General features: G+C 35.4%; 1 long non-coding RNA gene across 3 annotated transcripts; it reads left to right on the forward strand.

Annotated features, from left to right (window-relative positions):
- Positions 1-9,543: 9,543 nt before the first annotated feature.
- Positions 9,544-14,311, forward strand: LOC107869631. 3 transcript variants are annotated; one of them, XR_007054300.1, is made up of 10 exons: positions 9,561-10,683; positions 10,768-10,839; positions 10,929-11,103; positions 11,756-11,814; positions 11,894-11,965; positions 12,136-12,182; positions 12,788-12,860; positions 13,089-13,168; positions 13,248-13,297; positions 14,111-14,311. It is a non-coding gene; the product is annotated as an uncharacterized LOC107869631 (long non-coding RNA). The 3 variants fall into 3 exon arrangements; XR_007054298.1 differs by having other exon boundaries at positions 9,544-10,683; positions 12,788-13,168; XR_007054299.1 differs by having other exon boundaries at positions 12,728-13,168.
- Positions 14,312-72,089: the final 57,778 nt, after the last annotated feature.

Raw genomic sequence — 72,089 nt, forward strand, 5'->3', positions numbered from 1 at the left:
TAGCTTTAACTTTTCTCAACCAAGGTTAAAAGGTCATAACCATCCTCAATTCTGTCAGAAATCTTCAACCCCAGCTCCTTCTTTAACTCGTGCTCCAGTGCCAAAGTCCAAAAATGATAATTGGGATAGAGCTCCAGGATCTATGTCCTAGGGCATTGTAAATAGTGGTCGCACTAATCCTCTTTACCAAAAATATGGTAAAAATTATAAAGGTATGTGTAGAGTCGGTAGTGATGTGTGCTTTGGGTGTGGCAAGCTAGGGAACAGATTTAGGGATTTCCCAAAGAGTGGTCAGAAGGGCCAGTTCAGCAGTCCTCTAATTCTATCCAATCTCCCAACTTAGCAGGGTGCCGCTTCCAGCATAACTAGTGGTCAACATTCGAATAGACTATATGCACTTTATTCCCAACAGGATCAGGAAAGTTCTCCTAATATGGCTACTGTTATGTTACAGGCCTTTTATTTACATGTCTATGCTTTGTTAGATCTTGAATCTTTGCTATCTTTTTAACCCCTTACATAGCTATTAATTTCAGTGTTAGTCTTGAAACTTTAGTAGAGCCTTTGTCAGTGTCCACCCAGTGGATAAATCTATTCTATCTAGGCAGGTATGTAGAAATTAACCGGTTATAGTATCTCATAAAGTCAATTTAGTAGACCTTGTGGACTTATAAATGACTGATTTTGATGTCATTCTCAGCATGAATTGGCTTCGCTCATTTTATTCTTTAGTTGATTGTAGAAACAGAGTTGTTCATTTTCTATTTTCAAATAGACAAGTCCTTGAATGGAGGGGTAGTACTTCAACATTTAGGGGTCAGCTTGTTTCATACCTGATCAAGAAAAATGATATCTAAGGGGTATGTTTACCATCTTATTCTAGGCTAAGACTCTAATTCTGAGACACTCATTCTCGAGTCCATTTCATTAGTAAGTAAATTCCTAGATGTGTTCCCTGAAGATCTTCCCAGAGTTCCTCTTGAAAGAGAAATTGTCTTCAAAATAGACCTTCTTCCAGATACCCAGCCTATATTTATTCCAACCTATACAATGGCTCCAACTGAACTTATGGAGTTGAAAGAATAGTTGAAAGATCTCTTAGATAAGGGATTCATCAAGCCCAGTGTTTCTCTATTGGGTGCTTAAGTTTTTTTTATGCGAAATAAAGATGGTTCTCTTAGAATGTGTATTGATGACAGTCAGTTGAACAAAGTCATAGTCAAGAATAAGTACCCACTTCCTAGAATTAATGACTTGTTCGACCAACTTCAGGATACCATTTGTTTCTCTAAGATAGACCTCAGATACAAATATCATCAGCTTAGTGTCAGAGAATGTGACATTCCAAAAACAATTTTCAGAACTCGGTATGGTCACTTTGTGTTTCTAGTTATGTCTTTTGGACTAATGATGCCCCAAAAACCTTCAAAGACTTTATGAACTGAGTGTTTAAGAAGTACTTGGACATTTTCATCATAGTCTTCATTGATGATATTCTTGTCTATTCTCATAATGAAAATGATCATGCAGACTACCTCAGAATTGTATTGAAAACTCTTAGAGCCTATTAGTTGTTTTTCAAATTTAGTAAGTGCAAATTTTGGCTAAGATCAGTATCTTTCCTTGGTCATATTATTTTTGGTGATGGAAATAGAGTTGACCCTCAAAAGATCAAAACAGTGATAAACTGAACTAGAACCCTCTCTCCATCAGATATCAGAAGTTTCTTGGGTTTGGCTAGCTATTATCAATGGTTTGTTAAAGGGTTTTCATCTATTGCATCCCCCATTTCCAGATTGACTCAAAATAAAGACAAATTTCATTAGTCAAATTCTTGTGAGAAGAATTTTTAGGAGTTGAAGACTCGACTTACCTCAGCCCCAATTTTGACATTTCCAGATGGTTTTGATGGGTTTGTTGTTTACTATAATTCTTCCAGAGTTGGTTTGGGTTGTGTTATCGATGTGTTCATGGATCATAAAATTTTGCAGTATGTGTGTAATACCCCGTACTTTTCCTAGCTTGAAATTTTTCCCCAAGAATGTTAGAAGCTTTCTTTAAAAGATGAATCAACTTTTATATACGTGGAATTTCTAAGATTTTCATCTTTTTGTCGCGTGGAAAATTGAGCTAGCTTTCGAACGATACAAATTTTTTCCAAATCCAATATCGGACGAGTATGTTATGAATGTTTTACTCAGGCAGTCAGAACTGCCCAGGTGTGACGGTGAAGGCCGATGGGCCATTGAACAAGTGACGGACTGTCGCACCCCACCGTCGCATCGAGACAGTGGGTACACTCTCTAGTTGAGTACAATGGAGAGGTCTAATGGACCGTAGACCCAACGACAGACCATCACACCCACCGTTGCACTAAGAAAGTAGGTCCTAGTTCTAATACCAGTTCGATGGTGAGTCCAAACTGGTCCATTGGACCGTTGCACCCCACCGTCACATATTCCACTCAGTATTTTTAAGTTTTTTTAAAAAAAGGGTATTTTGGTATTTTACCATCCTTTTATATATCCAGTTATACCCGACTACAGCTCAGAAGTTTATTATTCTTTTACAACTACAAATTAGGGTTTCTCTCAAAGATCAATTCCCAAGAACAAGAAACCCTAGATGCTTAATTCCAAGCCCAGAATTTAAGTTTTACCCCACAGATCTTCAAGAAATCACAACCCAGGTATGCATAGTGTTCATTCATGGACTCCTTTCATCAATGAAGCCCAAGAATCTCTTTTCTAGGTTCAAGTTTATGGATTTCCTCTATGAATTTCACATTGGGTTTGCTATTGTTCATATTGATAATGAATAATTGAATTTTAATCCATGTTTGGTGATAAATTTCATGTGGAATTTATTAGTATATGTGTAGGTTCACGTAAACCCATAATAAACCCTTGAATGATGAAATTAGAATTAAACCATGATGTTTGATTGTTGTACAATGTTGTTTACACATACTATGCCTATCATATGTTTGATTAAATGCCTATGTGAAGGAAAAGTGCCTAACTAGTATAATATCATGAAATCCCCATGTTTGTACAAGTTCATGCATATCACATGTTTGATGAAATGCTTCAATGAATGAATTATGGATTATGATGTTAGTCATGTGTTCAAGTAAGTCATGCTTTGTCAGTTTCCTTCTATCGAGTCCTGGGGGTACTAGTATGCAAAATATTAGTTGTGTGCCTAGAGCCATGTTATGTTTTCACAATACCAAGCCTCAGAACTCAGTAGAATTCTGTTAGTCAACGGAACTCAGTAAACTCAATTTTGCTCGGCTAAATAATACCATTAGAATTATTTTAGTTCAATAAAATTAGTTTAGTTAAATCAGTAAAGTTCAATTAATCAGTTCAGTGCCTTTCAGATGGGAGTAAGATTCAGCAGCAAGCGAAACTAAGAATGGGGCTCTCCCGCTAAATAGGACTAAGATCCCTAGAAGAAATCCCTAAGTTCTAAAACTACGTATCCAGCGTAGGTTGAGATGCACCCTACGCATTTAGAGACATATATACATCTCATTTGGTTTACCTACCAGGAGGGTTTGAATGGATGATCTCCCTATCAGAGAGAGTATACTCACAGCAAGTCTTTACCCTTGGCACGGTACTGACATCCTTCCATCTAGGGTTATAGGTTGGACCTCACCAATTTAGTTCTGGGGCATGTAAGTTAGATGATTACTTCCCACAGTTTTAATTTCAGTCCCAGTCTTAATCTCAGTAAAAGAACTAAGATAGTCTTTCAGATTTTAGGATTTTCAGATACAATCAACTCAAACACAGTACGAAAATCATCTAGTTCCATCAGATTCAGGACCGTCCGATATAGTCACTCATGTTTTCAGCTATATAAGTTATCAGAACTCATGTTATCAGTATTTAGCTTTAATACTATCAGATACAGTCAACCAGACCAGTTCTTCATAATCAAAAATGTCAAACACAGTTATTCATATATTAGTAACATAGTATCAGTCCCTCAGTATTCAGTAATACAGTATCAATCTTTCTCGCTCATCAGTGACTCGGATTTCAATGCCAGTAGATTCAGTAGGAAGAACTCAGTATTTAATCATATCACAATCTTATTTACATTTACGTAGTTATGTATGTATTCTCACGCTCATATTTTAAAGTTAGACATTATTGTTAATGCATATGACCCTTTTTCCATTCATCCTACCTTACTTGCATACCAGTATATTCCCACGTACTGATGCATTTGTGCTATGGTGTTTTATTTTACGCCATACATTTAGGAGCATGAGATCCAGAGTGTCAGTAGTATTCTAGGTTTTAGCAAGCAGAGTTAGCAGTAAGTCCCCATTATTTGAGGATGCTATTATTTGATTATATTATTCTTCTTGTACTTATTCATCTCAGTAGATAGAGTTTGTTAGGGACTTTTCCCATCAACTCCTTATTCAGACAAGGTTTTCCAACTATAGCATGTCAGGCAGTTAATTCAAATTCATTTTGGTATTTTATGCTATTTTTTAGACATTGTTTTGTCAGATGTGTATTTAGTGTTGAACCTTAGGGCCTTATAGTTTCTATTCTACATTCTTATAGTGTATGTATATATATACAGTATATTATGGAGTGTACAGATACAGATATTAGTCATTTCTTAGCTTGTGGTCTTTCGCGGTCATGAGCACTATGTAGCATTCTGGGTACCAGATTCGGGGTGTTATAATGTGTTTTCACAAAAAGATTTAAATCTTCGTTAGATCATGTGGTTATAATTGTTGAAAGATTATGATATATGTGTTTTTATCATTCGAACAAGTACAATGTAATGGAAGATGCCCTTAGTAGATTGTTTATTGGTAGTGTTGCTGATGTAGAGGATGATACGAAATAGTTAGTCAGGGAGGTTCATCATCTTTCTAGATTAGGTATGTTATTGGTGGATTTAGCTGAGGGTAGTGTATGGGTTTAGAATAGTTTGGAATCTTCTCTGGTTGAGAAAGTAAAAGAGAAGCAAGATAGGGATTCCAGTCTGGTTAAGTTGAAGGAATCAATTAAAGATCAGAAGGTAGAGGTTTTCTCCCATTAGGGAGATGGTGGGTTGTGATGTCAGAGTAGGCTGTATCTGTCGGGTATAGATGGTTTGATGTAGCAAATTCTTATAGAGGCACATGGTGTGCATTATTTTATTGATCTAAGAGCCAATAAGATTTATCACAATTTATAGGAAATCTATTGGTAGAGTGATATGAAGAGGGATATTATAGAGTTCATAGCTAAGTTTCCTAATTATCAATAGGTTAAGGTTAAGCAATAGAGGCCGAGTGGCACAATTCCAGAGTTCAACATTCCCACTTAGAAGTGGGAAGAGGTGAACATAGATTTTGAGACACAATTTCCCCATTCGCGTCGTCAACATGATTCAATATGGGTTATTATAGACAAGATGACCAAATTAGACCATTTTTTGCTAGTTCAAACTTTCTGTACAGTCGAGGACTATGCCAAGCTCTATATTAGAGAGTTGGTTAGATTGTATAGATTCCTGTTGTCAATCATTTTAGATAAAGGTACTCAATTTACCTCTCACTTTTGGAAAGATTTTCAGAAGAGTCTTGGTACCCAAATTCATCTTAGTACAGCCTTTCACCCTCAAATAGATGGTCACGAAAAGAGGACTATTCATAGCCTAATAGAAATATAGAGAGCAAGTGTTATATACTTTAAGGATAGTTGGGATGATCACTTGCCTTTGATTGAGTTTGCCTACAATAAAATTTATTATTCCAGTATTCAAATGTCTCTATTTGAGGCTCTATATAGGAGAAGATATAGGTCTCCTATTGGTTAGTTTGATGCAGTTGAAACTATAATAATAGGGAAAGATTCAGTATTTGATACGATGGAGAAGGTTCAGTTAAAGGAGAGGCTTAAAACAACCAAAAGCCGCCAGAAATCCTATGCAGATGTGAGGAGAAGAGATCTTGAGCTTTAGTTTGGTGATTTAGTTTATTTGAAAATCAGTCCCATGAAGGAAGAGAAGAGGTTTGGAAAGAAGGGCAAGCTCAGTCCCTGATATGTAAGCCTTTACATAATGTTGAGTCACTTTACAAAAGTAACTTATAAGCAAGAGCTTCCTATAGATTTGGCATCAGTTCATCCAGTGTTCCATGTCTCTTTGTTAAAGAAGTGTATTGGCGACCCAGCTGTAGTAGTCCCTTTAGAAAGTACGAATGTTTAGGAAAACTTTTCTTTTGAAGAAATCCCAGTTGAAATACTAGATCCTCAGATTCGTAGACTGAGGGACAAAGTTCTTAGGAGGAATTAGTCCGTTGAGGGAGACACATGGGAAGCAAAAGTAGACATGTGTACCAAGTACCCTCACCTTTCTCCGCTAAATTAGACTCAATTTTAGATAACAATTTTCCATAGATTATCTCATTTCCATTCTCAGTTTTAGCTATATAATCATCTTCCTATCATTCCATGCATTCACGAATCAGTATAGTCAAGTATCATGTTTTAGACTTAGTCATGTAACCATGTTTTCAATTATGCATTTTCAGTATATGATTTCGGTTCCCTTAGTATTCTTAGCTTAATTAGTCTTATTCGAGGACAAATGTTCCCTAGGGGGAGATGTTATAATACCCCGTATTTGTCTTAGCTCAGTTCAGGTCGTAGTGCATGCATTAAAGGCTTAGAACCTGAAAATTTAGCTAAGTGTTGGAGACTTAGTTTTATTTTTGGCCTCTTAACTTTGATGATTTTTAAAGTGACCTTCTTAACCCGGAGATGTAAGTTCTTGAGTTAATTCATATTCAGGGGTGTAAGGGGAATGTCTCGGGGAAGTTTTTGATTTTTTGCATGAGGATTGAAGCACGTTTAGATTTTGTTACCAGCACCTCAATGTGATTGCATCGTATCTCGATGGTTATAGAGATGATGATTTCATCACATCGTGGTGATGCTTAATTCAACATTCCAGTTATGAATATAAATCCTAGAGGGGCAGTCTTATCTTTTCCCATTTCCAAATCTATAAAAACACAGTATTAACCTTTAGTTGACGCATTATATGCCCATATTCCTCGATTTCTCTCTAATTTAAACTCTAACCCTTCCCCAAGTTCATCAAGTTCAAGCATTTTCCCTTTAAGAAAGCCAAGAAATTGTGCTTCCCAACCCAACAGCGTTCAAGACAAATTAATCCTCTTTCAAGATTAAAGTTTTAAGGTATGTTTGTTGTTCATCCATGAGTGCTTTTCACCCATGGAGTCCAAGAATCAATTTTTAAGTTTGAAATTATGGTTTTCACATGTTATTATGAATTATATCCATGAAGCTCATACGAACTTTGATTTCGAATCATGTTTACTATGTGATTTCATGACAAGTATCCCTTGACACTCTTGAATGATGATTATTTGCATGTTAAATCTTTAACCCATGTTTTTGATATTGCAATTATGCTATTATCACATGTTTTAACTATTCCCATTCTTTAACTCATGAACCTCATGTGTTTGATTCCTATGAGATCAATTTTGTGTTAAGCTATATTTCTTTATTGATACTTCTATTCAGTACTGGGGGTTATGAATATCGAAAACTTAGTTGTTTACTTAGTCTCAGTATCTTTCAGAATTATTTCATATATGGGTGAGCATTTTTTATTCAGTTAGTTATCATAATCAGTTAAACTTAGATCAGTTCAGTAATTCTAGTTAGTTCAGTTAGGAGTAGGATTTAACACCGAGCAATTCTAGGGATAGGGGCTCACCTAATAGTAGAGGGTGTGACTCTTAGTAGTACTCCCTATATTCCAAAACTACGTAGCTAGTGTATGTGTGAGATATTAACTTACCCGTTGAGGGTCGACACATATCTCACCAGGGCACCTGCCAGTAGAGGGTAACTCTTTAGTCCTTTGGGACTTTACTTTAGTGGATTCACACAACCATTATTAGTACCCGTTGCATGGTACTGAAAGCCTTCCTAATGGGGTCACAGGTTGGACCCCAATTAGCTCAGATCGAGGCCTGTCGGTTAGATGATAGCTCGTCTCAGTCCCGTATTTAGTGTAGATTCCATTTTCAAGTTTGTTTGACCATAGCATTCACTTATCAGTATTTCAGTAATTTAGTTTATGGACTATTTTAGAACATGTTTTATGCATGGTCATGCATTCTCAGATTTTATAGTTTTAATGTATTTATATTCAGGTATTCTATGTTATTCATTAAGTTAGTTATTATTCATACATATGAACCCATGCATATTAGCCTAGCCTCATCTCTTATACTAGTACATGCAAAGTACTGATCGCATACTCTTTTCTTGCTCTATAATGTTTAATATCATAGGTTCAAATGCTGAGGCTCCTGACCACGCGGAAATAGTTTAGCCTATCAGCAGTAGTAGTTGTGGTGAGTCCTCATCTATCGAGGACATGGTGGTTTATATCAGTTTACTTCAGTATTTTAGTATTTTCTTTTAGTTGTCATTTGGAGTTAGTTAGGGCCTGTCCTATCAACTCTTTTCAGTTAGTTTTAGAGGCTTTCAGACATTTCAAATAGTCAGTTGATTTTTTAATCTTTTTAGTCATATTTTTAGTATGTTCGTTGAGATTTCATACTTGAGAATTTGCTTATATTAATTTAAGTACTTAAAACCTCTGGCATTATTTAGTTATTTCCGCACATGTGTATTCTATTACCATATTATTAAGTGCTAACACCAGTTCATGGGTTAGCTTATGGTCTTTTGGGATCATAAGCACCATTGTCACGACTAAGGGCTAACCTCGGGTCATGACAACTTGTCACAAATTTTTTCTATATATCCTATACATTTATGAGTTCTCTTTGTACCCTTATATGTTTGTACTCTCTCTTTTATTATGAACATCAATTGTTGCATAAACACTACAATATCCATTTGTTTCTTCTTATAAGTCTTTCAGTTTCTTGCCTACCATGTAAGGTATATTACTCTACTATATATTGCACTGATCAACTCTTTCTAAAGCCTACACCAATGTTTCTTCTCTATATTGTGTAGTTTTGCTGTTACTTCTTGTTGACCAAGTTTAATGCTCATCCATTGATGAACTACTGATCACACCTTCTAGGGGTGGATCCAGGGTAGTGGGTGGAGGTTCTCAGGAACCCATTGACTTTTCACACAGATAAACCTAGTCAATAATATGAGTTACAAGTTGGGAACACATTAACAAAGTGAGTTGTTGGTCTAGTGAAGTAAATTGGCTAGTAAAACTTTTACAACCCTTTTGGTTGTGGGTTCAAGTCCTCTTAGTTACTATTTTTTTTTATTTTGGTTAATGTCGGGAATCCACAAATTTAAATCCTGAATTTGCCTCTAATATCTACTTAATCTATCTATACTCCACTAGTAGATGATAAGATCTTCCACCTCATCAATTGCACAGAGCACACATGTACTCGTGTCACAGCCTAACCCTATCCCAGATATTCTTTCTTTTGTTAGTAACTTCTTAAGTGCTGCCAACCATAGAATAGAGCCATATTTTTGTAACATCAATCTGCTACAGAGCTGTTAGTTAGCAATAAACAATGTCTCTTTCCCCACAATGGCAAAATAAACTCCTAGGCATATTAATGATGTATCTTCTCTTATTATACCATCCTTCAATCTCTATCTTAATGTTATTGAGCTTCTTCTAATACTAATCATAATCCATCACAGCTTTTATGCTCCTAGATACTCTCACTCTGCTTCATATAAATGTTGTGGATCCATCAAACCTACAACAACTCCTTATTAATTACTAACTTCCATGTCAACTTTCCCACTGCATCCAAGTTTAATAATTGCAGCTCCTAATGTTAAGTCCTCCATACACCTTTGCCCTACATACTTTGTCCTATGCTACCAGTGATATCTTTTTAGCATCTTCAATAATTACCCACAAGAAAAACATAAATATTTTATCCACCCCCTTCAAAACACTATATAGCCAAATGAATATATACCCGTAAATGTTGTGTAGTAAAAATAAAGAAACATTTATAGCATGGAGACGACCTGCCACTACCTGAAGTTTCCCCTATTGCAATGAACTTTTAGGCGACGGTGCCAAAAGTGTTGCAATAGAGGGTCTATTGCAACGGTTTCAACTGTTGCATAAAAAAATTATTCTAGTACACCCATTAGATGATATAAGCATTGCTGTTGTTTGATAACCATTGAAATAGAGTGTTTTATTGCAACGGCTGCCTGTACCGTTGCCATAGAATGAGCTATGACATGGCTTTATTACAAATAGGAAGCTATTACATTGGTTTGCTTTTTCCCACCATAAAATTTCACTACAAAACCATCAAAAATAAACCCTTTTACATATAAATCACACTAAGTCTTAAACCAAAAATAAATAAATTTCACCAGATCTGATCAGCCACTACTATGACTACCATACTCCAACTACCATATCACTCTCCAGCCTCCATACTGTGACCATCATACCACAGGTCTAACCACAGTATCACTACTCCGACAACCAGACCTTAATTTCAAATCTGCTCCGACCATCTCTTCATGAATCCGAAGAGTGTGACCATTGTAGCTCGATTTTGAAGCTACTCTGACTTCAGCTCCTCCACTTCTGAACAAAACATCTGTGTCTAAGCTTTGACTCAATGTTCAGGTACCTGCCATTTTTCATTTTTGCATTCTTTTTTGTATTTATTTGATATGTTTATAAAGTGTTCGATGATTTGTGCCAATGAAGTAAATCACTGTAGAAGACTGCTGAATCATTTATGTTGTCACGACAAGGGATCCATATAGAACCTAGCCAATGGTATGGTCAAAACCTTGAGTTGGAAGTAAAAAAAAGTAGTTTTTTAGCCTAATTCACACCATCCATTTGCGTTTTGTGAATACCTGCAGGTCATGGTGCCATTTAGGTATGAATTATTTTTTACGAAGCTGCTATCACTGGTGGAATCATGGGAGATACCGATGACTAGGACAGATGATGCTGTTGAAAGAATCTTGAGAGTTAAATTTGTTATTTGAAAATCCGTTTACAGATAGATCATTGATAGACTTTGTTGGTTGCAAGGTATTCTTACATCTTTCTATTGCCTATTGGAACTATTTAGACATTTCTGAGTCTAACACTACTTTTACTACATTTATAAGAGTACAACATCATCTCATATTGGAGAACAATCGCATAACATGAGTAGGCAAGAACCACTTCTTAAAAGAAACTCCCTCTTAAAATGGATTAATAGCCTCCCAACCCCATCTTTATAGATAGAAAGTCATTGCTAGTTTTGAAAATGCCTTCTAGAACCTTGTCTATCTGCCTTTTGGAATCTTGTCTATCATACTCTTCCCTAAAAGCTTAAGTTTTAATCAGATTACATATGACCAAGGTGTTTGTTACCTTTATCCCTTTAAGTTCATATACCCATTACTGCTCAACATAACAACAACAACAACAAACCCAGTATATTCTCACAACTACTCAACATAGTATTATAAATATTTCTCTCCAATCTATTTGTTACTTTTTCCGGACCAAAAAAAAACAAAAGAAAAATTATTTGAGAACTTAGTTTTGCAAGGACATGAGCAGGAATTCAGTTAATGCATCAGATTTTCCATCATGGATTCCAAGCCTGCAATCATTAACAATATTGTATGCTCTATCTCTCTCTTATATTTTTTGTTTCTACATGTGTTTGTTTATGCACGACCACGAGCAGGTTTACAAGTGTATGCATATACAGTGCTAGTGTGTGCCTGCATCATTTGATATGGACAGGTTTCCTTTTCTTTCTTATTCTTATGGATTCAATTCCTAGAAGTTCTTTTTAACCTAATGAAGGACCTTGTGTTGTTAGGGTAGTGGAAGACACAGGACTTTAGGCATCAGTTCCAGCTAAGCTTTTCAGCCTTTATCGGTTGCAGACAGTGTTAGTGTCCCTTTTTCTTTATATGGTGTAGATTGAGTATCTTAACTGAATGTCCTAACTCCATTGAGTATACTGAGATTTGATGACAATGTGCTCATTTCTTACAACAACAAACTAAACGTCTCACCTGAAATTAGAACTCATGCTGATGATCTTGGATACTAATGTAGAGAATGGACAGCTACATGGACAGGACTCAGTGGGAGAATCACAGTTGGTAAGTACTATCTGATTACAAATCTCTCCCTAAAATGATTATAGACAATACATTATCAGGAGAGTTTAGTAACCATACAATACTAATCAAAATCCGAAGTCTCATTTCTCACTTGGTCTCTCAAATTGAAGAGAGAAGAATTTTAGTTTTCATTCTAAACTTTAGGAAGAAAATATTTCATTATCTTCTTGTTCAGGCATATTAAAACATCTACACATTGTATCAACCATCCTCTCTCATTATTTGCACAGTGCTTCACTTCCATTGCACCTTGTTCGCAAAGTTCTTCTTATAGTGAATTGTGGTTCTCCTACTTTTCACAACCCCAAACCCAATCTCCTAGAGTTGATTCTACTTCCATCCCATGATGAAGGCTATGTTATTGATGTTGTTTTACCATATTAACCAGCCAATGAGGTCTTATCTTCCCCCATTCTTTCCTCTATGCTTTGAAATCCTTGTTTTATTCATTTTCTTTGTATTTTATGTTACCAAGACTTGTATTTTAGTCCATCTCTTTTCCTTTGTTTTTTCTTTCTTATCAGGGTTCGATTATTTTAGATGTAATGATTCACAGAGATTGTAATTACGGGTTGTGCTGGCAGGTTACTGAACTTAAAGCTGAAAGGCTTGTAGAAATAGCTCCTCACTACTATCAGTTTAAAGATGTCGGAGACAGTAAGTTCTCTTACTGTCTTTTATTGCAGCAATGGCTGCCTTATTGGTGCCTCACGGCACATTACTAAGAGTAGTCCCCCATCTCGTCCCTCATGAGTGACGTGAAATCCCACTTGGACGTTGCGTTTAATCAAAGGACTAGCGGTACTCATTATTATTTTCAACAAAATATTTGTTGTTTACAGTTTCCTAGTTTGAGTTATTTGCTCTTTCTTTCTTTTGTTGGAGGCTTTCAAGAGTGCGCTAAAATCCTTTAGGAGTAACATCATATTCTCAAATGGCCTGCTAGATCCATGGAGTGGTGGCAGGTATTCTTTAGTTTCTTGTGTAGACTATGCAACTGAATATAATAGTTTTACTAAAATTATATGTCAAACATTTTTGTAGCGTCCTGAAGAATGTGCCAGAAACTATAGTTGCTCTTATAACTGAGAAAGGTAATTCCCTAACTATTTTTTTGTATAATTCCTCATTATCCTCATTCTTGGATATAATTAACAGTATAACAACTTGTCTTTTCTCTTAAGTAATCAGCAAGTTTACTGGTTATGCTACTGTAGTTATTTGTGTGTTGAGTTATGCATGAAGTGCCTGTTTTAGTAAACAACCTTATAACCGTTAAAGCCGTGAAGTGCCACCGTTTAAAGCCTAATCTATATGTAAAACTTAATGGCCACCATTAAGTAAACAACCTTATATTAGTAAACAACCTTATAACCTTAACGACCACCGTTTAACCTTATTACCTTATATTAGTAAACAACCTTATAACCTTAACGGCCACTATATAATCTTATAACTTTATAACCTTAACGGCCACCATTTAACCTTATAACCACCGTTAAGTAAACAACCTTATATTAGTAAACAACCTTGTAACCTTAACGGCCACCGTTTAACCTTATAACCATATATTAGCAAACAACCTTATAACCTTAACGGCCACCGTTTAACCTTATAACCTTATAACCTTAACAGCCACCATTTAACCTTATAACCACCATTAAGTAAACAACCTTATAACCTTAATGGCCGCCGTTTAACCTTATAACCTTATATTAGTAAACAACCTTATAACCTTAATGGCCACCGTTTAACCTTATAACCTTATAACCTTAACGGTCAAAATTTAACCTTATAACCTTAACTAGCTAACTTATATGTTGTTTACGTACTTATTTTTTTGTGCAATAATCCTTTTTATGTTGTTATTTAAGTGCAAATTTATATTATTTGTTCTTTTTTTATAGGTGTGCAAAATGAAGAAAGAGATGAAGAAAATGATGAAGACATTGACCTTACTTAGAAGATTTTTGGGTTGTGGTTAAATGCTCTAATATCAATAGTTTTGTGTTGAATTTTTTGAAACTTATCGTGACTTGAACTTGCTAGTATGTAAAAACTTAACTAATCATTTGGACTTGATACATTTTACTTTGGGATTTAAATTACTAGCTTGTTGCATATTTTGAATTATAAGATTATTAATGAATAATTTTGTTTTGTGATATGTAAATATTGTGTTAGCACAGAATAACAATAGGTAGTCAAAAACTGTTGTAACAAAATAACAAAAGCGTCCCATTAGATGCTATTGTAATGGTTTAATGTCGTTGCAATAGATGAAAGTATACATTCCAAAAAGTAATGAAATAGTTGTAATAGGTAGTCAAAAAGCGTTGCAATAGAACAACAAAAGCATCACAATAGCATATATTGCAATGGTTACTAACCATTGCAGTAGCATCTATTGCTACGGTTCTTAACCGTTGCAATAGATGAAAATAGGCGTCTCAATAAGTCAAAAAATAACAGTCGCAATAGGTCTATCTATGGCAACGGTTGTCAGAAACCGTCACCATAGCTCTCCCTATGGAGAAATCGTTGTAATAGACCTATCGTAATGCCCACCTATGGGAATCTTGCAGAACCGCTGCGATAGATCTATGGCAATGGTTTTTTGTCTATTGCAATAGTTTTCCAATCGTCACCATGGATATAATTTCTGGTAGTGTGCATAAGAAAGATTCCTAGTCGAAGATGCTCAAATTTTCTCTGTGATCTTCAGACATAGTTGGTGATAATCCAACTTGTTGGACTTCTTTGGAGATAGTGGTAATCCCAAGTATCTCATAGGAAATCTATAAGGGACCAAACTAGTTAGGTGAATTAACTTCAGTCTCTTCTCTTTTTTCAACCCTGCTATGTTAATACTTGACTGTTCTTTGTTAGCCACTAAGCTAGTTATATTAGAGAAGTGCTCTTTTTCCTCCATTTCCTTACCTTCAACTGTGTCTTTAGCTTTACAGAACATCATCAGATCATCGACAAAATCTAGGTGATTTAGTTTTGTCTCCTTACACATAAGGTGGCACACATAGTTAGGTAAGGAACTCATTTGTTTTAGTAACCTTGATAGGTATTCCATAACCATCAAAAATAATAACGGGAAAATGGGATCCCCCTGCCTTAATGTAATGCCCCAATTTTTTCGCCCTTAAAAATTTCTCAAGCTTTGATCTCATTTCCTTGATTCTCCCTTGACAATACAAGTCATATGGTGTCTTGAATGGTCTAGTGACCCTAGTCGTAGGGTTTCTAGTGGATGGTGTTTTGGTTTTTGCCTTGGTTACGGCTTAGGGATACGAGTCATAAGGACTAGTGACAAGTCGTTAGAATGAGAAATAACCAAATTAGTAAGTTTGTGGCTAGAATCAACTCTAAGTACAAGCGGCTCACTAAGATCTGTGAGGATAGGTTATGAGCCGTGAGGTGAAATCGTAGGTTTCTCAGTGTCTACCCCATTTGAGTTCTACGTATCCTATGATTGGACCTTACAAGTTTTAGGCTCTAGTTATGAGTAAGGCGGTTGATTCATAAGGTTGAAAGTATATACGGGTCTTGGTCAGTGTCTTTGTTATGAATCATGCTCACGAGTCGTAAGGATTGTGTAACGCCCGAATCTATTACCCAGAACACTACACAGTGCTCATGACCCTAAAGGACTACAAGCTAACCCATGACTAATATCTGTACCTGTATACTACATAAAATACTGAATAATGCAGAAACAGGAATTAAAAGGCCATAAGGTTCAATACTGGATATAATATGAATAATATAACATCTGTGTGGGGTAATAAAAGACACAAAACAAAACTAAAAATTCTGAAGTCTGAAACATGATAGTCTGAAAAGCCTCTAAACATGGTTGTTTGAATGAGTAAGGAGTTGATGGGACATGTCCCCAACTAACTCCTACTAATAAACAAATTAGTGATAAAGAAACATAAATGATCATGTCCTCGAAAGATGAGGACTCACTTCTAACTCGGATTGCTGATGTATAGAATCTGATGTTGCGCTGGAGCTCGTGTCTCTGAACCTATGGTATAAGACACCATATCATGAATGTGTCAGTACGACTGAATGTACTGGTATGTATGTGAGGTAGGATAAATGCATGGGGTTCATATGCATGAACAATAATAATAACTGACTGACTATCATGAGCGTGAGAATACATGCATGAGACATAATAACTGACACTAATATCGTGATAACATAATTACTGATAACATGACATACTGATAACTAGTATAACTGATAATATGGGTGACTGTAGCTGACAATCCTGAATCTAATGGAACTATCTGAGTTTCACACTGTAACTGAGTTGATTGTATCTGACAGTCTTGGAATCTAAAGAACTATCTGATTTCTTTTAATGAGATTGATACTGAAACTGTGGGAGGTAGTAATTTAACCGACATGCCCCTAATATACCACTATGGTTGATTTGGGGTCTAATTTGTAACTCCAATTGGAAGGGTGTCAATGCCGCACCACTGGTATGGACAAGCTGTGGGTAACCCTCATCTGATAGTGTCCCTAAAAGAGAATGGTGGGGACCATATCTGACAGTGCTTATCCTCCTTATCAACCCTCACCGGATAGTGTTGATGTCTCAACCTATTCTGGCTACAAATTTTGGAATGCAAGGATGACTTCTAAAGATCACACCCTTATCTGACATTGTCTTTCCCCATCCCTGGGTTAACTTGGTCATAATTCCTACTCCCATCTGATTATACTCTGAACATGGGTTGCTGAACTGAGCTAAATTAACTGAATTAGCTAAATTCCATTGACTGATGGAATATTACTGAGATCTGGCAAATGATTGAGATTACTGAGTTTTTCCTGAATCCTGAGACTGATTGAATCTACTGAACATGGCTTGACAGAGATTATCTTGAAGCATGACACTGATTCTAAGCACACAACTTATTTTTTGGGTATAATTACCCCCAGGGCTAGATAGAAGGAAACTGACAAAGCATGACTTTATCGAGTACAAGATCCACATCAACAATACATAATTTAATATGTTGTGGATTTCACAAAGTATAGGGTTATCATACTATCTAACATGGATGAGAATGCTGATAATCATATCATAATCTTATATTCTAATATCATGGGCATTCCATAAATATACGCATATCACAATGATAGCATGGAAACCATTTAAACATAGGAGGATGACAAGCATGTCACATTTAATTTATGTCTTAAGCTATAAAGCATGATTTCTACTCTTTCAAGAATTTTATCAACCATCTTTCATGCACAACTTAGGGCATAAGTGAATTCATCAAATTACACATCATAAGTAACTGAATTAATGGATTTTATTTTGCATATTAACATAATAGCATGATAAACACATAAGGATTACAACTTTGAAATCATTCAACATCAACAACATGATTACAAATAACCCCTAACATAAATACCATGATTTATAGATAAAACAAGGTTCTGGAGCTTCATGGATGGAAGGAATCCATGAATGAATACAACGCATACCTTAGTTTGTGAGTTCTTGAAGATTGACGGTGAAACTTTCTAGAAATTGAAACTTCTATGAAAATCCCTAGGTTGTTCTTGGTTGAAAAGTGGTTTAGAGGTCTTTGAGAGAAACTAGTGTATTTTGGTTGAAAAGTGGTTTAGAGGTCTTTGAGAGAAACTAGTGTATTTTGGTTGAAAAGTGGCAGAATAACGTGTTAATGGGCTTAAATAGGGGTGGGATGTTGACCCTTTTAATCCTGGACGCATCATTAATTCCAGTAAAATTTCCCAAATTGGAACCCTGGCGCGACGAGGTTCTATCACGCCGTGTCACTGGATTTTGACAATTTGGAAATTGAGGTATGGCGAGAAGTGAAGGAAATAACACTGAGACACTGGAAAAGGACAATTGCCATTTTAACTTGTGGCGCGGTGCGCCACTGACCAATATGGCATTGTGTTACAATAGGAACTTGAAATAGTCATAACTTCTTACCCGATTATCGAATTTAGATGAATTTTTTATCGATGGAAAGCTTATTAAATTTTCCATATGAAAAAATTTGAAAGTATTGAAATTTCCTCATGGAATAATCGTCATTCAATTTAGAAGATAATACTAGGCATTCTTGGGACAAAATTAGCTAGGAAAAAATTTGGGGTATTACAATATCTCCCCCTTGGGAACATTCATCCTCGAATAAGACTGAGAGTCAGGGGAAGAACATAAACTAACATACATACTGAACATGAATAACTAGAACATGATATCATGTCTGAAGTGACTAATAAGCTGAACATAACATACTAAACATGTATATCTGATGCATGTGTAACTGATTCATGAATGCATGACTGAGTGTTCTGAGGAACTAATATTTCTCACAATGAGAATGCATGTCTGATGGATAATTAAATAATTGAACTGATACATGAATATATGACTGAATATGCAATGGTACTTGATACCAAGTTTGTGATGAACACTAAAAATGAAACTGAGTAAGCTTAAAGCAGAACTGTTACCTTGAGCTTGATCTGAGTTGGCGGAGAAGAGGTGAGGATACTTGGTATGCATGTTTGCTTCTGTATCCTAAGTAGCTCCCTCAACGGACTAATTTCACCAAAGTACTTTAACTAGAGGGACTTCTTTGTTCCTCAGTCTACGAGTCTGATAGTCTAGGATTTTAACTGGGATTTCTTCCTAAGAGAGGCTATTCTTAACATCTATGATTTGAATAAGGACTACAACTGCTGGGTAACCTATGCACTTCTTGAGCAAAGAGACATGGAAAACTTGATGAACTGAGGATAGATCTAAAGGCAATTCGAGCTCATAAGCTACTTTGCCAAGGCGATTGAGAATCTTGAAGGGCCCGATATATTGGGGACTAAGCTTTCCCTTCTTGCCAAATCGCTTCACTCCCTTCATGGGAGAGATCTTTAGATAGACATGATCACCAATCTCAAACTCAAGAGCCTTTCTACAAATATCTTCATCAGACTTCTGCCGGCTTTGAGCAGCCCGGAGTCTTTCTCTAATCAACTGGACTTTTTCTAGGGCATTGAATACTAAGTCAGGTCCTATGAGTGAGGCCTTACTAACTTTGAACCAACCGTCAAAGATATACATCTCCTATCATATAGAGCTTCAAATGGAGCCATTTGGATACTGGAATGATAGCTGTTGTTTTATGTAAACTCAATCAAAGGCAATTGGTCATCCCAACTACCCCTGAAATCAATTGCACACACTCTTAGAATGTCTTCTAGAGTCTGAATAGTACTTTATGCTTGACCATCTGTCTGACGATGGAAGGCTGTACTAAGATGAAATTGGGTACAAAGAACCTTTTGGAACATTTTCCAAAAGTGTGAGGTGAACTAGGTACCTCTGTCTGAGATAATGCATAACAGAACACCGTGCAATCTGATCAACTCCTTGATGTAGAGTTTTGCATAACCCTTGGCTGAATAAAAGGTATGAACTAGAAGAAAATGAGATGATTTGGTCATTCTTTCTACGATGACCCAAACTGAATCATGCTGATGACGAGTTCGAGGCAAACCCATCACGAAGTCCATGTTCACCTCTTCCCACTTCCAAGTAGGAATAATGAACTCATACATAGGACCACTAGGTTTCTAATGCTCAATCTTAACTTGCTGACATGTAGAGTACTTAGCCATAAATTCTGTAACATCTTTCTTCATCCCACTCTACTAATAGATCTTTCTCAAGTTGGTACATCTTAGCGGCCCCTGGATAAATACAGTAGCACACACCATGAGGTTCTGTAAGAATTTGCTGCCTTGAGTCATCTATGCCTGGAACACAGAGACGACCCTGACAATGCAAAACACCATCTCCCCCTTGAGAAAGAAAAAGCTCTACTTTCTTTTCCTGAACTGACTCTTTCAACTTGACAAGGCTGGGATCTCTATCTTGCTTTACTTTTACCTCAAAAACTAGAGATGATTCTGAACTACTCTGAATGCATACACCTTCTGAAAAAATTGACTAAGCGAATGCCTAGTATCGCAAGCTGATGGACTTTTTGAGCTAACTTCTTCTTACTATCTTCAACATGAGCAACACTACTCATAGACAGTCTACTGAGGGCGTCGGCCACTACATTGGCCTTTCCTGGATGATAAAGGACACTCATGTCATAATCTTTTAAGATCTCTAACCACCTTCTCCGACTAAGATTGAGATCTTTCTATTAAAAGACATACTGGAGGCTCTTATGATATATGAACACATCTACAAGATCACCATATAGATAATGCCTCTAAATCTTCAAGGCAAATACTATGGCTACTAACTCAAGATCATGAGTAGGATAATTCTTCTCATGGGGTTAAGCTGTCTGGAGGCGTAGCCTATGACCTTACCATACTACATGATGACACAACCTAAACCCACTCTGGATGCATCATAATACACTACGAACCTTTCTGAACTATCTAAAGAGCTAAATCTGGAGTTGAGGTGAGTCGAGTCTTCAACTCTTGAAAACTCTTCTCGCAAGGATCTGACCACTGAAACTTGACTTTATTATGAGTCAATTAGGACATAGGGGATGCAATAAAATAAAATTCATCAAAAAATGTCTATAATAGCCAACCAAACCCAAAAAACTCCTGATATCTGATGGAGAGATAGGGTGAGGCCAGTTTCTTACTTCTTTGGTCTTTTGAGAACCACTGTGATGCCATCACTGGAAATAATATGACCAAGGAATGCTACTGACCTTATCCAAAATTCGCACTTACTTAATTTGGCGAATAGCTAATGATCTCTGAGTGTCTGAAGTACTATTCTGAGATGGTCTGCATGATCGTGCTCACTACAGAAACAGACAAGAATATCATCTATAAAGACTATGATGAATATATCCAAGTACAGCTTGAACACATGATTAATCATGTCCATGAAAGAAGTTGGGGAATTGGTAAGACCAAAGGACATGACTAGAAATTTGAAGTGACCATATCAAATACGAAAAGCTATTTTTGGAATGTCACATTCTCTGACTCTGAACAGATGATAGTCGATCTGAGGTCTATCTTAGAAAAATAACTGGCACCCTGAAGTTGGTCAAAAATGTCATTGATTCTGTGGAGAGGATACTTGTTCTTGACCGTAAACTTATTAAGTTGATGGTGATCAATGAATATTCTGAGCAAACCGTCTTTCTTGAACATGAATAAGACTGGTGCGCCTTACGAAGAAATACTGGGTCTGATGAATACCTTATCAAAGAGATTATTTAACTGTTTTTTTAATTCTTTGAGTTTACTGGTGCCATTCTGTATGGCGGAATAGAGATAGGCTAAGTATCTGGAAGAAGATCAATAACGAATTCTATTTCCCTTTCAGGAGAAATTCATGGAAGATCTTTGGGAAAGACATCTAAATATTCATTTACAACTGGAACTAATTCAAAACTAGGAGTTCAGAATGAGAGTCCTTAAATCGAAAAAAATGATAGACATATCCCTTAGATATCAGTTTCCTTGCCTGTGGTAGGAAACAAGTTGTCCTCTAAAAGCGGATACACTACCCTTCCACTCAAGGATGAGTTCATTTGGGAACTAAAACTGGACTGTTTTATTTTTATAGTCGACTGTGGCATAGAAGGAATAGAGCCAATCCATGTCGAGAATGACATAAAAACCATTCATCTCTAATTCAACTAGATCTGCTAAAGTAAATTTCTGATATATCATAACTGGGCAGTTCCTGTATGCCCGTTGAGCTATGATGGTTTTACCGAATTGGGTAGAGACTAAAAAGAGCTCTGTTAGAATTTCGGAACTAACTCTAAAATCAACTACTATATAAAGAGTAACGAAAGACAAATAATCTCCTGTATCTAGCAAAGCGTAAATATGCACATAAAAGATCTATAACATTCCAGTAACGACATCAGGAGAATTTTCCTAATCCTATCAGGACTGAAGAGTATAAAGTCGATTTGGGTGTTGCCCACTAGTAGTACTAGAGGTGGCACCCTACTGATTTGGGCAACCGGACTAAGCTGAGGAGTGAAGATGACTCTGGTAACCTGACTAAGGGCAGTCTCTGACTCTATGGCCTAGCTTGCCACAACTAAAACAGACATCGCTGCCATCTCTGCACACACCCTTATGGTTCTTACCACAAAACTAACACAGAGGATTAGTTTGGGCACCGCTAACATTGCCCTGAGACTTAAAGCCTAGTGTTCTATCTCTGTTACCGTCTCTAAACTTAGGAACTGGAGCACTAGCTGAAGAAGGAGCTGGGGTTGATGATGTAGGATGAAACTAAAAATGGTTTTCTCCTTCTAATTTATGTTGAGCAAAGTTGAAACTACCTATCTTCGCTCTCTTATTCTGCTTCTCCCGTATGTTAATCTTTCGCTCCTCTATCTGCTGAGCATGGGTCATAAGTCTGGCTAAATTCATGTCACTATTCAGCATGGAAAATCTGCACTCATTAACCACGCTATCATTCACCCCTAAAATGAACTTACTCATCCTTGCCCTGCTATCTGCAACAACATAAAAGACATATCTTGATAATTGAGTAAACTTAAGAGAATACTCTTTCACTTTCATATTGCCCTGCTTGAGGTTGAGGAATTCTAGCACCTTAGCTTCTTTAAGCTCTAGGGGGAAAAATCTATCAAGGAAAGCAGACATAAACTCCTCCCACTCAACTGACCCTACATCATCTGCCCTTTCTGACTTTCACTACTTGAACCAAGTGTGAGCAACATCTTGCATCTTATATGCAGCTAGCTCAGCACTCTCAAAATTAGTCACTTTCATGATGTTTGTCACCTTCTGTACCTGATTTAGGAATTTTTGAGGGTGCTCATCTGTCTTAGACCCGAGAAAGGTTAGAGGATTTATTCGGGTGAAGTCCTAAATTATGGCTGTAGTTGAATTGGCCACTGGGTTGGCCGGAATGATAACTAGTCATCATTTTGAGCAGCAACTGACTGAGTAAGAGTAGTGAACGCAGCCCTAAATTCGGAATGAGAAACATGGTCTCCCAAAGGTTCTATAGGCTGAGGGGTTTCCTGATTTCTTCTCTTAGGAGGCATATTCTATAGAAGAAAAGGGAGAAATAGATTAGACTGAGAAATTGACTTAAGACTATACTTACTGGCACAACATGAATACTAAAAGAAGGTAAAATGTTCGCAAAACATCTTATAGCCTCCTGCACATAAATATGGCTTGCAACACACCCATGTACAAGACTCTACTATATGAGGCTTTCAGACTTCCTAGGACTCTATAGAACCTAGCTCTGACACAAAGTTTGTAGCACCTCAAATCTAGTACCCGGAATGCTACACGGTGCTCATGACCCCAAAGGACCACAAGCTAACCCACGACTAATATCTGTACCTATATACTGTATAAAATACTGAATAATGCAGAAACATGAACTGAAAGGACATAAGGTTCAATATTGGACATAATCTGGTAACATCTGTGTGTGGTAATAGAATACCCAAAACAAAACTAAAATTACTAAAGTCCGAAATATAATAGTCTGAAAATCCTCTAAACATGGTTGTCTGAATGAATAAGGAGTTGATGGGACATGTCCCTAACTAACTTCGACTAATAAACTAATTGGTGAGATAATAAAGAAACATAAATGACCATGTACTCAAAAGATAAAGACTCATTTCTAACTCTAACTTCGGATGTCTAGAATCTACTGTTGCTCTAGAGCTCGTGTCTCTAAACCTATGGTATAAGACACCATAGCGCGAATGCGTCAGTACGGCTAAATATACTGGTATGTATGTGAGGTAGGCGAAATGCATGGGGTTCATATACATGAACAGTAATAATAACTGACTGCCTATCATGAGCGTGAGAATACATGCATGAGACATAATAATTGACACTAATATCATGATAACATGATTACTGATAGATGAATGCAGAAAATATGTGGGTGACTGTAGCTGACAGTTATGAATCTAATGGAACAATTGGAGTTTTGCACTATATTTGAGTTGACTATATCTGATAGTCCTGAAATCTGAAGAACTATCTGAGTTCTTTTACTGAGACTAATACTAAAACTATGGGAGGTAGTTATTTAACCGACATGCCCCTAATACGCTATTTTGGCTAAGTTGGGGTCCAATCTGTATACCTTATTGGAAGGGTGTCAATACCGTGCCACTAGTAAGGACAAGCTGTGGGTGACCCTCATCTGAAAGTGTCCCTAAAAGAGAATGGTGGGGTCCTTATCTGAGAGTGCTTATCGACCTCATAAACCCTCATCAGACAATGTTGATGTCTCAACCCATGCTGGCTACATAGTTTTGGAATGGAAAGATGACTTCTAAGGATCAAACCCTTAGATGACAATGTGTGTCCCCATCCTTGGGTTTACTCGGTGCTAATTCCTACTCCCATCTGATTATACTCTGAACATGGCTTACTGAGCTAAGTTGAATTAACTAAATTCACTGAATTCTATTGACTGATGGAATATTATAGTGATCTGATAACTGACTGAGATTATTGAGACTACTGAGACTACTGAGTTTTTCTTGAATCCTGAAACTAATTGAATTCTACTAAACATGCTTGACTGAGAGTATCTTGAAACATGACACTGATTCTAGGCACACAGCTAAATTTTTCGGGTATAAGTACCCCCAGGACTCGATAGAAGGAAACTGATAAAGCATGACATTATCAAGTACAAGACCCACATCAACAATACATAATTTAATAAGTTGTGGATTTCGTGAAGTGCAGGGTTATCATACTATCTAACATGGACTAGAATGTTGATAATCATATCATAATCTCTTCTTCTAATATCATGGGCATTCCGACAACATACCCATTTCATAATGATAGCATAAAAATCATTTACACATAGGAGGATGACAAGTATGTCACATTTATTTTATGTCTTGAGCTATAAAGCAGATTTCTTCTCTTTCAAGCATTTTATCGACCACCTGGCATGCACAACTCAGGGAATAAGTGAATTCATCAAATAACACATAATAAGCAACTAAATTCATGTATTTTATCTTGTATGTTAACATAATAGCATGATAAACACACAAATATTCCAACTTTGAAGTCATTCAACATCAACAACATGATTACAAATAACCCCCAACATAAATACCATGATTTATAGATAAAACAAGGTTCTTGAGCTTCATGGATGGAAGGAATCTATGAATGAACACAACTCATACCTTAGTTTGTGAGTTCTTGAAGATTGACGGTGAAACTTTCTAGAAATTAAAACTTCTATGAAAAGCCCAAGGTTGTTCTTGAGAGGTTTTTGAGAGAAACTAGTGTATTTTGGGTAAAAAGTGGTTGAATCACATGTTAAATGGCTTAAATAGGGGTGGGAAGTTTACCCTTTTAATCCTGGATGCATCATTTAATTCCAGTAAAGTTTCCCAAATTGGACCCCTGGCAAGATGCGGTGGTATCATGTTGTGTCACTAGATTTTGATAATTGGGAAATTGAGGTAATGCGCAATGCAGAGCCATCATGTTGCCCCTTCTTTTATGACCTGGAACTTTGGTGTGACGTGGATGATATCGTGCTGAGACCCTGGAAAAGGAAAATTGCCATTTTAACTTGTGGTGTGGAACGCCACTGACCAATATGGCGCTGTCTTACGATGGGAACTTTAAATAGTCATAAATTTTTACCCGGTTATTGAATTTAGGCAAATTTTAGATTGATGGAAAGCTTATTAAATTTCCCACATGAAAAAAGTTAAAAACTTGAAAATTCCTCTTGGAATAATTATCATTAAATTTAGACGATACTACTAGGCATCTTGGGACAAAATTAGCTAGGGAAAAATTCGGATATTACAGAGTGGTTATGAGTCAATGGTTGACTCAAAGTCAAAGGCGACACTCTTTCAACTTTTAATTTGAGGGAACTTTGGACATTTCCCTCTTTAACCCCTTGGACCCCATAATTTAAAACCTTTCTTGAGGCTTTATTATTATATCATTCCCAATAAAACACTCCCAAAAATTCTCTCTCAAGCTCTCCATTCAAGCTAAGACTAAGGTTTCAAAGAAAATGATTATCTAGGGTTCTAAGGGTTCTATCTCTTTAAATTTTTTTGAAATTTCAGGCATATTACTCCTCTCTCATTTTAATTTTATTAAAAATACATGTTTTAATGTATGACTTTCATGGTATTATTATGGTTTTGAAATAAAGCTTGTGGTTTTGAATGTTTATCATTCAATAATGTTTTTTCATGGTTTAATTATGGTTTTCCATCTTTTAAATATGGTTCTGAACATATGGGTGCATGGGTAAGGTAGTTGAACTTGAGAATGGTAATTTTCTTTACACTTGTGACTTTTGAAGTGATTATGACCCCAAAGTCGTATGGTAAAATTGGTTTGTAGTTATGAGAAAGGTGGAAATTTGAATTAGATGTACAATGGAATTCCTAAAGTGTCTGGTTGACTTATTTCTTGAAACTAATATATGGAATAAATGGTTAAATGGTTAAGGATGGTTTTGAAAATCTTGTGGGGTACACTAGAATCCCCCAAGAGAATAATTTATGAAAACCTTGTGGGGTACATAGGAATCCCCTAAGTGATTTTAATAATGGAGTTTGTGGGGAATATGAAAATCCCCTAAGTGTTGGCAAAATGACATTGATTGTAAGCTATAGTCGGTATGATAATACTACTTAATAATGCCTTAAAAATTAACTCCTGGAATTGGTGGTTTGGTTATGTGTTAAATGTTGTAATTGGGCAATAATAGGGGTTTTGATAGCTAGCCATGAAGGTATGAGTCCAAAGGACAGACACTAGAACTTCATGTTTACCGACATTAGAGTTGATCTTGATGACCATGTGCTTTTGGGGTAAAAAAAATCCACCAAGAATATACACGTATATTTGTATCATGGAGGAGGAAGGGTATAAGGGAATCCTCGGCCATCAATAATAGATCCGATTCACATAGCTACCTGTACTAAGGTCCATTCAAGGGGTAACACAGGACCTATATAGCCCGTGGGTGGATTTATGACGATATAGCTACGCAACCCAGGATAATGTTTTAAAATGTAGCTTAAATTTTGTTCCCTATCCCGGCAGGATATATATGTATTTATGTACTTGTATATGGTTATTCACATTGGTTTGACTTGATTTTGAATTAATGGCAGTACTTTATCTTTACCCCAAAAATACACACTAGCGTTCACCCCAATAACTGTGTTTGGGTGTTGTATCCCCACACAATGAAGGAACCAACCATACTCCTATCCTCTTTCTCAGTGATTTGGCGATTCAGGGCTAGCTCTTGAGTCAGACTGAAGTGGTGATCTTCTAAACACCAGAATACCCTATTTCATGCTATAGATTTATTTATGTCATTATTATTTCCTTGGAATTTTTTTTTACTATGGTTGGGGGCATGTACCGATTAGATCATTCTTTGGTTCTAATTAGAGGCTTTGTTGAACCATTGGGGTTGTTATTGGTATTAGGATTAGGATTGATATTAGATGGTTAATTTGTTGTGGAATTTAGTTGCAGTTGACTTTAATTTGATGTTATCTTATGTTGTTATATGTTTGAAATTCTTCTGACATCAGGTGAAGGTTGGTCAACGCTTTGGGTATTAGGGGTGGTCTCTGGTCCTGGTTGGACTTGAGATACCTGATACGGCCAAACTCTGGTTTGGGTCATGCTACTTATACCTCTTTCCCATCAAAATACCCATAATTACTCACATTCACCATTATAGAAAACCTTGTAGTTGTCACACATGTCATACCTAACTGAGTAAATTATTAGGGAATTGATATCCTTACGACATTTAAGGAACAAAACCCCCACTCTATCATGTCATATGCCTTCAAGTCAATATAGTCTTCATGATACATCTGGGACATGTCTTTCTTTCATAATGTCTTATAATTTCATGAAACATTAAGACATTGTGTACTAATGACTTCTCTTTGACAAAGGCAGCCTAAGTATCACTTACCAAATCACGAACCACTTAAGAAATTCTGTTACACTTTAGCAATCATGATAGGGAAGTGTTGGTACTTGTATCTACTAATTTTATTAATAATCCTACTTTTGTAATTAGAGGTTTCAGTGATGGTATAATGAAACAATTTCTTACCTTTCTAATTTTTTGACCAAATGTATTTTCATATTGATGAGTTTCACATTTCAAAATAATTTCTAGGCTTGATTGTCATCCACTAACACCATCTGTCTGGAGAACCAACCTTCCATAAATATTACCAATTAACAAGTATTAAGATATGGTATATGTAATTCCAACGCATCAATAAATAGCGGGTAATAAATCAACAAAAATCCATAATCAAACTATAAATTCAACAATCACTCGAGAGGAAATTCTCTATCTCAAATCTCACATTAAGATCATGGAGCATATACAATAGAGTTAGATGTGTTCAAATTTCGAGCATCCAAACCCAATTAAAATAAATATAAGATAAATAGCTAAAGCTGAAATTAAACCTCCACGAACAACGCGAAGGCTTACCTAAGCAATAGAATTCTCATGAACGAACCCTCACCCACTAGTTTCGCCTTCTACAATGGTATCCGTAAATATACAAGTAAGCAGTGATATATATATATATATATATATATATATAAAATAATATAAACTAGTAAGTTTCCCAACTCGCTAGTATAAATACTCCTAGGACAAGTATTAGAAAATACAACAACACCAAGAATGTAAAATTATTACACACAGAAATCATATCATAATAGGATGACCAACAGGACCCAAAAATTATTCATCAAGCACCATATATCTCAATACAATCTATACAGAGCACTTATCATAATTTGTCATTAATATAATTTGCCAACACCGGGATTTTGAGCAACATACTCAATACGCCAAATATATCAAGAGTATACACAATACTCAAGGAAGCATACACAATGTCCCATATCAAATCAAGAAGCATACACAATACTCAAGGGAAGCATACACAATACTCATTAAAACGTACGTAATGCCCAAAATTCATAGTAAACAATCATATAACATCATGAAATAGTTTACAAAGGTAGTGTTTGTACTCTTGAGAATAAAGTATACGCGTCTGGACTTAAAGACCGTCGATTTTTCCAAGCAGAAGCTTGTCCCAACACATCGACCGGGTAGAGAAAACACATTTTTTCAAAATGAATTTTAAAAGCAAGCAACCTAAGTTTAATGTTTCACTTACCTCACTAATGAAAAATTTACCAACCTTGCAATGCGTAGAACACCAACCTAACAAGCTCCAATTCCCTCAGTCTTTTATAAAATATTATTTGATGATATTAATTACCTAAGTCGGGGTCTTGTCTAAATATCTCTCACTTTGAAACTTTAAAGCTTAATATCTCACACCTTAAATCATGAACTACTAATGGTATGGAAACATCATAGTCAAATCGTCTAAACTTGATTAGTTTATCACCTATTCGATATTGTAAGTATCGATGCCTAAAATAATAAAAAATTGTGAATTAGGGACCTTAGATAAGATCTAAAACTTTTTGGCAGAAACACTATGCTGCATCAGTTCCTCTAATAGCCAGTAGTAGCAAAATAAAAATGATTCCCAATTCTTCATTAGAAGCTAGTCATTAATGCCTACATATTAATTTTCATCTTTGTTACAAAATTCTTACAACACTATGTATTCAACTATACCCAGGAGTCAAGGGAAAAAGAAAAATTCTAAATACCTGATCACTGAAATCTTTACTTGAAGCCTCTGTAACCCCATTTGAGAGTTCCCTAAATGTTTTCTACAATTGTTTCTTTTCTCCAAAAATAATAGGAATAATAGTCGAACTATTATACTCCTTTTGTAATTGAAACTTTGAAAAACTGAATAAGAGAGATGGTTTTGGCTTTTGGCTTGCTTACTATAATTCTCTTAATTAATATAATAATATAGTCTAAATACATTAGGCCTTATTAAAAAGCCTGAGTTATTACAATGAGGGTGTTCATTATCATCTTAATGAATTTCTTGTCACTAGAGGAGAAGATAACCAAATCACCTACATAGATTAGATGGTTATTTGGGGGCTATTGTGGTTTATAGAAAAACCAACATATCCTTCTCTATCATGAACTCAGTCAAGGGCCTTGGTAAGGGTGATCAAGTCCAATGTTATGATTTGGAAGAAAGAAAATATTGTTTAACTATATTAACGACATCTAAAGTTGACCAAGATACATATTGAGAAGCATATATATTAAGATGTAGTCCAGTATCCTAAAATTTTTAGACATGGAAATGTAAAAATTAAACACCGATGAATGTTACATTAATTCCAAAGAGAAGAATGGGATTGGTGGCGTGCTGAACAATGTTCAAGGTGCTCTTATACTGCCATTCTCCATGCTTAAACGCGGATACTAACTTTGGGAACACTTGATGCTTTCAAAATGGATTCACCAACATCCATACTAAACATGACTATTTGGTGGTTGCCTACATGCTGATTAAGAAGTCCAATAACTCGAAAATCAATCTCATGGTGAAAGATGACTCAAAACTCTTTAACAGAAGCTAATGTTCTTATTAATAACTATTTAAGTGAAGAAAATCAAGTTGCATAATTTTTGGCATTACAATCTTTTACAAGTTGCAATAGAGCCTTATATCTGTTTTGCTAGGACCTCCTAAAGATGCAAAGGGCATAGTTTTTAACTTGGTAAGAGGTAACTTCCTATATTTAGGATAAGATTTGAAAACTGTAATTTCTCTTTATAAGTTTTGGGAAGGAACTTTGTATAGGCTATTTCTTTCCTATATATTGCTTGTAAACTTATCTTTTGTAGACTTGAGGCAAGGTTTCCCATTTCCATATCCTCTACTAGTATTACCTCCTAATATCAACATATTCAATATCTACGAATGAAGTTTGGATGGATAAAGAATAGAACATAGTTTATTACATTACCCCATGAGTATTACCTCTTAATATATACGTATTTCATTGTCGGATGGATTACCGATTTTCTTTTTACTACTATCTAAATGAGACATACATTCAAGGTTATAGCGACCAAAAAAAGAAATTGGTTTTTTACATTGATACATAGAGTATTAACTCCTAATATCAATGTACCGTATCGAATGAATTTGTAACACCCCGTATCATTCTTGACTTGATTCCACTCTTAGTTGCATTTATTGGGAATTTGAAGCATGAAATCTTTCTAAGTGTTGAGAGGCTTATTCATATCTTAAGACTCTTAATTTTAAAGATTTTTAAATCAGTTTTACCTCGAGACATATATTTTTGACTTAATTCATATTCACGGGTGTAAAGGGTATGTCTCGGGGGAGTATTGGTTTTTTCAGGTGAGGATTAGGCTTTGTTTGCATTTCATTTCCAAAATCTCATCGCAATTACATAGCATCACAGCTGGTATAGCAATGAGGGGTCCATCGCATTGAGGTAGACTTATAATAGACATTCTAATTGCAAATTTAATTGCCAGATGGCCAACGTGGTCTTTTCCTCTTATTCCAATTCGAAAATAGACAATTAATAACATAATTAGGTCACAAAATTGCCCATTCTCTCCAAATTACTCTCAAACAAAAACCTTTCCTCTTCCCCAACAATGAAGAATTTAATCCTTTCAAGTTAAAGATTCTCAAGAATGTGTCAAGATTAGGGTTCAATTCTTCAAACAAAGGAACCTAAGGTATGTGGAGCTATCCTAAAATCTACATGGGAATGAGTTATTGTTTACTAAGTTTTTAAGGCATATTATGATATTTATAAAAAGTTCTTGAACAATTATTTTGAATGGCCAAATCATAAAAACCCTTTTTCAATGATATCAAGTTTCGGACTTGAGGATTTCCCTTGAACTTGAATTATGATCTTGTATGCATGTATAGGAACTTTTAGTTTTTAAATTTGAATTGAGAGAATGAATAACTGAACCCCCTCTCTTGTTATGACACCTCTTTATTTTACATGTTATGGGTTGTTCTATCGCATATTAGAAAAATAGGATAAAACAATTTTAAATATTTTTTATGGTTTTAAAATTTGTTATGAATTGAAGAGAGGATGTTTTCTTGTTTATAAATATTAAAGGTGATAATTGAAAGCATTGCTTGCGTTGCTACAAAGAAATGGACCACCACGTGTTTAAGAATTGAAAGAGAGAATCTTTGCATAAGTTTTCATATATTTTGAAATACGAATTCTATTGTACTGTTTAAATGTTTTGGTGTTCCAATGATATGTTTTGACTAGAAAGACTGTAACATGATATCGTATGGCTTATACGACTTGCAAGTCTTGGTATGATGATACAAAATCAGACGAATGCCATAATAGTCTTAGACCAGACTATACTACAGATTTTTTTAGACACTAGACCACTTTTTAGAAAGATGCATGATTTTAATAGTTTAAAAATGGGATTATTAGATGGTTACCCGAAGAAGGCATTTGAGTGTAAGGACTCATTCCTAGAAACCGAGTTTTGCTGATTCAAGAGACATAATTAGCTAAGGCCAATGTATACTTGTCGTTGAGGCACTGGTATACTAGTCTAGTATATAAGACCCCTATCATTGCAGCAAACTTAGATGTGGGGGTTTTCCGATGAGTTAATGGTAGACCCATATAGCCCGTGGGTACTAGACTTTGAGAGTGAACCATCTATCTTAGAGGCAAGATAAAGAGTTGAGTTGAAATTCATACTTATTCTTTGAAACCTACTGATTATGCCCATGTATTTTTAAAAAATTTAATATGCCATTTTTTTAATGAAATTCTCTCACATATGTTGTATATCAGTATTTTGTTTTTGGATTGTTCTACGTACTAGTAAATTTGTATTGACCCTCTATATTTTAGGATCTAAGGCTTAGTCCTATGGTCCCCCTAAGTAGTAGATCATTGTCTAACAGTTGGAGTTGGTGATCCTCCTTTACTTCGAAAGGCCTTGGATCGTGTGATGTTTTATTTGGTTTTAGTTTATGGTCTAACCGAGGGCCTTTTCCCAATTACTAACAGATATTGTTTTAAGTTTAATAGAGATTTTGCATACTTGTGTTAGATATTTTTGGGTCTTTATGAATTGATGTCAGGATTATTTAGTGAAATAATAAAATGTACATGATTTTAGTTTACTTTAAAATTTTTGATTATTTGATGATTTATGCAAATTATTAGTTGACAGGGCTTTCAGGCCTTATAGTTAGGGATGTCCATCGTGGCCAGTGACTTGATTCGGGTCATGAAAAACTTGATATAGGAGCATGATTTATGGTCCTAGGGTGTCTGTGAAGTCACATTGGGTAGAGTCTTTTTTATATGTGTGTAGCACGCCATACTTATAAGAAGGAAGCTGCAAGACTATTAGGAATGTATCTCTTTTCTTCATGTCTTCGTTTGTGCTTTAGAATCTGAGTGTCCCCTAACTCATGATTTCCTATAGTTCAGAGATTCATCATGCCTCTCAATAGATTAAATGATTAGAAAACCCATGTTGATGATGTCCGCCCTACTCATAGGGTGAGGACCCAAAATAGAGCTCATACTTTAAAATTTATTGCTACTCCGACAGTTCCTCTAGTCCCAACTAGTCCACCTCTTACTCCCCAGACCGGTGCTAATAGTACCCAACCTCCTTAGGGAGAAATCTTAAATGCTGAGTTCAGGTAGTCCATCCATATGATTGCTCACCTTGTGTTTTCTAAGTTGTGTCGGTCTAAATATATGAGTTTTGTACCTGGTTGGTCTGAATCTACTTGGGTTGGTCACTTCATTAAGCTGAACCCACCCATCTTTACTGGAATAAAGATTAAGGAGGACCCCTAAGGATTTATTGATGAGCTAGAGAAGATTTTTAGAGTTATGTATGCTAATGAGGTTGAAGAGGTTGAGTTGGCAGCCAATCAGTTAAAGAACGTAGCTAACCAATTGTATAATAGGTGGGAAGATTTAAGGGGTGGCGATGCTTAACCTTCTATATAAGGTGACTTTGTAGAGGCTTTCTTGGATTTTTTCTTTCCTAAAAACTGAGGAAAGCAAAGGCCAAAGAATTTTTAAATCTGAAATAACAAAAGATGAGTGTCAAAGAGTATACATTAAAGTTCACCCAGTTGTCTCTTTATACACCAGAATTAGTGGGAAACATAAGGGCTAGAATGAGAAAGTTCACATTTGTTCTCTTGAATTATTTGGAGTTAGAAAGTAAGGGAGCAATGCTCATCAAAGACATGGATTTTGCTAGGTTTCCAGTGCATATAAAGTAGGTAGATGAGAAGAAGAAAAGGTTGGCTGAGGTAAGGGAAAAAGAAAGGTAAGATAAGAGAGTTAGGTAAAATTTTAGTCAACATCAAGATGGAAATTAGGGTAATAAGTGGTCTAAGAAAAAGTTTTAGAGCAATGCTCAGTCTTCAGCTAGCGCCCGGGCACCCAGACCTCCAATTGATCACCGATTTCACAACTCCCAGCTGAATAGCAGGCTAAGGATGCAGGGTACTCAGACCCAAGGATGTGTGATCCAACCATTTAGGCAATATCCTCCTTGTAATGTATGTGGGAAGAACCACCCGAGAAGATGTCAGTATGGTATTCTTGTGTGTAATGAATATGGGAAGGCCAATCATTTTAAGAAGGATTGTCCCATTACAAAGGGGGCTTATCGGGCCTCTAGATCCCAATCTACAACCTCAGTCCTCCATCTAAGGGTGAGGCGTCTAGCACTGGTGGTGCCCATAATTGGTTGTATATCTTATCTAATCATTAGGATTCATAGGCTTCACCAGTTATGGTCACGGGTATGTTATAAAATTTCTCCCATGATGTATATGTGTTACTTGAGTCTGGGTCTACCTTGTCTTATGCAACCTCTTATATGGCAGTTACTTTTGGTTTTGAACCTAAAAATATTCTGAAACCCTTTTTTGTTTCCACCTCTGTTTGTTATTCTATTATGGCTAGGAGGGTTTATAGAAGGAATGTGGTATCTATTTTTCATCGTGATATTGTGGCTAATCTTGTAGAATTAGATATTATTGATTTTGATGGTATACTGGGAATGGACTGGCTTCATTCATGTTATGCTATGCTAGACTGTAGAACCAGAACGATTACCTTCTTCTTTCCAAATGAGTCAGTGATAGAGTGCAAGGGATATTCTCTTGCACCTAAAGGAAGAATCATATCTTATCTTAGATCCCGTAAGCTAATATTAAAAGGTTGTTTGTACCATCTTCTCTTGGTCAAAGATTCCAGTACTGAAAGTCTGTAATGCACCGAGTCTGTGCCCCAAATGTTACACGATGCTTATGGCCCCGAAGGACCACAAGCTAACCCATGACTGGTATCTATTGTGAGCAATGAATAAAAATACTATAATAATGTAGAAAATGGACTGAAATGATATAAGGTTCAAAATTCTATAATCAAAACTGAATAAAATACTGATATACTGAATAATTGTCTGAAATATTCAAGTCTGAAAAGCCTCTAACTGTCTGAATATAGAGTTGATGGGACAAGTCCCCAACTAACTCCAAATACTGAAATAATGAACTACTAAATGTGCTGAAGTAATCTAACATCCTATAAGTATAAGGACTTACTTCTATAACTGCTGCTGATAACTAGATGGGTTTATATGCATGAACAATAACTAAATGAATGAAATGCAAGAGCTGTGTTAGCATACATAGAGGATCTGTAACTATTAAACATACTATGCATACTGTAACTGAGTATACTGGAACTAAATTTGATAACTAATAACTGAATATACTGATAATCTGATATTACTGATAATCTGAATAACTGATGACTAAGTGACTATATCTGACAGTCCTAATTCTGTAGAACTGAACTGAGTTCTATTCCGAAGACTTAGACTGAAACTGAAACTGTAGGAGTTCTCACTTAACTGACATGCCCCTGAGTAAACTGAGTGGGGTCCAATCTGTAACCCCAGTTTGAAGGGTGCCAGTACTGTGCCATGGGTAAAGACACTGTTGTGGTCAAGCTTATCTGATGGGTGACCCTGAACAGAAAGTCAAGCCTAATCTAATAGGTGACTACTTGGAGGTAGCGAAGCCTTTATCTGACGGGTGACTCCTCACATCCTTCACTGGCCACGTAGTTTTATAGAGTGAGACTGCTAATAACGACTCTGCCTTCCTGGCGGGAGAAGTTGTCACCTCTATACTTGCTCGGTGCTAGTTCCTACTCCCAACTGAATGACACTGACTGATTAGACTGGACTGAGTTAGCTAAGTTCGGTAACTGAATGAGTTCTTCTATTCGTGATACTATGGAGTTTATTCTGTAATTAGTAAGGCTCTAGGTAAACAACTAGATTGTCGAGGTATTGAGTACCCCCACAACTCGATAACATTAAAAGTAAATCATGGCACAAGTTTTGGAAACATGACTATGGCTACACGTTCATAAATAACTCATTAAGACGTTTAAACAAATACTTGGGATGCATTGACTAGTACGAGAATAAGGAGTACATGCTATCATGGTATAATGACACTATTTCATTCACTTAGGCATTTAGACAGACACTTGGGGAGCATTCTTAGGTCACTTAATTGTAAACACACATGGTGATCATAGCTACATCAATCAACTTGTACATCGTAGGGTTTATCATAAAGATGATGCAATTCAAAACATATAATGATTAATTCCATGAAAACTTGTAATCAAATCATGGGCGAAAATCCAACAATAATATGAAACATGAATTCAATTTAGTTCTAACATGGAAAGCATGGAATCCAAAGTCTTATATTTTGAAAAGGGGATTCTTGGGCTCCATGGAAGGTAAGGATCTATGAATGAACATCTAACATACCTGGGAATCTAAATTCTTGAAGTTATTGAAGAATCTTGGAGGGATTCTTGAGATTTCTCTTGCAACTTGGAGGCTAGGGTTTTCTATCTTTGAGAGAGAATGTCTTAAATTGGGGAAAAATGGGTTAATGATGATCTAAGTACGTTTTTAGGGATTAAATACCATATCTGGGTCAATTAAATACATTGTAAAATACTAATTTAACCTTGGAAGAAACTTTAATTTTTCATCAAAATTTCCAATTAGTGGCCCTGGCGCGACGTAACGCTACTAGAAACTAATAGCTGGGAACTGGGCTGACGGTGTGATGCGGCATAATCGTTGACCCTTAATGGATTCAAAAAATTGAGAATTGGTATCCCTCAGTGATGCGGTGAGATCACAGAGTCACACTAGAAATTTACAATTGTCATTTGGACCTATGGCGCGACGCGTTACTGACTGAAATGATGGTGTTTTACGACTTGAACTTAAAATAGCCATAACTTTTTACCCGGTTATCGGATTTGGGCAAATTTTATATTGGTGGAAAGCTGACTGAATTTCCTAAAAGATGTTAGGTCTAAATCTGGGAAATTTTCACTAGAACAAAAATTCTACATAGGGATTCTTGTGCACTTAAGACTAAACTAAGTTGGGAAATTATGGGGTATTAAAAAGTCCTTCCCTCAAGTCTATTCCTGCAGTTAATGAATTTTCAAAATTTTTTCCTAATAACCTTCTCAGGATACCACCAGATGAGGAGATAGATTTTGTCATTGATTTGTTGTCGTATACCCTTCCCATTTCTATTTTGCTATATAGAATGGCTCCCACGAAATTGAAAGAATAGTTAAAAGACATTCTTCATAAAGGATTTATTCATCCTAGTGTCTATACCTAGGGTACTTTGGTACTCTTCATGTGTAAGAAAGATGGTTCCCTCCGTATATGTATAGATTACCGTCAGCTAAACAAAGTTACAGTAAAGAATAAATACTCTCTTCCCAGAATCGATGATGTCTTTTACCAACTTTAGGATGCCAATGTTTCTCTAAAATGTACTTTCATTTGGGGTATCTTCAGTTGAGGGAGTCTGATATTCCCAAAATAGCTTTTAAAACCCTTTATGATCACTATGAATTCCTAGTTGTGTCTGTTGGGCTGAATAATACTCCACAGTATTCATGGACCTAATGAATAGGGTGTTTGATCATTTTCTAGATCGGTTCATCATAATATTTATCGATGAAATCTTAATTTACTCTAAAATTCTTCAGATCCTTAGAGATCATGAGTTGTATGCAAAGTTTTCCAAGTGTGAATTCTGGCTTAGTGCCATTGCTTTTCTGGGGAATACTATTTCTAGTTAGGGAATTAAAGTTGACCCTTAAAAGTTGAGGCAGTGAGAAAATGGACCAGACACACGACTCCAACCGATATCTGGAGCTTCTTGGGTTTGGCAGGGTATTAAAGAATATTTGTAGAGATTTTTTCCTCCAAAGAAGATCCACTTACTATATTAACTCAAAGAATGGTGAAATTCTTGTGGTCTGACTCTTGTGAGAATAGTTTTGTGAAATTAAAAGGCAAGTTGACTACCGCATGAGTTTTGACCCTTCCTGAGGGTACAGAGGTCTTTGCTGTGTATTGTGATGCGTCCCAGGTTGGACTTGGGTATGTACTTATGTACCATAGTAATGTGGTGGATTACGCATCTAGACAGCTGAAAGTACATGAAAATAACTATCCCACCCATGATTTAGAATTAACGGCTGTTGTGTTTGCATTAAAAATATGGCGATAGTATGTTTATAGAATGCATGTTTATATATTTAATGATCAGAAAAGTTTACAGTATGCTTTTACATAGAAATAACTAAATCTCAGGCATGGGCGGTGGCTAGAATTGTTGAAATATTATGATATTAACCTGCATTATCAATTGGGCAGGGCCAATGTGATGGCTGATGCCCTTCAAAGTTTGTCCATAGGAAGCTTTTCTTATGTGGATAAAGGAAAAAGGAATATGGTGAAGGATATTCATTGGATTTCAAATTTAGGAGTTCGACTCCTGGATTCTGAAGATAGAGGGGTATTTATTCATGAGGTAGCAAAATCATCCTTATGTGCTGAGGTTAAGGAAAAACAAATCAGAGATCCCATTTTGATGCAGATTAATAAAGATATTGGTCAAAAAAAGGTAATAAATTTTGAATTAGAGGTGATGGGATTTTGAGGTATCAAGGTAGGCTATGTGTGCAGAATGTAGATGGGTTGCGAGAGAGAATTCTCAATGAAGCTCACACTTCCAAGTATGTTGTTCACCTCTGCTCTACTAAAATGTATCATGATCTTAAGGATGTTTACTAGTGGAATAACATGAAGAGAGATGTTTCTAACTTTGTGTCTAAGTGTTTGAATTGTCAACAAGTTAAGGTATAACATTTGAGACCAGGTGGGACTTCCCAAGAGATACCTTTGCCTATGTGGAAATAAGAGATGATCATCATGGAATTTATTATAGGACTTTTGAGATCCCGAAACCAATATGACTCCATATGGGTGATTGTAGATAGGATTACCAAGTCCACTCATTTTCTTCCAGTACGGATCAATTTTTTGGGAGATGATTATGCTAAGCTGTACTTTCAGGAAATAGTTCATTTGCATGGGACTCCAGTGTCTATTATATCCGACTGAGGTACACAGTTCTCTTCTTAGTTTTGGCACTTTTTAGAGGGGTCTAGGAACCCAAGTAAAGGTTAGTACTGTCTTTCACCCTCAAAGAGATGGAAAAAAAGAGTGCACCATTCAAATTGCAGAAGATATGTTGAGGGCTTGGGTAATTGACTTCAAGGGTAGTTAGGTAAATCATTTGCCATTGATAGAATTCGCCTATAATAATAGCTACTATTCTAGTAACCAAATGGATTCTTTTGAAGCTCTTTATGGGATAAGATGTAGATCCCTAATTGGGTGGTATAAAGTAGGTAAAACCAATTTATTTGGGCCTGGCCTCGTTCATCAAGCGATAGAGAAAGTGAAGGTCATTAGGGAGCAACTTAAGACAGCTCAGAGTTGCCAAAATTCCTACGCCAATATTAAAAATAGGAGTTGGAATTTGAGGTTAATGATTGAGTATTTATAAAGGTCTCCACTATGAATGAAGTCATGCAATTTGGAAAGAAAGGGAACCTTAGTCCTCATTACGTAGGCCCATATCAGATTACAAGAAGGATTGGCGGAGTTTCTCATGAATTATATTTGCCTACGAGTCTGGCATCTGTGTATCATATATTTCATGTATCGATGCTGAAGAATGTATTGGATATCATTATCTTGTGTTGCCTATGGAAGAAATTAATGTAAAAGACTCTTTGTCATATGAAGAATAACCCATTGCTATTTTAGATCGTCAAGTTCGTTAGTTGAGGAGCAAGGAGATAATTTTTGTGAAGATTTTGTGGAAGAATTGAAAAACTGAGAAAGCTAATTGGGAGTTTGAGGATAACAGGCATAGAAGTTACCCGACTCTCTTTGAAACTGTGGATAATATGATGGGAGGTACAAACCTTATACTACTTTTTTCTTTCAAAGTAGTTCATGAAATTGTTCTTGTTATGTCCCGAGTCATCATTCAGGGATGAGCGATCTGGTGGGGATAATGTATCACCTCCTATCATCCTTAACTTGATTCCATTCTTAGTTGCATGCATAGGGATTTTAAAGCCTGAAAATTCTCTAAGTGTTGAGAGACTTAGTCATATTTTAAGCCTCTTAACTTCAATGGTTATTAAATCGGTCTTCTCGACCTCGAGACATAGATTTTTGAGTTATTTCATATTCAGGGGTTTAAAAGGCATGTCTTGGGGGAGATTCGGATTTTTCCTATGAGGAATGGGTTTCATTTGTATTTCAATTCCAGAACGTCACCGTGATTGCATAGCGTCACGATGGTATAGCGATGAGGGGTCCATCACATCATGGTAGCCTTATAATTGATGCTCCAGTCACAAATTTAATTGTCAGAAGGGAAACATGGTTTTTTTGTCTTATTCCAATTCGTAAATTGACGATTAATAACATAATTAGGGTACAAAATTTCCCATTCTCTCTAAATTACTCTAAAAAAAAACCTTCCCTCTTTCTCAACAATCAAGAATTTAATCCTTTCAAGTTCAAGATTCTCAAGAAACTGTCAATATTAGGGTTCCATTCATCAAACTAAGAAACCTAACGTACGTAGGGCTATCCTAAAAACTACAAAGGCATGAGTTATTATTTACTAAGTTTTGAAGGCATATTATGATATTTATAAAAAGTGTTTGAACAATTCTTTTGAATGGCCAAATCATGAAATACCTTTTTCGATGATATAGAGTTTTGGTCTTGAGGCTTTCCCTTGAACTTGAATTATGCTCGTGTATGCATGTATAGGAACTTTTATTTTTTAAATTTGAATCGAGAGTATGAGTAACTAAACCTCTTCTCTTGTAATGACACCTCTTGATTTTACACGTTATGGGTTGTTCAATAGCGTATTTAAAAGCATGCGATAAATATTCTTACAATTGTTTATGGTTGTAATTTGGTTATGAATTGCAGAGAGGGTGTTGTCTTATTTATAAATTTTAAAGGCACTGATTGAAATAATTTATTGGGTTGCTATAAAGTAATGGACCACCACATGTTTAAGAATTGAAAGAGAGAATCTTTGCATAAGTTTTCATATATTTCAAAATACGAATTCTATTGTACTGTTTAAATGTTTTGGTGGTCCAAGGATATGTATTTACAGGAAAGACTATAACATGATATCATCTGGATTATATGACTTGCAAGTCTTGGTTTGACGATACAAAATCAAACAAACGTTATAACAGACTCAGACCAGACTAGACTATAATTTTTTTAGACACTAAACCGCTTTTTAGAAAGATGCATGATTTTAGTAGAATAAAAATAGGCTTAAAGAGAGTTATATGGTTACCCTAATAAGGCATTTGAGTGTAAGGTCTCATTGCCAAAAATTGTGTTTTGCCAATTTGGGAGATATGATTGGCTAAGGCCAATGTATACTTGTTCTTGAGACACTAGTATACTAGAAAGTATGTAGGACCCTATCCTTGAGGTAAAATTTGATGTGGGGGCTAGGCAGATCTGTTAATGGTTGACCCATATATCCCGTGGGTACTACACTTGTAGGGTGTACCATCTAACTTAGAAGTAAGACAAAGAGTCAAGTTGAAATTCATACTTATGCTTTGAAACGTATTGATTATGCCCATGTATTTTCAAATGTTTTACGATGCCATATTTTTATGAAATTCTATCACATATGTTGTATGTTAGTATTTTGTTTTCGTATTGTTCTGTGTACCATTATATTTGTATTGACCTCCTATATTTTAGGATCTGAGGCTCAGTCCCATGGTCCCGCTAAGCAGTAGATCATTGTCAGACAGTTTAAGTTGGTGAGCCTCCCTTACTTCAGAAGGCCTTGGTTCGTATGATGTTACATTTGGTTTTCGTTCATAGTCCGATCGGGGGCCTTGTACCAGTTACTGGCAGATGCTATTTTCAGTTTAATAGAGATTTCACAGACTTGTGTTAGACGTTTTTGGGTCTTTATGAACTGATGTCCGTATTGTTTATTCAAATAATAAGATGACCATGATTTTAGTTTACTTCCGCAGTTTTGATTGTTTGATGAATTATACATATGACTACAAGTTGAGAGGGCTCTCAGGCCTTTACGGTTCGGAATGTCCATCGCCCCTAGGGCCACGGTTTTGGTCTTGACAGAATATTTGGTGCTTAGCTGACTACTATCTACAAGAGAGACATAAAGAAAAACGCTCCACATATTAGGCTCATAACCTAATGATGGTGACTTAGATTAAAAAAATGCATATTGTTCCTAATATAATATAGTCTATTGCATTTTTACCAAAAAAAAAATAAAAAAAAAAATTAATTCTGATTTAGCATTTGTTAGTCCATTAGCAATGTAAAGATCTTACACAATTGATGTAATCTAACCAACTAAGTATAGGTAATTCACCTTTTTTATATTTATCAAAAATAGTTCACTCTTAATTAACTCGTTGATGCAAATATTTCTTGATAATGAAAATCCAAGAATCAAGATGAATCCTGCTTTGATAACATGTAAATACATAAATCTGAAGCGTAACTTATCCCCAAAAACTAATTTAAGAGGGGGAAATTGCTCAAAACCATATATATAAGGAGACGAATCCCCTTTTTCCTATAATGTTAATTAAATTTTCAACATAGAAACTTAAGTTAAACACATAAGATAAATCCAAGGTTTAGAAGAATCTACTTTTTCATTTTTATGATTACTAAAAAAGTTCAGACCAGACTGGGAGAGAGAAATTGAGAGAGAAAGAGAGTGAAAACAAAATTTGTTGGGAGTGAGTGTTTTAATGTGTGAGATAGGATGGAAAGAAGTGAAAAAGAAGTATTATGCTACCTAGTAGATGAGAAACCGCTTGAAAATTTTTGGAATCATTTAAGTAATGAAGAAAGGCAATGCATGCATGGTGCCAGGCGTATTCTCCTTCGTAACGTATGCCACGTGTCCCTTTTGTTTGTTTCTTCACCTCCTCCATTAAAACATACTCTCCCTCTACCTTCTTTGTCCATCTCTTACTTATCTGATGTTATTTTCTCTCTTTAATATTTTTTCTACCATTTATGGATAGTCCACCACCATCACCTTAACCAACACCCTTAATGGATTACTCTCTAGCAGTTTCACCGATAGCATCTCCTAAAGCAACACCACCTGTATCTCCACTGCACGCCATTGATGAGCCTAAGACTTTATCAGAACAAGAACTCGATGCTCATAGGGTACCTACACCTTCTATCTCTCTCTTTAAATTTGTTTTAAAGCATTATATATATATATATATATATATATATATATGTTTTTAATTTTTGGTATATTATTATTTTAGGTGATGGCTCAGCATATAGTAGACACTTATACTACTGAAGAGGCCATGCAAATTTTTATGGAGGTAACATATTTACACATACACAGTTCTTTTTCCCTCTTCTAGCATTGATGATAGTTGTTGATATGTGTTTCTTGGTTTGTGTTACTAATATTTATAATGAATTTTTTTTATCTTTTTATACACTTGGTATATACAGTGCATCTATTAATGACCACTTTAAAATCAGAGACAAATTTAGATTTTAAATGTCTGGTTTTTATCAATCTCATTTTTATTTTATTTTTTAAAAAGGAAGACTTTATTATGAGCGCCCAAAGGGAAATGGATCCCTTACAGAGAAGAGTAACAAATCTTGAGAAAGTTCTATTTTGTTGGATCAAGAACTAAATTTGCTTTTGGGTTGTAACAAAAAAATTTACATATTTAATGGATTTCTCAAATATAAATACATGATCTACATAAAATTGGGTTCTCAAGAACCACACTTGATTATTTAGATCCGCCCCATACAAAATGACTATAGAGGCCGGTGAAGTTCTTTTAGTTACCTAATTAAAATGATAAGATCCCTTGAAGAAATCTTAAAATAAGTGCAAATGATTAATCGGATAAAGCTATTAATGATGCAATTTTAAGAGTTCAGATATATCGTTATTACATATACATTTAACTAAATATCTTTTTGGATAGGATATCAAATAGTCCAATAGATGTTTGGTTAATTTGTTACTAAAAGGACACTATGACTATCTAATTTGAATAAAAATAGGAGTAAATTCTATGAAGACGGAGTCTGGGATGTAATTGGATGAAAGAGCATGAATAAGAACTTAAGATTATTCAATGGTTCTCTTGATTTTATTGGATGGGTAACATATGATTTCCTTGCTTGAAATTTGTTAATTTGTTCAAAGCTAATTTTTATTTATTTTACTTAAGGTTTAACTTTTATACCCTGAGAAATACAATTAAGCAGTTCATAAATATATATATCCTTTAAATTATTCTACTTTATTTATCACCTTTTTTTAGGGTTTAACACCAATCAATGGGCTGAAAGCAGGAATCCTTCCCAATAAGAAGAAAGATGTGAAACCAAAAATACTCACTAACGCGAAGAAGGTCTTTGAAATTGGTGAAAATGCCTAAAATAAAAGTGAGACTCCTTAAAATAAAAGTTGTTATTTGTATCTTAATTTGGTATTTTGAATTTTAAGTTGTTTACTTTTGGATAATTACTACTTTATGAGACTTTGCAATTTAATTTCTATGTTACGATGTACCCTCTTTTATGTTCTCATTTTTGTATCTTGTTTTAGTAATGAGCAAGGATTGATTAGCTTTGAATCTATATTCTACTTTAGCATGGATTACCTATATATCAAAGTTCAAGCTTAACCAGGGATTTTAGTCCAGTGGTAAGTACTACTTCATCTTTACTCAAAGGTCTCGGATTATAGTCCTCTAAGTATAGAGTTGTCTTCATTAGTGAGCGTTTTACCTCCCAATGTGGGACTTTATGGTGCGAACCTGAATATACTCGAGCTTCGATGTTCAGGTGTGAAACTCCGGCTGATAAACCAACAAAAAAGTCACATGCACAATAACAGATTGTTTCAACACTAAAAGGATTTCTGAAAGAAACTTTTACTGAAAGCAAGCAGACATATTTTTCTCCAATCAATTTTAAGGAGCAACGTTTTGGTTTTATCAATTTAAATAGCGGTAATGTATTAAATGGGTCTTTAGGGTTAATTATATGTAAAAAATATATCTAGGTATAAAAATTTAAGTATGAGAACTCTTAATGGGTTAATGATTTATGAAATAAAAAAATTGACTTATCTTCCCCCGCACCAATATACCGTCAATTATAAAATTTTAATCCATTTATCAACTATTTATCTAATAACCCTATACCATTAAGCGAGTACAATATTTTTGTGGTTGGATTATCGATTAAAATTCTGTTTTGAATAGGCCTAGCCAAACAGCAAGTCATCATCGGTCACAACAAAACCTTCGACATTAGAATGGTCTTCGCTTAAATACTCTCGACCAAAACACTTTCTATCTATAAAAAAAACATGTTCTATATGTGAATGCGAGTTCATCAATACTCATCTTATAATATAAAACTTTAGGTAATACCCGCATTTTTGACAGTAATACTAAAGAATTCTTTCAAAATCATTTTACCCATAAGATAAGGAACTCAGATATGAAATATCATTAAAAACGAAGTTCAAATCATACTTCAAATCTTCAATTTACACTTTCTTGAAATTGAAGAAAAAATTCCCAAAAATTCACTTGTTATATGTTGTAATTCGGTGAATTGAATGATAAATCATCAGAGAATTTCCAAAAGGAAGGAAAAAAACTTGCCCCCATGAATAATCTTTAAAAATCTACCTGACCCCTATATCTTTGAGAAAATGATTGAACCATTGGTCAATATCCAATGTTCTCAAAATAGATAGGCGAATGGCCTTCTATTGTAGAAAATCGTGATTGCTAAGAAGAAACTCAAACTCAGTATGAATCCTAACCCTTCACTAGCTGGTCCATTGGTCTCGATTGCGTAGATCAATTTCACAGCCACTTTGCGATCACGGTGCTCCTCTCGTAAGGGCACAGAAGGACTATGTAATAGCGGATAGTAAAATAAGAGATCAGCCAACTCTCTGAAGAGACATTTCAGAACTCATTCAGGACCACTCAAACATAGATCAATAGTGCAAATCAATCTCCAAGCACATTCTAGACTTATTTGAATTATCACATTCCAGATTTGTCTTGATCAAATGTTTACCTTGATCAACTCAAAACTTAAGAGAACAAAAAAATCAAACCAAAGGACCAAAACATCCTCGGTATCCTCTGGAACTATGTCGAACCTCTTTCTAAGCTACGCTTACCCTCTGGATCTAGTGGACACATCAAAACTCGAATTTGACCTTGGCAATCCAAAATGTTGACTACGGTCAAAGAATTGAAGTTTCAAACTTCTAAAACTAAAAGACTTTCCAAGAACATATTTGATCACCTACAGATTTAAACAACCCATCTCCACAAGTTATATATATCTTTTCAAAGCTATGGGGAAGATCAAATAGGGTAAAGAAGCAAAAATTGCAAACAACCTTAAGGATCATTTACACTTTATGTATTACAAATTTTGGTTAGTAGATATTCCAATTTATATAGGCACAATATTGCTTTGATTAAACTTGTAAATGTTGTCATTAACTTTTCTTTCAATTATCATTGTTTAATTTTGTCACACATTAGTAGGTACACTTCAATTTTGCCAAGTACTTGCTCTACATTTATCTATTCATTCTATTCTATCATGTACTCAAGGTACCTACACCATCTCTCTCTCTCTGACTTTATGTATGTGTATGCATGCGTGCCTTGCTAGATGTGTGTTTTAAAGCAATATATAGATATGTTTTTAATTTTCATTATTTTATTATTTTTAGGTGTCGGTTCAGCATATATCGATTCTCATATTACCGAAGAGGCCACAAGTATTTTCATTGAGCTAGCATAGATACAATAGTACACTAGTTCCCTCTTTTTCCACCTTTTAGTATAGTGATTTTGGTTAATAGATGTTTCTTCGTTTGTGTTAATAATTATAATGGAAAATAATTTTGATCTTTATGTGGATACTCTTGTTATATACTGAGTATGTATGCATATATATATATATATATATATATATATATATTAATGACCACTAAAAAATTAGATCCGGATTTATATTTTAAAGTTTATTATTTTTTATATCAATCTCAATTTTTATAAAAAGATTTTATTTTGTGTGGCCAAAGGGAATGATACCCTCACTAAGGAGAGCAACAAATGTTGAAATCCATTCTTCTGGATCAAGAGCTAAATTTGTTATTTGATTTTAAACAAAAAATATTTATATATTTAATGAATTTCTCAATATAAATATAGGGTCTACACAAAAATTATTGAGTTCTCGAGAACTCACACATGACATCTTAGATCCGCCAAGTACAAACGACTATGAAGGTGGGTGAAGTTCTTTTAGTTGTCTGATTAAAAATAATAAAATCCCTAAGAAAAAATCTTAAAATGTATGGAATAGAATAATCATATAAGATCATAATAAGAGTTCATATATATCATTTAATTCTGAAGATCAGGGGTGTACATGACTGGGTTGGTTCACCTTTTTTACTATAAAACCTAACTATTCACATCTTATTTTGAAATATATAAACCTAATCAAATCAATAAAATTTAGGTTTTTCAACTTTGTTTTAATTTTTTTTTTAATTTCTGATTTTTTTTAGTTTATTTGGGTAAAGTCTTCTTACAACGTATAATTAATTACTTATGCTTCAAAACTAAAGAATATATACACAACATTATTTTCATTCCTAAATGTTTAATTTAATATTTTTATTAGCATTAGTATTGACTTGGGGGTTTTGTTTGAGTTACTAATATCTATGAGCTATAAAACCTATAGGATCATTAAATTTTAAGTTTAAACTTGAAATAATATGTGAAAATATTTAAGAAAAATTTATAAATTATATCATATTAGATGTCGTTATGTATTAAATACTTTTAAAAGATGTACAAACGTAATACCTGGCTAACTTGGTTTGATTAGTTAAAACCAAATGAAAGTAGTTATAGTCAGATATTTTTCAACACCGTATCAAATCAAATTGAATCATTACTCGATTTTTTTTTTCAGTTTGACTCGATTTGTGGCTTGGTTCATTTTGCGGTTCGAATTTATCATCCCTACCAAAAATTTTCCTTTAAAATTTGCAAAGAAGATAACTAGTGTAAAATGATATTTCATATACATTTAATTGGATTTATTTTTGATAGGATATCCAATAACCCATTTGATGTTCAGTTAATTTGTTACTAAGTGGAAGTAAATTTTATGAGGACTGAGTATGAGTCACAATTGGATGAAAGATCATGATCCAAAGTTGACAAGTAAAATAATAAAAATAGAAATCATTGTGTCTGAATATCATAGAGTCAATTGTAGTCAGATTTTTTTTTATCAACACCAAACCATGTCATTAGTCGAGTTTTTTTCAGTTTGACTCGATTTGTGGTTTGATGCATTTGGAGGTTCAATTCTCTTCACTTCTACCGAAGATTTTTCCTTTAAGATTAGAAAAGAAGCTAACTAGTGTGAAACTATTATTACATATACATTTAATTGAATTTATTTTTGGATATGAAATCCAGTAATCCATTTGATGTTCAATTAATTTGTCACTGAATAAGAGTAAATGCAATGAAGATTGAGTATGAGTCGTAATTAGATAATAAAACTTGAACTGAAAATTGACAAGTAAAATAAATAAATATATAATTTCTATATCAATTGAATATCAAAGAGTATTCAACGGTCCTCTTGGTTTTATGTGGAGGGGGGCGTTGGAGATGGTTGGTGGGTGGCATTTGATTTCATAACTTGTCCAAAGGTAATTTTTATGTATTTACTTATGAGTTTAATGTTAACACACTGATATATACAATTAATCTATTCATAAATACATGTATCCTTTGAATTATTCAACTTTATTTATTCTTTTTACTTTTCAATGGTTTCTACCTCTTGATGCACTGAATCCAGAAATACTTCCCAATAAGAAAAATAGGCTGAAGGAGAAAATACTTACTAAGATGAAGAAGATCTCTGGAATTGGTGAGTGGTAACAATATCAAAAATGGAACTCACGAGGCTCCTTAAATTAGAAGTTGTGATTTGCATTTTAATTTGTATTTTAAATTTTAAAATATTATGAACATTACTTCATAAAACTTTGTTTTTTAATTTCAATGGTATGATCACCCTTTTTTATTTTCTAATCTTGTTCTAGTAATTAATAAGGTTTGATATATGCCAAGTCAGGTTCAATCTTTAGAGATCTACGCTTCAAGGACAATACCTAAGGATTCAATACTTGACCATCCTAGGGAGGCAAGTATGTATTTGGATAATAGCTTTGCATATGAGAAGAGTTGTATCTGATAATCCAATCCAGGGTTCAATTGAGCAACATGACATTTGGATGATAGATTGGACCGTGGAAGGTGCATTGCTCAAAGTGCCTAATGGGCTTCTATGTCATATTGGTTCACTTACCAAATTTTTAATAAATATCTTATGGCTATTAATATTTAGGTTTCCTCTTTTCCTGGGCTTAGTTAATAAATGATGATGAGAGATACAATAGGTGGTGTTTTGAGCTTGTTGGGAGCTTTGTTGACTTGTTGAGAAACGTGGATTTTGTGTGAATTAATTTTTCATGGAGTCTTCATAAGAGTTAGATTTTATTGTAGGATTTATCCTTCGAGGGTCATTGGTTTAAAATACCTTTGATTTTCTTAAAATTTACTCCTTATATGTCTATCTATCTTTTCGTTTCTTTCTTATCTTTTGATTTTTGTACTTTGTCTTTGTTTTCATATTTTGTTTTCGTATCAAGCTTTCGAATATATATTTTTTTTAAGTAGAGGATTGTATTTATGTGTCAAGATTTAAACATCTTAATCTTCTTTTACACAAAGAAGTTTGATCAATTAAAATTACATTGATAGTAAAATATTTGATTATAATTGTCACTATTATTATTTTTCTAGGATAATTGTATTAGTGAATTCTCAACTAAACTTGTATTCTGAATATAAGGGTGTGGTCAAGTGGTCAATAAGTGTGTTGAGAACAGAGGTGGAATAAGTGGTAGAAGGGGTTTGAACTCATAAAGAAGAAAGCCTTAAGTTCAAATTTCCTTTCATTTGCTTCACACACACGTGTTCCAAGAGCTATTTATTGTGATTCAGTAGTACTAAGTTGTAACGCTCCAAGTCTGTACCCCGGACGCTACATGGTACTTACGATACCGAAGGACCACAAGTTAACCCATGACTGATATCTACTATGAGCACTGAATAAACATGCTGTAATAATACGAAAAACAGGCTGAAATGCCATAAGGTCCAAATATCTGAAATACTTATAAAATATATTGTCTGTGATAATATTTGTAAAACTAAATACTGAATGAAAACTAGTTTGAAAAGCCTCTTAACTGAATTGTCTGAATATGGAGTTTATAGGACAATCCCCAACTAACTCCATCTACTGAAATACCGAATCTACTGTAATAATGAAATGAAAGAATATCCTCGATAGATGAGGATTCACTGCTAAATCTACTGCTAGTGAAATTTGGATCTATCTATGCGCAGTCAGGAACCTGAGCATCATAACCTATTATATAAGACAGTATAGCGCAAAGAAAGAGTATGTGTCAGTACGTGGAATGTACTGGTATGCTAAATGGGGTAAGGATGAACACAAGGGTTCATATGCATGAACAATAACTGACTATATGATATAGAGCGAACAAACATGAGAGTACATGGATAACTAATACTACTGTAAATACTGAGTGTGCACTATTGTGCATATAAATAAATACTGTGACTAAGCTTATCTCAAGTTAAGTCCATAATTCTGATACTGAATAACTGATATTTGAAGTTACTAATAACAGAGTTACTGATACTAGTTGACTATATCTAACAGTCCTGATTCTATAGAACTTAACTGAGTTCTATTCTGAAGATTGAGATTGAAACTGTGGGAGAGAATCATCTAACCGACATGCCCCTTTTCTAAATAGATTTGTGGTCCAACCTGTAACCCAGTGGGAAGTATGTCAGTACCATGCTACGGGTACAGACATAGAAAGGTCACCCTCTACTGGTAGGTGCACTGAATGAGAATGGTGGTACCCTCTACTGGCAGGTAAAGCACCTTATCAACCCTCAGCTTGTAGTTTTTGATGTCTCAACCTACGCTGGCTACGTAGTTCTAGAACTCAAGGATTGATTCTAAGGATCAAATCCTCTACTGGTAGGTGAGCTCTCATCCTTGGATTCACTCGGTGCTGAATACTACTCCCAACTGAAAGACACCGAACTGATTTTAATGAACTAAACTGAGCTGGTACTAAGTTTTCGTAAGTTCTTTAACTGACTGAGTTCTGTAACTGACTGAGAGTACAACTGATCATGATAAGATTGAGACTATTCTGTAACTGACACTGGCTCTAGGTACACAGCTAAATTGTCGGATATTAAATACCCCTAGGACTTAATAGCATAAAACTAAAGCATCACATGATCTTGCAAAGCATAATAATGTACACATGTTCATATTTCATCTATAGAGACATCTTATCAAACACTTGTAGCCCATAGGCTTGTACATATACTAACATGTCATGATTTCATCACTTTATTCGCATGGAAATTCTATCAAACACTTGGGGAGCACAACTTTATGCACATAATCATGGATAACGTATAAACATATTCGCATGGACATTCTATCAAACACTTGGGGAGCACAACTTTATGCACCTAATCATGGATAACATAAAAACATGGTAAATACAATGCCCAAACTTACAATTTCATGGGTTTAGTATGCAATTCATAGAATTCCCCATAAAATACTAATCTAATTTCATGAATTTTGTAATAATCATGGATTAAAACCCAACTAACATCATAAACACACTAATCACTTTGTAAATTTAAGGGTTTATCAAGATAATCACATATTCATCACACATGCTATTCAATATCATGAAACTTGTACTTAAATCATGGATTCAAACCCAACTAATATAATGAACATGAATTCAACCAAGTTCAAACATGGAAATAATAAATCTGAGATCTTGTAAGTTAAAAAAAAAAGATTCTTGGACTCTATGGGTGAAAAGAACCCATAGATGAGCACCTAATATACCTTAGAAGATTAATTCTTGGAGTTTCTTAGGGAAATTCTTGAGCTTTAGCCTTGGTTCTTTAAGCTAGGATTTTTTTCCTCTTGAGAGAGAATTATTTTAAGTTGGGGAAGAATGAGTGAATAATGAGCTAATCGGGTATTTAAGGGCTTAATTTCGTGTTTAGATTGATTAGGGCCATGGAAAAAGACCCAACTGCCCCTGGGAAGATTTAAAAATTTATCACTGAAAAACTTGATTTGGGAACCTGGCGCGACGTGGCGCTATCACGCTGTGTCACTTGAAAATGACAATTGGGAATTGGGGGCTTGGCGTAGCTCTATGGAATCGCGGTGACCCTTTTGATTCTGAATTTTGGGCTCAGCACGATACGGTAGAATCGTATTGGAGACCTGGAAAAGGACAATTTTGAACTGAGCATATAGCGCCATATGCTAATATCTCCATGGAGCACTGGAAAGTGACAATTTCCATTTGACTTGGCTCCGCGACTCTCTGACGTTCCAGGAGGTACACTGTCTTACAAAAATTGCGCTAACTCTTTATCCGGGTATTGGATTTTGGTAAATTTTATATCATTGGAAAGATAATTGAATTTTCTATGCATTGGAAGGATCTAAACTAAAAAAATATAGAGTATTACAAAAATTTTGTATGGGATTACTTATTTAATAAAACTTAAATTAAGCTAGGGAAATATGAAGTATTACAATATATCCCCCTTGGGAACATTCATCCTCAAATAAAACTAATTAAGTTGAGAAATACTGATAGACTGAGTTGTACACATTGAAAAAGCACGACTGAAGCATGACTATCTGACTAAAACTACTGATACGTTGAGTTCACATACTGAACATGCATATCTGATGCATGGAATACATGACTGAAGCTGTTGATAAGATGAATTTTTATACTGAACATGCATATCTGATGCATGAGTACATGACTTAACTTGTTCATGAATGCATGATTGAATATGCAATGGTAATGGACACCAATTTTATAACTATGTCAGAACATGGAATGGAGTAATTCTAAGGAAGACTATTACCTTAAGTTGAGAATACTTATGAACCTGAGATCATTTACTGAACATATATAAATGAGAACATGAGAACATTACTGAGTCTAAAGCATGATATATGAACTGAATATCATGATCTAAACTGATTTCTTTGATACATGTCATACGACTAAGATTGAAACTTGAGGGTCAACTTATTAGTACCCATTACTTAGAACGAGATTCATTATGTGAAGAGAAACTGAAAGGTTTAGGACATAAAAGCTCGGGGGTTATAGTGCATCTCCCCCTTGGGATATTATGTCCCTCGAAGAATGCTGACTTGGTTGGGATACTAAGAAAAAGCTGAGACGTTGCACGGGCACCTACAAACTAAATCGTGATGGAATATCTAGGATCTAAAACTGAGGCATGATATATGAACTATGCTGACCTCATAACTACTAGGATTCTCTATCTAGGAGAAGTCATACTCATGCAACTTTGGACAGTTCGACTAGATGAAATAATGGGAAACCATACGAACTTGTCCACCTAACTGCTAAACGGAATCGCTAGCTTCACGGACTAACTCATACTAAAAACTTATACTCAACTGGAGAATTTCTTTGACACCCTTCATATAAGGTTCTAATGACTATAGGTATAAAGCAAATCTTGGCATGGGTTGAATAAAACATCTGAATAAGAAATCACATCCTAGCTAAAATTTTGTAATACGAGGCGAGGCCTACAAAACATCATCTAAGATCGAGTGACTAAGCCTTATGCACTGCAACATTAAATTTTCAAGCATAGACATATTCCTCGAATACTCTCTTAAATATACTCTCAACCTTAGTATGGTACTACACCTGACTACTGAAAATATTCACATGGGCGCCGAGCATGAATACATAAACATACTAACTTATCTAATTAACTGAATAGTTAATAACTGAATATTGGTCATGTAAGTTTAAATTGTACTTAGTCTGGACTGAAGCTACAGAATATTATGCAAATGATAAAAGGACGAATTTTTTCAATATAAAGCTCAAAAAACTCAAGACCATTTTTTACAATTAAATTATATATATGACATGCACACTTAATATGAAAAATTTCAGGCAAGGGTGGAGATAGCGTAGATTTTATTTTTGTTATAGCAGTCTTGTTGTTAGAAGAATTATCAAAAGCAATACATAAAATTTTATTTTCGATACCATAATATCCGGCAATTTTAACAATAGAATCAGCAATAAATTGTCCAGTATGTTTACGATCTTCATCACATAGAAAAGCAAGAATACGTTTTTGCATCGTGAAATTACTATCCATCCAATGACAAGTAACGGTTAAATAATCATTTTTATTTACAGCACGACCAAGATCAGAAGTTAGGGATAATCTACATTGAATATTATTTAACAATGTTGATAAATAAAAACAATATTGTGAATGGAGTCTAAAAATAATAGACCGACAAGTAGTTTTAGGAATACCGTTAAACATAGGATTATAAATTGCTTGTATATAACGAATAAAGCCATCAGAAGAAGGAAAACTAAAAGACAAACAACCCACAACTAACATTTTAGCTATTTCTTCCCTGTCCCTCAATTTATTATACTTCTTCGCTACGTGACCGGTTGCTGGGTCCATTCTAGTTTGCGTTGACCCACCAACATCCCCACCATCTTTTGCAATATTTAACTCTCTTTTGTGATCTTCAGCTACATGTCTCATTAACGTACCCATACCCCTTGCTTACCTCCACTTCTATGCTTATATTTTTGTTGACAAATATTGCATTGTAGCTCAATATCTGATATACGTTCAAAAAATTGCCATGCAATACTAGTTCTTTTATGAGGTTTGGGGGCACTGGGACGACGGGAAGGGAGATTAAATGATTCAAATCTAACGTTAGCATCTCCTACTGCGGGTGTCTCAGCAATATTGTCATTATCTTCGTCTAAATTAACCGCATCTACTTTATTTTCTTCTTCTATACCGTAATTTTTCTGAGCTTCTACCTAATCCATATCGTGAGCACCTACACCTATTTCTTCCTCAAAAAGTGTACCAATCGGTACCGGAAGCGAAGGCACACGGGTATATCTACTACTTGAACTACCTCTACCGCTAGTAATTCGCTTTTTACTACCACTACCGCTTCCGGGACAAAAAATTTTAACATCTTTAGTAGCGAGGTTTCTTAATTTATCCATAATATAAATTAAATTAAACTAAAAATATTCAAAATACACAAATGTAATAAAATTAAATATTAAACAATTAATATACTAAATAAAAATTAAACGTAAGAGATGGAACGACAATACCAAATTTTGGAAGTATCCGAAGATTGCGACTTTAGAAACTTCCGCTCGTACTTTGTAAACGAAAAATTAAAAAATTAAAGTGAACACTTTAAGAAATTAAATATATTGAATATTTGAGAATTGAGAATTGAGATTTGAGAGAGTGAAAAATTATGTGAAAAATGATTTGAAGTTGTAGGGTATTTATAGATTTTTTTTTAGATTAAAAAATATTTTTTAAAGTTTTTTTTTTTTAAATAAATGGGCCCAAACTAGCCGTTTGGACCCAAAAATGGCAATATAGCCGTTGGGCCAACGGCTAGTTTGGCCCAAAAGCCAAAATATCTTTTTTTTTAAATTTATTCGGGCCAGGCTGGGCCGGTTAACCGGCGGACCTGGAACGGGCTTGGTCCGGGCCGGGTTAGCTGGGCCTATTTTAAAAAATAACCGGCCCGGGACCCGGAACCCTAAAGCCCTAGGGCTTACCGGGCCGGGTCAAATCGGCCTGGGTTAGTTATGAGGGCCGGGTCGGGCCGAGTCAGGCCTGGTCGGGGCGGGTTGAGCCAGGTCGGGCCGGGTCGGGCCAGCCCACTTGACACCCATAATCAAAGTCCTAACTTCACCAAGGGTTGTAGCTGAGTGGTTAGTATTTCTTCATTTTTACCCGGAGGTCTTGGGTTAGAGCCCCCTAGGTATCTAGTCATTTTTATTAAGGAGAGCTTTACCTCCTAGTGTGGAACTTCTAGTGTGAACTTGAATTTAATCGAGTTTCAATGCACGAATAACGAACAACGGGTTGGAAGCCAACAAAAAAATGACACATGTACAATAACATATTATTCTACCCTAAAAGGATCTTCCAAAGAAACTTTTACTAGGAGCAAGAAGACATGCTTAGGTTTTATCGATTTTAAGTAGCAACATGTTGTTTGATCTGTTTTGAAGAATGGTAGAATATTAAATGGGTCTTTTGGGGTTAATAATATGTAAAAAATATCTTTAGGGGTAAAAATGTAAGTATGATAACTCGTAACAAGTTAAGGTTTATCTAGAAAGGAAAAATCCAATATTGAATAATCTGCACCTCACCAATAAATCGATAACTATAAAATTTTAGTTCATTCAACAATCATTAACTCGACAACCTTATATTAATAAGCCAATAAGATAATTTTGTGGTTGTCTTATCGATTGTGGTTCGATTTTGAGCAGGCCTCACCACAAGCCACCAACGATCAAAACAAAACCTTCCCCTTTCGAATAGCCTTAGAAAGCCCCCAATCTATAAAAATATGTTCCATATGTGAATACGAGTCCATCAATACTCATCTTACAATATAAAATTTTGGGTAATACTAGGTCAAAAAGTTAACCCTTAGAATTTGTCGATAAAATTGAAAAATTCATTTGAAATAATTTTAACCATAAGATGAGCAACTCAAATAGAAAATTTCAAAAAAAATCAAGAGCTCAAGTCGTACTTCAAATCCTTAATTTAAATTTTCGTAAATTTGAAGAAAAATTTCCAAAAAACTCATTGCTTATAGCTATAATTAGGTGAAGTTATTAATAAATCATCAAAGAATTACCAACAGGAAGGTTAAAACTTGCCCCATGAAATATCTTCAAAAAACTTCAAAATTTAAAATTTGAAGTTAAAGTTTGAAAATGATTGAGAATTTAAAAATCTGCCTGTTCCCTATCTCTTTTGTCACGACTCGATTTCATGAGTCATGATGACACTTAATTTTCCCCGCCAGTAGGTAAACTAAATAGTAGCCAAAACAACAAGTATTAGGCCTGTTGATGGAAAGTAACGCAATTACCAAAATTTACACAAGTATTCAAATTACAAGTCATAAATATAAAGATGATAACACAACTGAAGATAAATAAGGAAAATGGTAGAATATCCATGACCTAGTAACATTGGTACAAAAGCATAGCAAAAGAATAAGAGTACTATATGTATAAAATGTACAATAGACTTAAAAAGAAAGATCATTCCAAATAGAAGAAGGAAAGAAAGTCAACTCTAGCTCCGAAAGCTCACCCTATCTTTGAACTTTGACCAACACTAGTACAGGTGTTAACGATGGCAACTAATACTCAGATCTATATTTAAAAGGATGTAGAGTGTAGTATGAGTACCAAAATAATGGGTACTCAGTAGGCATCATCGGTCGACTAGCTAAATAATAATAAAAGTGCAATATAATAAAAGATAAATAATTAAAGTCAGGAAAAAGGAAAAACCTGGAATAGTGCTCCAAATATAGAAAGTAAATAATTAAGTAAGCAATATCAAAGAAAACATAACTAACCATAGCCTAAACGGCCTTCCATAAGCCCAAAAGACGCAGGCACGAATAAATAACTCAGTTGAGCCCCCTATAATCCCGGTGGATGCAAAAAAGAAAGAAATGCTAACAGTAACACTCATAAGATATTCAGACCTTAAAACTGTAATCGTTGATCCTCCCATACCATAAACACCGAACTGGAGCCGATTCCATAACAATGATAAGTAACCTTTCAATGCCGAACTAAAATAAGTTTGAATATCATAATTGCTGGACTCAAATTGGTCTACAAGTGAACCAATGGTCCAAGCCTAGTTAAAGTCAAAAAATGTCTATATCCTCCTCCAACAAAAGAATATAAATAGGATGATGAAGAATCCCTCCTAAGTCTACAAGGAGCTAATTATCATTTTAACCCAGTGGGCGAAAGGGGCCCACTTTTAAACTCGAAGTCCATTTTAATGCAAATTCTACCCCAAGCTAGACTGAGGTTCCAAAATCTAACTACAAGGTGACAAATAACTCTCATTAAGTCCTAAGTTGGAAATTCAACACAAGAAATGGGTAGTTAGGTCAAATCCACTTAAATACGGCTCACTTTAAAGCTAAATACTCTGTATTTCACTAACAATGTAATAAATTCGTTATTCCCAACTGAAGAATAGCACCATATCATTCCTATACTATAATAAAACTCAATCTATGAGAAGAGTAAGCCTAACCTACCTAGATGCTGAAGAATTCTTGATAAAGTCCTCTAAATTGGAGATTTTCCCTTCTCGATTCCTAATAAAGTCCTCTAAATTGGAGATTTTCCCTTTCGATAAGCTTCCACATGATGTCACACTATAAAAATAATTGTCAATACATTAATATGAGAATAATGATACCTATATTGCATTTTAATGTTTGGTTCTAGAGATTGAGTCAAACACCAATGTGGGGTCCGCTTGTGGAATCATGATTTTGAAACCATCAATACGTTGTTGTATGCTCAAGGATCATTTTCTCATCTTTGTTTGGACAAATGACCTTACCAATACACTATATTTCTTGTTTACTAATAGTACACCTATATTTAGTTTTATGAGTGAAACACATATTCCAGTGGCTCCCATGAGACCTCATTTATAATTCTACCAGTTGACTCCAGAGTTTAGGTTAGCAACATATCCGGGCTATAATGGAATTTTTTCATTGAAATAGTTATCTTGTTCTGAACTAATATTTTATTTCAACTTGGGGTACATCCCCTTCTTGACATTATTAAACGTTTTGGTACAGATGACTTTTGGGTAATACTGATTGTTTTTACATAATTAGTTTTCCTCCTTCACTTCTGCTTATGATTTGGTTTTAGATTGGATGATATAGTAATGGATTAGTTTTGATTATTTCTTCTAACTGTGGCTTATGAAATTGTCGATCGAGATAGTGGTTCTCCCATAAGATGAGTAATGTGGGTGACATTATGGTAAGTTTGGGTCATAAAAAATATCATATTAGAGCACCTAGGTTTGTCGATGTTGTTGTACAAATATTGGTCCAATAGAGTAAAACACCCCAACTCTTAGAACCTTGCAAAATTTCCTTGGTTTTGGACTTACTGGAATTGGTTCGACTCAAGGGTACCAATCATACCCTTGAATACGACTTGTGGAATGGATTGAGTGTTTAATCGTATTCTACGCATTTTGTTTAGGGTATCTAATTTCAAAGATATGACTTATCATGGTGCGAGTCCTGTAGGAACATACGAGTGGTGCAAGGCAAGTCGTATAATGTTTATTTTAGTTGTCTTATGGAATCTTCCCAAGGTACCATTGGTGGGTTTGATTGAGTGTACCACTCATACCCTTAGGTACGAGTTAGGGAGGTGCGATTTGTATAGAAACTAGTAGGTAGGGCATTGGTAACATCTTAGGTATGAGTTGGGATACCACTCGTAACCTACAATATGGATGGTATAGGTGAGTCATACCCCTGGACGTAGCTTGTTTCTAATTTTAAGTCAAGGGTAGTTCGAATATTTCCTAATTCAAAGACCTTATGTTTTTATGCTATATAACCCTTGGTGGGCTCTCATAACACTTATTAAATGATGGAAATACTCCAAATACTCTCTCAAACTCATTTTTGAAGATAGGAGTCTAGGGTCTGTCAACTGTTCTTCAAAGGGGCTCAATAGTTATGTTTTTCTTTGGAATATTATTGTATAAGTAATATACTCCTTCCCTCATTGTTTGTTCCAACTAAAGGCATGTGTATTATGTTTTAAACATTGATTTATAAATCATGAATGGCGGTTTTTGAAATATATGTTGAGGGTCTTGATTCATATGGTTTGGCATTGATTTAAACTATGTTTTAACATGTTTTTGTTAATGGTTTGCATATGTTGGTACTTGTCAGTTATGGTTCAACAAATGGGTTTTTAATAACTCTAATTATGGTCGTTTATGCATTGGTTTTGGTTTTGGTAAAGGTTTGCTCTCAACATGTTTGATAAAATGCCTAAAAGAATATTTTTACTCTATTGTTGAACTTTCATTGGAACTCTTGCATGGTTTGATTTGGTAATGGAACTCTAAATTGATTTGAATGGTTTTGCATGGTTTAAATGGTTTAAATGATATAAATGCTTTACATGTTTGGCATGGTCATAAATGATTGGGAATGGTTTTAAATGGCATAAATAGTGTACATGGTTTAGAAATATTAAATGGTAAATCCTTGGTGGATATGAAATTGGTTTTGCTTGTGTGGTACATGGGAATCCTCCAAGTGGCTTAATATGGTTAATGGAAGGGTACATGGAATCCCTTAAACCTATATGTGGTTGTCTATGGACAAAACTTGCAAGTTATTATTGGTATGATAATACCACTATTAATGGCCTTGGTTAATAAATGGTTAATGGATTGGTTGATTGCTTGGTAATGGTTTTAATTGGGCAATAATGGTGGGGTTTGTAGAAAACCCATGGAAGGTGGAGGTCCCGAGTGGACCAAAACTGGAAATCATATTTGCCGATGTGAGATTTGGTCTTGGTGATCGTGTGCATGATGTCGCACTTTATATTTGGGGGATGTACTTGTAATCCCAGGTTTCTTCCCTAGTCATGCGGCTGCACCTACTGGGACAATTTCAGTGGGGGGATCTGAACCCATATAGCCCGTGGGAAATCTAGGATGGCAAAACTACATAGCCCAAGTAAAGGTTTTAAAGGCATGCTAAACCAGGTTCCCTTTCCTAACATGGTCATATATATATATATATATGGTTGTATGCATTATGGATGGTTTTACATGGATTTGTAAATGGTATTATTTTTCCCTTATCCTGAGTGGATGCTAGTGTTCACCCATTAACCTGCCTTCCGGCAGCTATATACCCACGTTATACTGGGATAACATTCTACTTCTCTTGCTTAGTAATTGAATTTGGGGATAGTCGATATTTTATAAAAGTGGTGAGCTTCCATAGTTTGGAAGGCATCTATTTTATGTCATGGTTTACTTTATACATATTCTTGTCTTCATAGACTTTGGTTTTTGGCTATGGTTGGGGGTATGTTCCGAATAGGTACTCTTTGGTTGGTCTAGAGTCTTTGTATGGACAACAGTGGACTTGGGTATGGTATGGACTGGTTATGTTTTATCTATATTTACATACATACATATATACATTGGATTATTATAAATGGTTTTGGTTTGGCTATTGATTGTATTTTGGGTGGTTGGACTTGGTTAGGTTGGTCTTGTTTGTAGGCTTATCCATGAGTCACCACATGGTTAAATATGATATCTTTATATATGTTTGGAATTTAGCCGACTTGAGATATACGTTTGGTGGTTACGTTGGGTAATGAGGGTTTTTCCCAGTCTTAGTTAGACTTAGGATCGCCTATTATGACAAATCCCTTGTTTGGGTCATGTCAAGTTGGTATCATAGCTTTAGGTTTCAGTGTCATGGGGTGTCCATAAATTCGTGTCGAGTAGAGTCTTGCTTCTGTGTGTGTTGTGCACCACATTTATAATTAGGAGGACACAAGGCATTTAGGAATGTTTCACTTTCTTGGTTATTCTACTTTTGAGTTATGAAGTCTAAGGTTTTGAACTCTTCAATTAATCTTCGTTGGTTCACTCTTTGAATCATGTCTTCTCAATAATCTACCATTCGTGGAAACTCGTCTATCCCACTCAAGGAAATCATGGATAGATCTAGTCCAACTCATAGGGCACAGACCCAGCCAAGTGTCGTAGCTTCTGGTTTTCCTTGTAGAGTACCACCGATCTCCACTGATCTATCTCAGAAAGTGATACTCATACTCAGTTACCTCAAGGAAAGGTTACCAATGTTGATTTTTTTCATCCTAATAATCTATAGAGTATTAGCTACTACCTCTGGCTCTGGCAGTGGTTGGGATTGTCTCAATGTTCTTACTATTCCTTGGGATTCTGAGGCATCTTTTAATGTTGAAGCAATTATGTTGAATAATCTTTTCCTTGCGGTATGTATGGTTTACTTGGTTTGGGGTCCCCTCTCTTTTGTGACCTCATCAGTGGTTGTGTCTTTTGGTCTTAAGATTGCTTCAAAACATTTTTCTTTTTTTGTTTCTACCCTAATAGGTGACTGTGCGATTGCCAAAAGAGTCTATAAGGGGTGTGTGGTAGTAAGCTGGATCTTAGTGGATTTGTGTGACTCGAATATTGTGGATTTCGATGTCATTTGGGGGAATGGATTGGTTGCACTCGTTCTATTCTTTATTAGATTGTCAGATTCGTAAAAAGGTTGTCTTTTGGCTCCCTTGTAAGCTGGTTATGGAATGGGAGAATGGTTTTGTTCGAGTCCCTATTTTTTAGGGGAAAGGTTATATCTTGGAACTTGGAGATTGGTCTCCAAAAGGGTGGCCTTATTTGTCGGTCTGGGTCAAAGATCCTAACTTGAAAGGTCATTCTTTAGTTTGGTTTTAGTGGTGGATAAATTTCCTGAGGTCATCTTGATGATCCTCATCGTGTCTTTCTAATCGGGAGGTTGGTTTGGGATTGATATTGTTTCGGACACTTGTCCAATTTCTTTCACTATAGAATAGTTTCAGAGGGGTTAAAGGAGCTTAAACGAGAAATATAGGGATCTCTTAGATAAAGGTTCTTGTAATGCCCCGAATCTGGTACTCGGAACGCTACACGGTGCTCATGACCCGAAAGGACCACAAGCAAACCCATGACTAATATTTGTACCTGTATCTGCATAATATACCATAGAATGTGGAAACATAAATTAAAAGGACATAAGTTTCAAACTGTGGTATAATATCTAATAAAAATAAACATATGAGTGTGGTATTAAATACTCAAAACAAAACTGACATAAGCTCTCTGAACATACTATAGTTTGGAAAGCCTCTAAAGCATGACTGTCTGAATAAGGAGTTGATGGGACATGTCCCCAACTATCTGACTATCTCCAACTAATAAATTAATTAATGACATAGTAACATAATGATCATGTCCTCGAAAGATAAGGACTCACTTCTAACTCTGACTGCTGATCTGGGATACTACTGATGCTCTTGAGCTCGCATCTCTGAACCTAAGAAATAAAAGCACCATAGCGCGAACGTGTCAGTATGATTGAAGGTACTGTTATGCATGTAAGGTAGGCTAAATGCATGGGTTATATATGCATGAACAATAATAATAATAAAATGACTATCATGAGCGTGAGAATATATGCATGAGACATAATAACTGACGCCGATACCGTGATAACATGATTACTGAATCTAAATATTGATAGCTTGAGTGACTATATCTGACAGTCCTAATTCTGATGGAACTATCTGAGTTCCGTACTAAGCTAGGTTGACTGTATCTGACAGTCCTGAAATCTAAAGAACTATCTGAGTTCTTTTACTAAGACTTATACTGAAACTATGGGAAATAGTAATCTAATGGACATGCCCCATATACGCTATAATAGCTGAACTGGGTCCAATCTATGCCCTGATTGGAAAGGTTTCAATACAGCACCACTGGTAAGAACAATATATGAGTAACTTTCTACTAGCAGGTTACTCTAACAATAATGGTGTGAACCCTCAACTAGCAGGTTAAGCCACCTCATCTACCCTCAACTAGCAGGTATGATGTTTACACCTACGCTGGCTACGTAGTTCTAGAACACAAGGAATGCTCCAAGGAATCACACCCTCAACTAGCAGGTGAGTTTCTATCCTTGGGTTCACTTAGTGCTAATTTCTACTACCATCTAAATAAACACTGAACATGATTTACTGAAGTGAACATGGACTGAGTTACTGAATCCTGTTGACTGACGGAATACTACTGATGTCTGACAACTGACTAAGTTCATGAGAATATTGAGATTTCCTGAGTCATAAGACTTTCTAAAGTCTAAGGATCATGGATTGACTGAGAGTATCATGAAAACATGACATGGCTCTAGGCACACTACTAATGTTTCGGGTATAAGTACCCCCAAGACTCGATAGAAGGAAACTAACAAAGCATGACTTTCTTGAAAACATGACTAACATCATAGTCCATAATTCATTTATCAAAACATTTCATCAATCATGTGATATGCATAAACTTGTACATACATGGGGATTTCATAATATCATACTAATTGGGCACTTTTCCTTCACATAGGCATTTAATCAAACACATGATAGGCAAAGTATGTGTAAACAACATTTTACAACAGTTAAACATCATGGTTCAATTCTAATTTCATCATTCAAGGGTTTAATTATAGGTTTGCATGAACCTACAGATATACTAATCAATTCCATATGAAATATATCACAAAAAAATGGATTAAGAATTCAATTAGTCATTTATCAACATGAACACTAGCAGACCAACATGAAATTCATAAAGAAAAATCCAAAAACTTGAACTTAGAAAAAGGATTCTTGGGCTTCATGGATGAAAGGAGTCCATGAATGAACACTATGCATACCTGGGTTGAGTTTCTTGAAGAATTTGAATCTCTGAGTTCTTGGAGAAGATTTGTATTTTATTATTGGGGATTAATCTTAGAGAGAAAACCCAAATTTTAATAATGTAGTTGGATAATGAATTTTTGAGCTTTGGTCGGCTATTACTAGGTATAGAAATGGGTGGTAAAAGACCAAATAGCCCCTATTAAAAACAACTTAAATTTGCTAAACGGGACGTACGATGGCTCATGCAATGTTCCATCGCTGGCTCGACGGTCCATCATTTTGACCGTCATACGTGGACCAAAATAGGGACACACTGCCTAAGTAGCGACGGCCTGGGAGACGGTCCGTCGCAAATCCGACAATCCATCAACCTATCCATCACACCTTATCCATAAGGTTGTCGCACTGCCTTTGCTACAATGGTTAAGGTGATGGTCCATCGCTAGATTGACGGTCCGTCAACCTTGCCATCGCACCTTGGTGATTCTGATAGCTCTGAGTAAAACATACATAACTTCCTCATTCGATGTCGGATTTGGATGAAATTAGTATCGTTGGAAAGCTAACTAAATTTCCCACATGACAAAAAGTGAAAATATTAGGAATACCAAATATACAAAAATGGATTCATATATTAAAGCAAGTTCTAACATTCTCGAGATGATTTCAAGCTAGGAAAAGGTACGGGGTATTACAATATCTCTCCCTTGAGAACATTCATTCTCGAATGAGACTGAGAGTGAGGGGAAGATATAAAATGACATATATACTAAACATGAATAACTGGAACATGATCTCATAATTGACATGACTGATAAGCTAAACATATCATATTGAACATGCATATCTGATGCATGTGTAACTGATTCATGAATGAATGACTGAGTGTTTTGAGGAACTAAGTTATTCACAACGAGAATGCATATTTGATGCACAATTATATAACTGAACTGATACAAGAATGCATGACTGAACTATGTAATGGTATTAAATACCTAGTTTATAATGAGATTCTGAATATGAACTGAATACTAAGCTCATAACTGAAGTCTGAACATGAAATTAAAAAGCTTAAGGAAAACTGTTATCTTAAGCTTGTTTTGAGTTGGCGGAGAAGAGTTGAGGATACTTGGTATGCATGTCTGCTTCTGCTTCCTAAGTATCTCCCTCAACGGACTGATTTCGCTAAAGAACTTTGACTAGAGGGACTTTTTTATTCCTCAGTCTACGAATCTGATAGTCTAGGATATCTACTAGGATCTCTTCGTAAGAGAGGCTATTCTGAACATCGATGCTCTAAATAGTGACTAAAACTGATGGGTCACCTATTCACTTCTTAAGCAAGCAGACATGGAAGACTAAAAGAACTGAGGCTAGATCTGAAGGCAATTCGAGCTAATAAGCTACCTTGCCAAATCAACTGAGAATCTTAAAGGGACTAATATATTGGGGACTAAGCTTTTGCTTTTTTCTAAATCTCTTCACTCCCTTCATTGGAGAGATATTTAGATAGACAAAATTGTCAATCTCGAACTCGAGATCCTTTCTGCGCACATCTGCATAAGACTTATGTCAGCTCTAAGTAGCCCAGAGTCTTTCTATAATCAACTAGAATTTCTCTAAGGTGTCGAATACCATATCTCGCCTTGTGACTGAGGCCTCACTAACTTTGAACCAACCGATTGGATATCTATATCTCCTACCATAGAGAGCTTGAAATGGAGCCATCCGAATACTGGAATAATAGCTGTTGTTGTATGCAAACTCAATCAAAGGCAAGTGGTCATACCAACTACTCTTGAAATCAATTGTGCATGCTCGTAGCATATCTTCTAAAGTCTGAATGGTCCTTTCCACTTGACCATCTATCTGAGGATGGAAGGTTGTACTAAGATGGACTTAAGTACCAAGAACCTTTTGGAATGCTTTCTAGAAATGAGAGATGATCTGGGTACCTCTGTCTAAAATAATAGATAGCAAAACACCATGTAATTTGACCAACTCCTTGATGTAGAGTTTGGAATAATCCTCGGTTGAATAAGTGGTATGAACTGGAAGGAAATGAGCTTATTTGGTCATTCTGTCTACAATGACCCAGATTGAATTATACTAATGACAAGTTTGAGGTAAACCCATCATGAAGTCCATGTTCACTTCTTCCCACTTCTAAGTAGGACTAATGAAATCCTGCATAGGACCACTAAGCTTATGATGCTCTATCTTAACCTTCTGGCATATATAGCACTTAGCCACAAACTCTGTAATATCTCTCTTCATCCCACTCCATCAATAGATTTCCCACAAGTCATGATACTTCTTAGTGGCCTCTGGATAAATAGAGTAGCACGCACCATGTGCTTCTACAAGAATTTATTGCCTTAAGTCATCTACACCTGGAACACAAAGACGACCCTGACAACACAAAACACCATCTCCTCCTTGGGAGAAAACCTCTACTTTTTATTTCTGGACTGACTCTTTCAACTTGACAAGGTTGGGATCTCTATCTTTCTTTTCTTTTACCTCAGAAACTAGAGATGATTCTGAACTACTCTGAACCCATATATCACCCTCCTCTATATAGACTAAGCGAACACATAGTCTGTAAAGGTGATGGAATTCCTAAGATAACTTCATCTTACTGTCCTCAACATGAGCAACACTACCCATAGACAGTCTACTGAGAGCGTCGGTCACTATATTGACCTTGCTCGGATGGTAAAGGACACTCATGTCATAATCTTTCAAGATCTCTAACAACCTTCTCTGATGAAGGTTAAGATCTTTTTGGGAAAATACATACTGAAGACTATTATACTCTATGAATACATCTTCATGAACACGGTATAGATAATGCCTCTAAATCTTCAAGGCAAAAACTATGGCTGCTAGCTCAAGATCATGAGTAGATAATTCTTCACATGGGATTTAAGTTGTCTGGTAGTGTAGGCTATGACCTTAATATGCTGTATGAGGACACAACCTAAACCTACTCTGGATGTATCACAATACACTACAAACCCATCTGAACTATCTGGAAGAGCTAAGATTAGAGCTGAGGTGAGTCAAGTCTTCTACTTCTAAAAACTCTTCTCGAAAGGATCTGACAACTAAAAATTGACTTTCTTTTGAGTTAATCAGGACATAGGGGATGAAATAGAATAAAATCCTTCAAAAAATCATCTTAATAGCCAGTCAAACCCAAGATCCTAATATTTAATGGAGAGATAGGGCGAGGCCAGTTTCTTACCGCTTTATTATTTTGAGGATCTACTCTAATACCATCACTAAAAATGATATGGCCAAGGAATTCTACTGACCTTATCCAAAATTCACACTTACCAAATTTGGCGAATAACTGATGATCTCTAAGAGTTTGAAGTACTATTCTTAGATGGTCTGCATGATTGCGCTCATTGTGGGAATAGACCTGAATATCATCTATGAAGACTATGACAAACATATCCAAGTGCTGCTTGAACACGCTGTTCATCAAGTTCATGAAAGTGGATGGAGCATTGGTAAGACCAAAGGACATGACTAGAAATTCAAAGTGACCATACCGAGTACGGAAAGCTATTTCAAAATATCACTTTCTCTAACTCTTAGCTAATGATAGTCGTATCTGAGGTCTATCTTAGAGAAATAGCTAGAACCCTGAAATTGGTCAGATAAGTCATCAATTCTGGGAAGAGGATACTTGTTCTTGATTGTAACTTTATTGAGTTGATGGTAATCTATACATATTCTAAGAGAACCATCTTTCTTGCGCACTACTAGACTGGTCGCCCCACGGGGACACACTGGGCCTGATGAACCCATTATCTAAGATATCTTTCAACTGTTCTTTCAATTCTCTGAGTTCTATTGGTGCCATTATGTATGGCAGAATAGATATAGGTTAAGTATCTGGAAGAAGATCAATGGCAAAGTCTATTTCCCTTTCGGGAGAGATTCCAGGAAGATCTTTGTGAAAGACATCTGAATATTTATTCCCAACTGGGACTGATTCAAGACTGGGAGTTTCAAAAAAAAAGTCCTTAACTCGAACAAGATGATAGACACATCCCTTAGATATCATTTTTCTCTCCCGAAGGTAGGAAACAAGCTGACCTCTAAAAGTGGATACACTAACCTTCCACTCAAGGACGGGTTCATTCAGAAACTGAAACTAGACTATTCTATTTCAATAGTCAACTATGGAATAGCAGGAATGAAGCCAATCCATGCTGAGAATGACATCAAAATCAGTCATTTCTAATTTGACAAAGTCTGCTGAAGTGACTTTCTGAAATATCATAATCAGGCAGTTCTATATACCCATCGAACTATGATGGTTTTACCCACTGGGGTAGAGACTGAAAAGGACTCTGCTATAATTTTGGAACTAATTCCAAAATCACCTGTTATATAGGGAGTAACGAAATACAAAGAATCACCTGGATCTAGCAAAGAGTAAACATGCACATGAAAAATCTATAACATACTAGTAACCATATCAGGAGAATTTTCCTGATCTTGCCAGGACTAGAGAGCATAAATTCTATTTGGGAGTTGCTCACTAGTAGAACTGAGGTGGCACCCTGCTAATTCGGGTGACCGAACTAAGATGAGGAGCGATTCTGTTGACTCAGAGGACCTAATTATAGACAATCTCTAACTCTGTGGCCTGGCTTGCCACATCTAAAATAATTATCACTTCTAGCTCTGTAAGAATCCTGTTTACCACAAGTCTGGCAAAACGAATAGGTGCGAGCACTGCTAACACTACCTGAAACTTAGAGCCTGGTGCTCTATATTTGTTACCCTCTCTGAACTTAGGGACTGGAGCACTGGCTAAAAAAAGAGTTGGAACGGATGACTTAGAAAAAAATTAAGAACGGTTTTCTCATTGTGATTTAGGTAGAGTAAAGTTGAAACTACCTGTCCTTGCTTTCTTATTTTGCTTGTCCCTCATCTTAATCTTTTTTTCCTCTATCTACTGAGTATGAGTCATAAGACTAGTTAAAGACATGTCGCTATTCAGCATGGTAGATCAACACTCATTAACCACACTATCATTCACCCCTGAAATGAACTTACTCATCCTTGCCCTGCTATCTATAACTACGTGAGAGGCATATCTAGATAATTGAGTAAACTTAAGAGAATACTCTTTTACTGTGATGTTGCCCTGCCTGAGGTTGATGAATTCTAACACCTTAGCTTCTCTAAGCTCTAGGGTAAAAAATCTATCAAGGAAAGCAGAATCATACTCCTTCCAGTCAACTGACCCTACATCATCTGCCCTCTCTGACTTACACTGCTTGTACCAAGTGTGAACAACATACTACAACTGATATTCAATTATCTCATCACTCTTACTAGAAGTAACCCCAATTATTTTTGTAAATTTCTACACCTGATCTAAGAAATCTTGAGGGTCCTTGTCTGCCTTAGACCTGAGAAAGAATGGAGGATTCAATCGAGTGAAGTCCTGAATCTTGGGTACTACTAAATTGGCCACTGGGTTGGCTGGAACGATAGCTGGTCATTCATTCTGAGCAGCAACTGACTGAGTAAGAGTAGTGAATGTGGCCCTGAACTTCGCATGAGAAACATGATCGCCCAAAGGATCTTCGGGTTGAGGGGCTGATTGATTTCTTCTCTTGGGAGGCATGTTCTAAAATAAAAAGAAGAGACAAATTAGACTTAGATATTGACTTGAAATAATGGTCACTGGCACGGAATAAATACTAAAATAATGAGGAATTATTCCTAGAATGTCTCATAGCATCCTGCACTTAAATGTGGCGCACAACACACCCATGTACAAGACTCTACTAGATGTATGTTTAACACTTCCTAGGACTCTATTGAATCTTAGGATCTGATACTAAGTTTGTAACACCCCAATCAACTACCCAAAATTCTACACGGTGTTCATGACCCTGAATGACCACAAGCTAACCCTTGACTGATATTGGTAACTGTATACTACATAATATACTATAAAATACAGAAACATGAACAGAAAGGTCATAAGGTTCAAACTGTTGCATCATATCTAATAAAAAATAAACATCTAAGTTAGGTATAAAATACCCAAAACAAAACTAACATAAGCTATTTAAACATACAGTAGTCTGGAAAGCCTCTAAAATATGACTATCTGACTAAGGAGTTGATAGGATATGTCCCCAACTAACTCTAACTAATGAATTAATAATGACATTGTAACATATTGATCATGTTCTCAAAAGATAAGGACTCACTTCTAACTCTGACTGCTGAACTGGGATGCTATTGATGCTCTAAAGCTCATGTCTCTAAACTTATGGTATAAAATCACCATAGCGTGAATGCGTCAGTATGATTGAATATACTGGTATGCATATGAGGTAGGATAAATACATGAGGTTCATATGCATGAACAATAATAATAACAAACTAACAATCATGAGTGTTAGAATACATGCATGAGACATAATAACTGACACTGATAACATGATTAGTAAATTTGAATACA

Source organism: Capsicum annuum, chromosome 4 (assembly GCF_002878395.1).
Source record: "Capsicum annuum cultivar UCD-10X-F1 chromosome 4, UCD10Xv1.1, whole genome shotgun sequence".
Lineage (NCBI taxonomy): Eukaryota > Viridiplantae > Streptophyta > Magnoliopsida > Solanales > Solanaceae > Capsicum > Capsicum annuum.